This window comes from Diadema setosum, chromosome 3 (assembly GCF_964275005.1).
Source record: "Diadema setosum chromosome 3, eeDiaSeto1, whole genome shotgun sequence".
Lineage (NCBI taxonomy): Eukaryota > Metazoa > Echinodermata > Echinoidea > Diadematoida > Diadematidae > Diadema > Diadema setosum.
This window is the reverse complement of record NC_092687.1, coordinates 26,260,271-26,332,359: the sequence shown is the minus strand read 5'-3', so window position 1 is coordinate 26,332,359 and position 72,089 is coordinate 26,260,271. Positions and strand designations below refer to the sequence as shown.

Below are 72,089 nucleotides of genomic sequence, written 5' to 3'. Positions count from 1 at the left end.
CTCTGCATGATTACGTCCACGTCGATTACGCACACGGCTGCGTGGAGTATACCTACCTGTAAAATCCTTGCTGCACTTTTGCAATGCGTGCATGTACGCCGGAGTGCTTTCTTCAGTGGCAAATTGGTATAGATGTTGTGACATTATTTGCCAAAGGTTGAAGATTACTTAATCCTACTAATCCATATTGTGTCACCATGGCCATCCTTTTGGACTGAGGCTGATTGCTACACGTGAGTGCTAATCGGGAATTAGGTCGACTTATTAATATACGGATTAGTGAAGCTGATACAAAAGTAAAAGCTTGCCATGTTAAGAGAATTGCTTCTGCACATAAATTCAAAAAGGGTTATTTATTCTGATTTTGAATAAGTGATGCATTGTGAATATATTGAATATATCAATATGAAAACGAATACAGTCATCAGTGTGATCAATTTAAAAGACCACATCAGGTATTTTACCTCCATATCAAGTTCACGTTTACCAAATTCCCGAAAACAAAGGAAAAAAAGGGGAAAATGATGGCGTCTAGTATGTGGTGCACAAATTGCTCACCTGACAATTGTAGAGTGGCTGACTGTACGAAGCCAATCACGTGACATTGTAGAACATCTCCGTTGTTTACTGAGGAAGATGAGAACGTGAGGTTGCTCCGCAGGTCGTAATAGACGGATTGTGTAAAGCCGTACGCCAAACCCAGTTTGCGTCGGCTTTCCGCATACCGCTCCGCAATAGCAGTTACATTTTCTTGGGAAGTGTGAAAAGGGTACGGAACATTCTGTGATTTAAGTCCGAATATGTTCACGAATAAATATGTGACTTTCCCAACAAAATTTGTGAGGAGATTTCGGCAAAAAAGAAAGCAAACAAACTAAAACAAAAGCAAAGACAAAAACAAACATAGTATAATATTTTTTACTTGGCAACAACCCGTCACAAAGAAGAAGAGTGAGCACAAAATGAATGCCTTCGAGTAAAATTTATGTGTCCTTAAAGTTGCTTGATGTTGAAATTGCATTGCAATACACTTTAGAATAAAACTATATGATTGTTCCTTTCTATCATCAGAATGCTGTCATCTCTTGAGTAGTAGCCCTGGTTTTGAGAAGAATTGGGTTCCTGGACACACTCTTCTTTGTATGCCAATGAAGATATTACTGATAGATACCGCTGCCTTGTTAGAATGGACACATGATCAAATTTACCGAAAGCTTACTGGTTATTTTAGGGAATAGTTGAACGTATTTCTCATTCACTTACTTTCTCCTTCGCATCGTACACCAACATCATTGCTATGAGAACACCTAGTCCAACCCTGACCGTTACAACCCCAGGGAAGTGTGTGGCACTCCAGTAGAGAATTCTCATTTCCAGTGAGACAGTAAACTCCGTAGTCGAGCCACACTGGTCCCGAGCCCTGTCCGAAGTGAGCGTTTCTGAAGTGTTGCGAAGCCCTCGGGTAGCCGAGCTGTTTGCAAACTACATGAGCTTCTTCTATACTCCAGCCAGAACTATAGTAGCCACACACGGTACCCCAAATCCCATCGCACTCTATCTCTACTCGGCCTTCTTTCTCGTGGGCACCTCCTACCAGCCTCACTGGAGATGAGATAAAATCAAAATATATGCCACCAGTCATAACAAAATATTTTCAACATGGGGGGGGGGGGAACAAAACGCATGTGCTTATGAATTGATTTTCAAAATTATCACATCATTGTCGATAGCATGAAGAAAAAGCAATCAAGCAAGCTCACACACTGTCAAGCTTCCGTTAACTTTTAGAAATTCTGAAATAGCAGCAAGACAAATAAACGTAGATACCCACAAGTTGTATACTGCCCATTTAAATCAATACGCAAAAATCATAATATCAAGTGTAATTAATTCTATGTATTTTGATACGTCGATTGAAGATTTCTAAATTACTCTTTTTTACATGACTTCTTCTGATTTGACCCTAACATAACTGTATGGGTCAAATGAAAACAACGAACAACAGAAATGAAATGATATCATTTTATTGTACATAATTTGTGGATTTTGATTCTGAAAAGCTGACTTTTTTTTCAAGGAACCTTATGTAAAAAAAATGAAATAAATATAAATGTATGTATATATATATATATATATATATATATGTATATATATATATATATATATATATATATATATATATATATATACATGTGTGTGTGTGTGTGTATATATTATATATGAAGAGTTTGTTTGCAAAAACCGATAAGTCCATATTTGTCAAATGGAGATATTTGCGATTAAAGGTCAAGAAAAAAAAGAGAATAATAAGAAAATTTTTGCTTCTTTTGACAATAACTTCAAAAACATACCTTTATATGTAGTGACCAGTATATCATTTAAAAGGTATTATTTTGTACTTTATGACAGAGACCGTACTTCAAAATCTTCAAAAATGGACTTATCGGTTTTTGCAAACAAACTCTTCATAATATAAATGTGATAAAGACTGTGTGATAAAACCATAAAAAGGTTATTTTGGACCAAATCCAGCGGAGGTCTTGTTTGCTTACCGGTTTTACCGTCACAGACTTTCGTGCAGTGCGTGCCTACAGCAGTATAGTATTAGTATTGCCGCTGTATAACGGGCATGGTCTGCTCTTGTCTCTACTGAAAAATAAATCATATTTTCGGGCTGTATCACCTTGGTGTTCGAATACAAGGGATAAGATGCAATCGTTTATCAGTTTGTGGAAGGATAGCATTTAGGTAAGTGAACAACTGCCTTTAACGACTACGATATATAATGTTTACACGCATTTCACTTCATTAAGAACTGCTCTCGCATTCACTTATTTCCGTCCTCGTCAACGTTATTAAGTGTTTCATTCTAATTCATTTCACTTTGTAAACCATAAAATCCTTTTCCTTTGCTATCTCGGTGAAAATGACCGCATTTTTACATCAGTAGCCTATATTACAAAGACGTTCCATCAAGACAGGAAGATATTGTCGCACTTTTCTGGCAGGATACATCATTATAGTGCAGATTTATGAGTTTAATGATTTCATATTTCCACGCCTGACACTGTGGTATATAGTAACGTATTGGCTAACGGGGCAGAAACTACACCCTGCATATCAGGGGAAAAACAGCCAAAACTACATCCTTCCATGGCCATATTTGACTTGCAAGTATCGATATAAATTATTGAAAGGAATCATCTGCTACTTATGATAGTAACTCTCGATTTCGCGAACGATTTAATTTTTGAAGGACCACCCTAAACCCATTAGGCTGTCCGTTAACTCACATTCTGCATTGTATTTCCGTCCTATGCTAGATAGTACCTCGAAAAGACGAGCTAGACGTACCGATAACTCCCGTACCAAGCCATCTCAGCTCAAGTTGAAGCAAATACTTGGCATATTACGTCTTGATCTAATATGTCAACAAGATGGTTTCAGATAATACAAGTAAGTTATTCTTTATTATTACGATATGGTTAGCTGCTTAAGAAATTGGGTGAAAGGTGAGAGACGTCACTGTAAAAAACATAAAAAGCTTAAACTCTTATGACACGTTAGGTTCGCTTAGCTTTGTGAAAATTTCAACTTGTTTCATTATTCAAATTAAATATTTGTCGCTCATTAATACCTAAGACATGTTCTCTAACAGATAGCGATCCGGTCGGTCGATGGAGTTGTTTGGAAAACGGAAAATCTCGGTTGAAATGAAATTAAAGGACGTTAGTTTTCGCTGTCCACAGAGAGGTATATACTTGCTGCATTAAGCGTGGGAAGAAATAAATCCTACTTAGTAGTCGTTTGATCGATTCCAGAACTCCTGTAAAGCACACTTAGACAAAGATTATTACCTATTCAGAACATTTTAAGCTTGTAAAGAACGTGTATTGAATTATGAAGATGAAAACCCTTCAACGATATTTATGTCAGTTTACCTACAATACCCTTAGGTAGACCGCTGTTATTGGGATTTATTCTTCCTTCTGCCATCTTCGGATATGTGGCGTTACTGTTGACAGCATTTTTCCTTTTAGAGTCTTAGCAATTCAAGGTAAGTGAACGAGTCCTTTCATAGATTGAAGATGAATGTATATACACCTCATATCACTTAGCCTTGGTTGCAAACGGTTCCTTATATAGCTGATAATATGACGTGTTCGCAAATGAGATAGTAATTCGGTCAAAGTTCACATCCGTTCACGCTTGTGTGAATGGTCAGAAATTCACTGTGAAATTCTTTTGATGTGTTTTGTCGGCACTATCACAGTCCTGGAGGGTATGGACGCTATCTGGTTTTAATATAGATGGATACAGGTACGAGGAAGAAGTGACGTTATGAGGGATTTAGATCATGGCGATAATAGATGACATTTATAAGCTGTGAGGAGTGAACGGCGATATGGCATAGGAACGTGTGTTCTGTACGTCATTTTGGCATACACAATACCAGCCGTATTGTAACAGCAAAGTAAGGGAAGAAAACGGTGCCTACGCTATGGCATTCAAAATGCATTTAGCCTAGAAAGCGTTTATTCATTTCTGATTAGAGTATCAGTTGTATCATCCGAAAATGAAAATGGTTTATTGAATTTGTGATATTTTCGTGTAAACGTCATTTTGAATTTTTAACGGTCTCTCTGTTAAACCTTAGTGAGTCCGTTAAGTACGAAAAACAATCTTCCCACTAGCATCTCAGACATATCGACGGTGAGTGTCTTGCTTTTCTCTGTTTTACTGAACTTTCGAGGCAGGTAAAATTCTCAGCATATGGCTATCGACTTCTTTAGACATTGTAGTTTCATCCTATCTGCTTAGAAATCAATAAAAAATTACATTTCATGACACTATGTGGATGAAAATGTACGAATCACCGCACTAGGTGAACGGTTGACTTCCGTCCCGAGACGAAAGTGGAATGACGTCATCATATTATATCTGGAAGGAATCCAGTGAACTATGTTTCTTTTCAAATCATATGACTCACATACTGTGATTCATCACGTATCTCTTTCATCATGATTGAGATCTCGAATCCAGTCTCATAAATTTGTTTATTGCAATCTTTGGGCAGAACATTTAGTTGAAGTAAATCCGCTGTGTGCATTTTTGAGCGGCTTCACCTGTTTTGTAAAGGATGCATTCTCCTTTTTTTTCAGTCTAGTTGACAGTTTTATTTCAGACCTAAAAATGTGGAACTGTCATAAAAGTTTAATGTTACTTTAAATTTATCGATATGTGATATTAGTCGATATAAATTATGTATATGTATAAGATATAAATTTTATATGAATTTAACGTTCGATGACTATGACAATAACAAAGTAACATAAATTATGATAAACCATGATATATCTAATAATGCATATAGTTGTTTCGAATTATTTGCAAAAGGAATGGAAGGTATGCCGCGAACTTGCGTTATCATAAGTGAGGCAAAACACCTGTCTCACTGTAATGCTTTCGAATAGGTAATGAACATGTTATATCCGTTAAGATATGCATCAAGTTCTCCTGAGATGTATACATATGTAAGTGTGTGTGTGTGTGTGTGTGAGCATTATACATGAATATAATACCCGATTCCACGAAAGGCTGATGAAGTCTTATTTTTTGAAAGGGGCAACTGTCTCAGTTTTAATCACTGCGACTAATCCCGGTAAGGCAGACATACATATGTATTTTGTACCAATATATAGGGCCAATGTGTGTGTGTGAGTGTGTGTGTGTGTGTGTTTGTCTGTATCCGTGTATTCGTCTCTTTGCATCATTCTTTTACACATTAGAGCACACTTCGTACTGTCCGTATAACAGCAACACTTTCCCCTCAGATTCTCGAAAGTCATCTACGTCATCTGACGTCACGATGTCGAAGGACAACGAAGTAGATTTTGGCGCTGTTCCATGAACACAGAGCGGGCCGGATGGGCAGAAAATGACTAGAAAATGGTCACCAAAATGTTCTTATTTCTATCCAATCTCTTCCCAAATTGCCAAACTAATGCTGTATTTTGTGCATTTGGAAATGAAAACTATCTTTTGGTCAAAGGAAGGATTTAGACTGAGCAGAGGGCTACACTTTCCAAACTCCCTATTACTATCTTGCCAACTCGATTCACCGTGGGGGTGGTGGTAACGCCATCCGTTATTTGGACGCCGTTCAAATACCAAGCCAGCTCGTAGGAACCATACACTTCTTCTGCCGAACACACAGCCGTTACCTCTTGGTTAGCCGGGAGAGGGTTGGATACATTGAGTGTCATTTGGATGCCATCTGAAAGTCATGAGAGAGGAAAAAAGAGGGAAAGAAAGTCAAAAAGACAGTGAGTCTAGTTTTTACACAGTAAAAGAACAAACAAACATGTGTTAGAAAGTTGATGTAAAACGGCAAGCATTCAACATTATCAATGTCATTTAAAACGACTGTGTATGGTCTGTTTTGTGTTAAACTATGACTAAATGATACTTCACAAGAATAAAACAGTCCCTTCGAGTAATGTATAACAGTTACTTTCACGGTTGACTCCCCGTGATAAACTCAAATTTGAACTAAGAAAAAAATGACGTTCACAAGAATATGCACAACAGTAGGCCTACAGCTATTCTAAAGCGTATTTGTTTGCTGCCTGTCATTGATGATAGTTTGCAATATCAAAGCGTGTCCGACAAAGTAGAAAGAACATAGCAAGTGAAAACGTGTAAGAAAAAAAAAATGCTACAAGTTTATAAGCGATACACGAAATCCTTTTTCTTTTCAACAGGTAATATTAATGACTTCGTTATGTTTCAATCAGACTATAATGCTTACCAATATGTTGTATGACGATGGGAAGGATGCTAACGAGTAGCAAAAGTCGACCGTCAACCACCATCGTTACTCTCAGCTCTATTGTAGAAATCTGATGAGAAGAATAAAGAAATGATGATTGATAATTCCTAACAGCCAAAGGTAATCGAAGCATTGTTCCATTCACACACTTGCATTGACTGAAAAGTCCCCTCTTCCTAATTTATGTCTTACTTTTGTCACAAAGTGTTTATATTTGTACATGTATCATTCTCATGTTATACATGTGAATATGTATGCATGAAATACAATGTTCACGATGTAAGCACTGACCTACACACAGGGGTGTGGTCACTTCCGTCTACAACTGATAAACTGAAATCCTGTGCTTTTAGACGTTAAAGAGCAAAAATGGCATAGAGCAATATTACATGATAAGAAAGGAGAGACCCCGAAGAATTCCGATGAATGCCAGAATTGAGACGTGGTAGCCAGCTTCTCGACAAACTGATGTATATAGCAAAACGGTCGATGTCCGAAATGACATGAAACTTCCTCGTACTGTAATCTCAATATAAAGAATTACGTGTCCCAATCACTTGAGATGTTCGTCAACCGATATTTAGGAAACGTAGCGGTTCGCGATTATTCCGCGCAGTTTGTAACCGCCATTAATTTTGGATGTGAAGCATTTTCTTTTCAATCTCAGATAATATATGAATGAGTGAACGAGTTGGTTGTACATTTTTTTTTTATTTCACCCAATTCTTGCTCGCTCGATGTTGTTTATGTATTTTTATCTTACGCCCTATTTACTTCTTGCGCATTGACACAGATGTTCATTGCTCTTACGTCACCATACAACTGGGGGTGTTTCATCAATTTAGTCAGCGCTGACAAATTGTCAGTCTCTGAAAATTTCAGCAAAATCCTTGGTTTTGATTGGCTGAGATGCTTTCGTCACTGACTGTTACCATGGTGATTGTCAGAGACTGACAACTTGTCAGCGCTGACAGCTTTCATGAAACGGTATCCTGGTCTGTTTGCTCGTAGGAGACTGTACAAATCCGGATCTGGTAATCTTATGGGGTGTCATTAAATACACTTGTTTTCAATGACCTGCAAAATGAGGTATCGTAATACGACTACTCATTATAGAATATCACTGAAAAATTTGGAACATGTTTATTTGTTTATATTCTAATTGTTTTTCAACACATTCACGTTTTTATTGTCTCTGAGCTCAAACACATTGCCGTGTAAAAGAAAAGACATTATGTACCTCCATTATTATGTTAGTATACTTGAAGGTGGTAATGAATTATTATTAAATAAGTACAATTGCTTATACATGTAAGAAGAAAGGTAAACTTGCAGTAATCTCTGTTTGAGTTTGAGTTTTGGAAAACAAAAATAGAATTTTAACAGCGAAAATTTTATTTTTTGTTTTCTCGTTCTGTAGAATTCCTCGCTGAGTTATAATTTTGAGTGATGCCGAGTATGTAAAAGTTAAAGATGACAATGTATTCATACCAGTCCACAGTGGACCAGGATCTTCAGATATCGTTATTAACCTCTTCATTGTTCCATCATCTACGAATGATCCTACACCTTTAACCTCTGACTCTGTTTTATTTTGTTTTGAAAGATAGATCAAAATGGCATTCTTTCCCTCTTCCACGTATTTATTTAATTCAAGGATGACAAACGTTGCAAGAATATCGCATCAGCTTTCAGTGATAGAAGACATAGATTTACCCCAGTCATCACTATTCAAAGTGTATTGCTATTCTTCTGATATATGATGTATCGTTAGAAACAAATTTGAGGTAATTCTTCTCATTTGATATTAATGCATGTGGGTATATACATGTATGGTTTTGTGCGGGCCTTATGTATGATTCAACAATAGTTGATCGTTTAATAATATATTATCATGATATATCTGTTAATGATGGATTATATTATTGTCATCATATGAAAGACATTATGTTTTCATAGCCTTCAAATTTTAAGATCTCACCGAATTGGAAAGAATCACATGTATGCATTAAAAACAATAAAAGTGAATCACTTTGATTTAAATAGGGAACATCGATTTATTTTAAGACTTTTAGGAAGTTGTTGCCTTTGTGCTAACGTTGATTAACCTTAGAATATTCTCGTTTCTTTTTCTTGTTCTCAAAATGTTAATGTTAGATCAACTTAACGAATTATGCAAAATGGAACTTTACACTCTTAGAATGCACTGTGTTGTGTATAATGTTTACATGGTCTTGTCTATGTATATATCAGGTCCGTACCTTTTTAAAACAGGTTTGGCAGAAAAGTATTGAGTATAATCTTGACTTAAATCAATTATTATCATTATTATTGTTACTACTATTATTCGTCGGGTGCCCGTGCATTGGCCGCTAACGCAATACAAATTGTATTGCGTTGGTGGCCAATGCACGGGCACCCGACGTATTTATAGTGCGCTTTTCTCACAAGACCCAAAGCGCTTACAATAAATTCAAAACAAGTACGACAGTATGTGTAATTGGATAAATGTTACAGCTACGAACTAGTTGCTACTAAAAAGATGTGTTTTCAAGACTTTTTTGAAAACAATGACTGATGGAGACTGTCTAACGGTAAGTGGTAGATTGTTCCAGTGCAATCAATTATTGAACGAGGATTTAGATTGTGTGCATTAATGTACAGACCAATACGTATATGCAGTATCATCTTCTCCGAAGACGCTGTTGTCATATATCACATATCCGGAAATTAAAGTCAAATGTCAAATCAAAACAACTTTGGCTGTGGCATCGTGAGTCGAGTTCCTGTTTGTCTTTCGAGCAGTTTCGATCACTCGTGCTGATACTGTTGGCAAACCTCTTGTAAAACTACCCTTATATATTCATCAATCATACCAAAATATGAAAGCACAAGAGACAGGTCTGCAATGAGTCGTGTGTACGAAAATCACAGTTGAAGTGTGATAATGCAAGGGAGGATTATGGTGTTAGGGTATTGGAAAATTATAGTTTCTAGATTTATTGTTAGATATAGACGTCGCTTCAGGAGACGAATATCATAGTCAAGGAATCTTAAAGATGGACTGTCATATGATCTATATGGAGGCCTATTACGTATATATATATATATATATATATATATATAAATATAGAGAGAGAGAGAGAGAGAGAGAGAGAGAGAGAGAATCTCTTGTAGACAACATGTTATTACGACTATCTGGCTTAATTTTACTGCGCTTAAAGACACACAATCCTTTCAAACTCACACACAGAGTCCTGTATACGGGCCTGACCTTGGACAAACATTAAGCTCAACACGACAAGGATGATATGCATACTATAAAGAGGGAGAGTCGATGGCTACGTCACAAATGATGTCAAAGGAGAGACAGAGAGACACAGAGAGAGAGAGAGAGAGAGAGAGACCGTAGATGGCGTTCTTTAATGTCAAAGGTTCGGCAGCCAGGTTGGACACAAAACGTTTACAAATCACCAAATATCTACTGAAGGCAATCTGACAATACTGGAAAGGAAGAATCTATCAATGTTCCTCACTTTCTATAAAGATAAAAAAGAATGTGGTAATTCTAAAATAACAAACACAAAATATGAATAAAGTTCCTTTCAATATTCTCTGCAATTCTCCTTCCTCAATTTTTATAATGCTTCCCAGCACATATAACGATTTTACTTTTCCTTTTGGGCAGATGGTCACTCTTTGAGCAGACAAACATAAAAAAGGTGGAAAAATATCCACGAAATATTAAGAAATTGACACTTTTAAATTCTTAATATAAAAAAAACTATCTAACAAAGAATTCAGTGTTGACCACAGTTTCTTAAAGGCAACATTGTATTATTATTCGGCTGTGACCAGACCGCAGCCACCTTCCTTAATTATTGTACTCTTTTGCTCTTGAACAAGACAATTCATAAATGGTATTGATCTTCAGTATTTGGAAAGTTGATTCCTACATGAAAAACTAAAGGTTTATCCGCGCGCGTGTGCGTGTGTTTTACACTAGTGTGTGCGGACGTGTGAGAGCTTGTTACATGTAGTTTATTTGACAAACTAGTGAAAGCTTTTACCTGGGCGACGAAGAGGTCAATTGAATCACTTTTTTAAAACTTCTGTGGAACATCATTGCAGACTTCTTCGCAATTCTTCCCATTTATTTCTGTCCAACTTTTACATAAAAATTATCAGAAACTGGGGCTAAATCCACACATATAAGAATAAGGAACAGAGAATGCGGAAACATAATAAGTGACGAGGACAAGTATAACATAAGTAACATCGCTTGAAACAAGATACAGTTTCGCCAAGAAGCCGATTAGTGCTGACATTACCCAATCAAAAACTTTCTACGAATAGAGTCAAAAGGGTTATGTAATGCACATATTTTGTCAAAAGCATTCAGTGTGAATTCTAAGATAAAAGAAAAATGTTAGTTTAACCTATATAGTCATTATTTTGTAAACATTCTTCGTGAAAATGTTAACAATGACAAGGAATACATGCTGTGGAATGCAATTTCTCCTCTCAAGCTCTCCAGTATGTAAACATTATAACAATTCAGCTTGATTCTCAAGTTATGATTGTGAGAAATGTTTTGCCGTTTCAGGTGTTCCAGTATTTTCCATCTTTGATAAGAGCATGACTCATATACACAATAGTAAGAAAATCCAACATAAAAAATAACAACAGTATGTAACACAGATGTGGTATTATTCTTGTCATATTGACCCAGATGACAAATCAGAGCAGAGTACATGTGATAACCATATGTGTTTTGTTGGATGACATTTACCTTAAAGGAACACATAAACACACATACACGCATGCACACACGCACAAACATTCACACACACTTTTTTTTTGTAATTGATTTTACCTATTTCTAGTTATCATACCGTAATTTTTTTTTTTTTGTAATTCAACATTTTTATATGTTGTCACTTCTGAAAACCGTCTACATCTTACACTCAAAACGTTTAATTCCCAATGCTGATATGGTAGTTCAATAACTCGAGTGCTAAAAGTAATATTTTGCGTGTGTAATGAAATATATTACAAAGCATATTACAAAGCATTTAAGATGTTTATTCATCATAACATTTTTTTTTAAGTTTTAAATGTGATGATTCTGCTGATATCTGGCAGAGTCATTGATTCAGAGCTCAGGGAGATAAAAAAGTTTACAAAAGTAAACAAAGTCTTGAACAGATCCCTTAACCTCTCTCCCTCTTCTTCTTTTTCTGCTTCTTCTTCTTCTTTTTTCTCCCTCTCCCCCTCTCTCTTTCACTTTCCTATCACTCCTTTCAAGTTCTTTGTGTTTTAAATTCCTTTTTTTTTTTCTGCCGGGGATTGAATCGGACGCGGGTGCTATTGGTGAAGTTACGTTTCTCGATATCAGCGACAAAACGTCTTACTGCACTCTAACATGAAAACACACGATTGTGGTCTGCAGCCACCCTCTGCAGTCAAACCAGTTTGGCCTTTACTATTTTTCTTAAAGCAAGCATGGATTCGAATATATTCAGTTCTGACAAGAGAACAAAAAAAAATGACTTTACTGCACTTCAAAATCAGAGAATGTTCATAGACCTTGCCAACTAAGATGACGTCATATACAAAATTACCACACATCAAAATCATCAGTCTTTATACAGCTAGTACAGTCTTTATTAATCAACAATGTTGATAATGAGAATGAATATTGAAAATTACCAACACGTTTTAAAGGATATATTTGAATAGTACTTGAAGATAAACAAATAAGAGAAAAAAAAAATTAGAGGGTTGATCTGTGTCGATATGGAATGAAAAACATTCGAGGCCGAGTTGAAAGGATCAATCAATTTAACCACTCTTAACCCTTTGTATGCTTTGAGTACTAATTGACACAGAAAACCCCATAGCATTGTACACACTTTACAAAGTCCATGGCACAGAAAGGGTTAAAGTCTGTAGCTGGATTTGGACACTTCCTGACATTGTTGGTGGAATATTATACTCGACAAGGTATACCATACAATACTTCATCTACATTATTTATGGAATAACAAAATTCCTGTTAACATTTTAGCTTAATAGTAGCGTGTAGAGATATTATTTTTTTCCAAATATTTTGTCATTCGGGTCATATAAATGCCTAGAAAGATAACACTGCTATGTTAAGAGTATACTTTTGCAGTCGATATTACGTATACGTGAAGAGGATCACAGAAGAAGCACAATAACATTGCTAGATGGCTAAAAATGTTATAGCGATGGTAAATAGTCCAATGTAATCATTCTAACATGCTGATTTCTAATTGAAGTCATTGTTATATTGAATTTGCCACGTATAGCTCAGCCAAAGTATAGGCCTACATTCCAGAAAGTACAAAAACAATGCAACGAGGATAAAGTTGTGTCAAGCGCCCTCTAACGGTGATTACAGTACTCATTTCCCGCGATAGTGACAAGTGTGCAGCTGTACAGTTAAAGCTCAATACTTGAGTTTATCCAGGTTAGTGACCTCAAGTACGTCTGTCTATACATTAATGGTGTCCTCAGTTGTGGCACACCTGCAGTGGAATAACAACATTAAGAATCATCAGAACATGTGAAATCACCAACCAGGAGATGAAAAGAGAAGAATGTTGCAGAAACACAATCCTATTATAAATCCATTTTGGTAATAATCACATTGAGTATCACAAATAATAAGATATGACTGCACATTCTCGGCTGTACAGTAGATTGGGTGCAGCAAAGAAGATTATATTTCATATCTTTCATTTCACTTTCTACCTGTGTCTTTCTGAGAATGTAATGTCATTGTAGATCCAGTCAAATATGTCTTAGCGGCCACCTGTGTATAACGGCCACTCTTTCCGTCTCCCTTGGCTGTCCATTATAGACATATTTGACTGTACCTTGCAAGGAACATCGTATTTTTCTACTCCTATTTTGACGATAACTTAAATTGTCCGTGAAAATGGAAATCTTTGATTGTGACAAGAAGTTCCTTATATTTATGCCACGTAGCATGAGGAAGGTTGTTTCATTCTTCATTTTGGACTATTTCATAACAAGCCTGATACACCACGTCCATCCCTTTTTAGCAACGGTGGTTTGGAACATTATTGCTGCAGCGGTCGCCGATAGGGAACATCGTATAAACGTAGCATGACCACGGTCGTGGTTAGCCCCAACAAGAAGTCGTGCGGAGAAGATACAGCGACTGGGCTGTGGGATGATGCTTTTTCCTGAAAACCATACACATATAATTCTTCGCTAACACAAGCACATAAATGATCGATTGGATTGTGCTTATCATCATGTGAATAACACTTTGAATAATTAGATAAAAATAAGGTCTGAGTGAATACCTTTAATCTCCAATCAATACGCGGCTGTCTCCCTTCTCTTCATGAGGACGATGGCACAGGTGGCAACTGAGAGAACGAAAATGACGATGAGGAGCGAGTACGTGGTCGACGACCGCTGTAGTGCGCCCAGACGAGGACCGGCCGTGGGGCCGGCTGTTTGGAAAGCAGAAATCGGTAAGATCAATTTTGTACGTCGCGGTATAAAATAAAGGAATGGTTGTGTTGCTACTTGTCATGTCTGGGCAAGATATTTCACCCATATGTCCAACGCACCCTGATAGGGAAAGAACGACAACGGCACAAAACAAACAAAAAACAAAAACAAAAATGATGACCATTTACGCGGTGATAATTACAATGGACAGACATGCTAACCTTAAAACGCGTTACAAACTTGAGACTATTCTCGCCGACATTTTTAAATCTTGAGATGGAATTTCGCTCTGGTCGTGCATGGGTTCACATGTTTTGGCAAGATATGCCATCCACTATACCACACTTGACCCGGAGGTAAAAGAAAAAGAAGGAAAAGAATAGATTCCAGTGAGAATGAGGCCAATAGGCCTACTGACTTGACTTGACTTTATAGCTTATACTTAAAACTATGTCCCTCTGCTCTCCTTCGAGTGATCTTTCTCCAGTTCGGTCTTCCCTAGGCTTGATGGTCAGCCTGTATTAGGGGAATGTCCAAGTCTTATTCGATTTGGTCTCTCAAGCGGGCCGGAAGACGTCCTGGTGGTTTTTTCTTTCTTTCCTTTTCTTTCGAGAAAGTCATTCTTGAAGGCTTGGAATGGGATCGTATGTGAGGGCATACGAACTACATGCCCCAACCATTTCAGGCTCATTTTGGTTACTTCATCACTGATGGTGTTGGTAAGATGAATCCTCTGCCTAATTTCCTCATTCCTTATCATGTCAATGAGCCTCACACCAAGAATCCCATCTCGAAGGTGTCTGATTGACATTGGTCAGGTTGGCGTAGTGTCCAAGACAGCACGGTAGATGGCAATGGGAAGGATGATTGCTTTGTAGATTCTCACTTTGAGTGATCTGGGTATAATTTGGTTGGTCTATATTTAGTACTGTACTTTTTAGCTTGCCAAATACCCAAGCAGCTATGGTACGTCGTTTCACATCGTTAGTCACTGAAGGAATGTTGTACAAAGTTGCCAACAAGATATTATTCCATTTTCAATAATATGTATTTAATAACAATATAATAACAACAACAATAAAGATAAGACTTTAATGACTATAATATGAAAAATAATTACAAAAGTAATACATATGTGCATAACTATTATATTTGTGTGAAGTTATCAAATTTTGTTTATCCCATTTCAGTTATAAACGAAAAATCCGATCAAAAAACAAAAACAAAGAAACAAAGAAACAAACAAACATAAAGACGTACCTGAATCTGGAGGACAATAATCATCACTTTTGAAAGTTTCTCCAAAGTCGTTTGAACCCATACAGGAAACAGTGATACATGTCGCAGACGAGAGTTCAAAGGTCGCTGATGGTGCGGCAGACGATTTCACGTGATCGTCAGCTGTGATCGTAAATGTGTGGATTGGCGGGAAAGGCTGGTCGGCTGGATTCACGTGACACGTGATGTTGAGAATCGCTTCGTCTTCCAACTCCAGGGTTTGGTAATCGATTGATATGATACCTGGTGCAGGTCGATCTAGCGTGATAAAATGACATTACAAAAGATTTACGTCGACTAATAATATTATGTAATCACGGATAGGATTTTTTTTTTCATTCATCGCGCTGGCATTGTTTTATCATCTCGGTAAAGGGACTGAATTACAGCAGATATTCTATGTAAGGAAAGAACATGTTAGTTTGCATAAGCCAATATTCTTGCATTAGACAAAACTTAAAATACAGAGGAGAAATTTTTCGAAATTATTATTGCAAAAAAAAAAAACTAGGTATTTATCAATTATTAACATAATTGTAAGCATTTATCTATTTGTTAAATCGTTTTAATATTTTTTTTGTTGTTCATAATAGATTGTTACTGACGGCGAATCTGTGTGAAATTTACCTTTTGGACAATGTTCCAGCCGCGCCGATGTGGCGCCATGTCCGTTCGATCCTGAACACGTGATATCGATGCATTTATTTGGGCGTGGCGCAAAGAGGGTGGAGGCGGAGCTTGATGAAGAAATGTTGACGTTGTCAGCAGAGATAGTATACGTGTGAATTGGAGGAGACGGCTGGGCGGTGACGTTTACATGACAAACGATGAAAAGACTCACAACATTATCCTCGCCTCTGATCTCCGTAGTCTCAATAGACAAGATGCCGGCATTGGGCTGAGAGCCATCTACGAGACGAAAAAGTTGATCATTGTGCAAGATAATTTAGCAAGTTTTCACAATTCTTTTTTTAAATCAAGCGAAGCTTGGCATATATTACAAAAAAAAAACGAAAAAAAAAAAAACGTGTTCATAGTATTTTTTTAACTTTTAAAACAGAAGTGTTTGATTATATTCAAAATGATTAGGCCCCAAGTTGTTATTATGAACTTCATAGCAAGTAGAATTGTTATCAGATTTCTCATGGTATGAAATAATTACAAGATATTAGGTCATAAAAAAATGTCGTCACCAACGTGATCCTGATAAAAGGAAATCCCAATATAATTCAATGTTGGGCAATTTAAAGAAAAATATATTGATTTCTGAAAAATACCGCAGAATTCATATAGTACACGAAAATAACAACGAATGGTATTCCCCATTAAAAACATGTAGAACTACGTTGCTGGAACGTTGCTTGTCTGAAATTACAAGACATTGGTCATATAGTGTGAGGTATTCAAGAGAAAGTTGACTATGATAGAAAAAAAAAACCGAGGGTATAAAAACATGAATAATATTGGCGATTTTAGAACTTTATTGACTGATGCTCTAAAATGTAATGTGATTGAGTGAAATACAATATAATATATTTCCCTCTATTAAAGAATCGAGTTGTAAGGTGATTCTATGACTTCAGGATAGTATCAGGGATTTAATAATATTCATTTCTTTTCATAATTCATAACGTTCCACTTCAGAATTCCTGGGAGTCTTTATAAAGAAACAGTTTCAGCAATAACAACGGTCAGGGATTCTATTCTGTCATTTAGGCTGAGAGACGTTATGCCACAAAACTTTTACACAAGAAATATTACAATTACCTCCATCACACGAACCACCTCCAGACCCTGTTTGAATTCCGTATATGGAATAAAGAGAGGGGATAATAGTATTAGTCAGATTCTAGCCAGCATGAGTAGAGGGTGAAATTATTAAAGTGTTGTTGGGTACGATTCACGCTACATGTATTCGAAAAAAAAGGAAAACAACAACAACAACAACAACAACAACAACAACAACACTTTAACCATGGTGTGGTTATTGCTTCTTTTTTTTTTCTCTAACTTGATAACTTTCGTACCAGCCCCGTTATGAGCGTGTCGTTTGTATCTTATAAAACAATATTTATCTGAGTTTGAAAACCATCGAAATAGTTCCATGACTCAAAACTAAAATATGTAGTTACAGAAAAGTATATAAGAGGTTCTTATCATTACCCTTCTCCCAAACGAAATATTCTCAGGAAGAAAAGGCAAAATGAAATAAAAAAGAAGCTTATTATAACACTCATAATGTAACGGCATTTTTGAATTCTCACCAGTTTATCGTTAGAAAGGAAAATGCATTAAATGAAAAATCTTACGTTGATAAATGGTTTTTGTCTTTCTCGCCGTTCAAGGTGTGTGTATAGATTTTTCACCGATTAAGAGTGGATATTCTTGATAGTTGATATAGTAGAAGGTCAGTTAATATCTATTTTTTAAACCCATTTATAATGTGATTTGACATTGCAAGAGTGCGTGTCTGTTATGCGTGTTTACGTCCACATCGAATACGCACACAACAGCGTAGAGTGTTTATTTTTAACCCTTGCTGCAATTTTTCACTACACCCATGTACGCCGGAGTGTATATCTTCTCCGTTTGGTAAAGATGTCTTGAAATTAATCGCAAAAGGTTGAAGGTTATTTACTCTTCCTAATCCCTATTGTGTCACCATGATCTTTTTTTAGACTGAGGTTGATTTCTACACCCGAGTGCTAATCTGCAACTGCGGTCAAGTTTTAAGAAGGATTACGGAAGGCTGATAAAAAGAAAATGCTTGCCATGTAAGGCAAATGGCCTTTGCACGTAAAGGGTTAAATATTGATTATGAATGAGTGAAGAACTGGGAACATCTTGAGTATCAATTTGAAAACGGATATGGTCATCCGTGTGATCAGTTTAATGACCATATCAGGTATTTTACCTATTTCCAAGTTCACGTTTATCAAATCCACAAAACATCGAATTCGTTTGGTCAACCAGTTAAAAAAAAGAGAAAAATGATGATGGCGTCTAATACTAGTATGTGGTACACAATTGACTCACCTGACAACTGTAGCCTCTCTGACCGTACGAGGCCAAGCACGTGACATTGTAGAACATCTCCGTTGTTTACTGAGGAAGATGGCAACACGAGCTCACTCCTTATGTCGTAATAGACGGATTGTGTAAAACCGTACGCCAAACCCAGTTTGCGTCGGCTGTCCGCATAGCGCTCCGCGATGGCGGTTTCATTTTCTTGGGAGAAGTACGAAAAGGTGCGAAACACGCTGTGATTTACAGGGGCGAATCCAGGAATTCTGTAAAGGGGGTGGGGGGGGGGGTGGGGGGGCGCCTTTACAAAATTTTTTTCTTTTTATTTCTTTTCTTTTAACAAAAAAAAAAAGGGGGGGGGGGGCGCTCGGTGCGCCCCTCTCTAGATCCACCACTGATTTAGGTCCGAATATTTTCACAAACGAATATGTGAATTTCCCTACAAACCTTGTCCAGATATTTGAGCACAAAGAGAAACATAAAATGATTATTCTTTACATTCCAACGACCCGTGAGTTTCCGCTAAAAAGGACGAGTCACAAAGAAGGAGAGTCTGCAGCAAAATGTATGAATGCCTACGAGTAAAATTCATGTGTCCTTAAAAATGCCTGAAACTGCATTAAAATACACCTTGGAATGAGACTATGGGATTGTACCTTTCTATCATTAAAGTGCTGTCATCCCTTGACTAATAATCCTGATTTTGAGAAGAAATGGATTCCTGGACATACTCTTCTCTGTAAAATGTCAATGAAGATTTTACTGAAAGATACCATTGCCAGTGGCGTATCTAGGGAAAACGGCGCCCGGGGCAAGCGCGAAAATTGCGCCCCTAATTTCTGAAAAAGTGTTCAAACCCAACCCCATCCCGGTAGGGACTTTAAACAAAGTCCACATGATATGCTTTTTCAAGCACTTTAAAGGGGTCCTTTGAGAGTGATTTAAATATAGTGAATTTTGATAAATTTTGGCGAGCGAGCGCAGCGAGCGAGCCGAAAATTTTGGTATTTCAGCTTACAAAACATGGAATTCTTGTCATTTTTTGCTAATCAAATCTTACAATTGCAATCAAGATATAGTGACGGCTTTATAGATAACGATTTATACCAACAAACTGCATGAGGAATTTCAAAAGTACTCTAACTGAATTAGTACGCGCGAGTTATCCGTAATTTGTATATTTCCACGTCATCATCACGTTTTGTTCTTATCTCTTTTTTCTTTTCTTTCTTTTTGGATATAAATTTTGGCGAGCGAGCGCAGCGAGCGAGCCGAAAATTTGGTATTTCAGCTTACAAAACATGGAATTCTTGTCATTTTTGCTTATTAAATCTTGCAATTCTAATCAAGATATAGTGACGACCTTATAGATAACGATTTATACCATCAAACTGAGGACTTATAATACTAGTACTCTAAATTAGTACGAGGCGAGTGAGCCGAAATTTGCATATTTCCGCGTCATCATTACGTTTTGTTCTTATCTTTTTTGATTTGTTTTTTTTTTTGCGTCCCCCCCCCCATTTTGTTCGAAACTGTTGGCGTCCTCTCTTGATCCAATCGGCGATCGCTTCAGAACGAATAAAAATGCAGCCGCTGCTCCGTGTAATATTTTTCCTTCTTAATATAAGATGACATGTGTGAACACAATAGATATTGTCATTTTGTGCGCGTCATCGTCACATCTTCTTCTTTTCTTTTTTTTTTTTGTTTGGATAAATTTTGGCGAGCGAGCGCAGCGAGCGAGCCGACATTTTTTTTTTTGTATTTCAGCTTACAAAACATGGAATTCTTGTCATTTTTTACTTACACTGTATTTAATCTTACAATCCTAATCAAGATAATAGTGACGGCCTTATAGATGACGATTTATACCAAGAAACTGTGGATTTGAAAAAATACTCTAAATTGTACGAGCGAGTGAGCCGAAATTTGCATATTTCCTCGTCATCGTTACGTTTTGTTCTTATCTTGCTTGATTTTTTTGCGCCCCCTTCCCCCCCCCCCCATATGTTCGAAACCGTTGGCGCATTCTTTTGAACCAATTGGCGATCGCTTCAGAACGAAAGAAATTGCAGCCGCTGCTCCGTGAAACATTTTGCTTGCTAAATATAAAATGACATGTGTGAACACAATATACATTGTCAGTTTGTCCGCGTCATCATCACGTTTTGTTCTAACCTTCTTTATTGATATAAATTTTGGCGAGCGAACGCAGCGAGCGAGCCGAAAATTTTTGTATTTCAGCTGACAGAACATGGAATTCTTGTGTGAATACAATAAACATTGTCATTTTGTCCGCGTCATCATCATGTTTTGTTTTTATCTTGTTTGATTTGGTTTTCTGCCCCCCCCCCCCCCCTCCGGGCGAGTTTTTTTCTTCTTCTTTTTCTTCTTCTTCTTCTCTTCTTTTTTCTTTTTTCTTCTTCTTCGTTTTTTTCTTTTTCTTCTTCTTTTTTTTCGTTTTTTTTCGTTTTTTGCGCCCCCAAGGAGTGGCGCCCGGGGCACGTGCCCCCCTTGCCCCCCCCCCTAGATACGCCACTGACCATTGCTCTGTAAGAATGGACAAACGTCCAAGTTTTCCGAAATCTTACTGAGTTATTTTAGCATATTGAAATAGTTGGACATATTTCTCATTCACTTACTTTCTCCTTCGCATCGTACACCAGCATCGCGGCTATGAGTACACCCACTATCACCCTGGACCCTACAACCCCAGGGATTTCTGTAGCACTCCAGTAGAGAATTCTCATTTCCCGTGGGACAGTAGACTCCGTAGTCGAGCCACACTGGTCCCGAGCCCTGTCCGAAGTGAGCACGTGTGTAGTGTGCCGAAGCCCTTGAGTAGCCGAGCTGTTTGCAAACTACATGAGCTTCTTCTATACTCCAGCCACTGTCACACACCGTACCCGTACTCCCATCGCACTCTATCTCGACCCGACCTTCTTTCTCGTCGGCCCCTCCTACCAGTCTCACTGGAGATGAGATAAAAAAAAAACAACAACAACAACAACAACAACAACAACAAAACCGTCATAATAAAGTATTTTCAGCAGGGAGAACGTAAAGCATGCGTGTATACACTGTCGAAGATTTTCATATCATTCGTGACAGCACGAAGAAAAAGCAATCAACCAGCTCAAAACTTTCCTACACGAGCTTCCGTTAACTTTTGAAAATCTAGGATAGCAGCAATGCAAATCAACGTAGATACCAACAAGTTCTATACTTCTGGTATGATACGTCTAGGAAATTCGTATCTAATTAAAAATAAGATACGAAAAATCATATATGAAAAATTCTATGTATTTTGATACGTCGATCGGAGATTTCAAAATTACTTTTTATTATGTCTTTAACTGCACTGATCAAATCAGGAGACCGAACAACATTGATGAAGTGGTATCATTTTATTGTACAGCACTTGTATTTTATATTGTATTTTCAAGGAACAGCCTGTAAAAAAAAAAGAAGAAAAAAATAAATGTATTCAAAGTGATGAAATTCTTCCGTCGAGTTGTTTTTATTGCAACTAATTGACAAGTTGCCCTACATCGACGTAATTAAGCATTGAATCGATCATTGTAGTAGAAGTAGCCATGACAAAAGAAATCATGTGCTTACATATTCGAGCAGGATTCGATCACTGGATGAGATTATTTTTTATGGATTGAGGTTATTTTGGACGAAATCCAGCGGAGGGCTTGTTTGCTTACCGGTTTTACCGTCACAGACTTTCGTGCAGTGCGTGCCGACAGCAGTATAGTATTAGGATTACCGCTGTATAACAGGCAAAGTGTGCTCTCGTCTCTACTGAGAAATAAATCATATTTTCGGGGCTGAATCATCTTGGTGTTTGAATACCAGCGATAAGATGCAGATGTTTAGCAGTTTTTGGGATGATATCATTCAGGTAAATGAACAAATGCGCTTTCAACAAATACGATATGTAATATTTCTACGCATTACACTTCACGAGGAACTGCTGTCGCATTTACTTATTTCCGTCCTCGTCAATGTTATTGAGTACTTCATTCTACTTCATTTAATTTTATGTACCATTAATCCTTTTCCTTTGCTATCTCGGTGAAAACGATCGCATTCTTACATCAGTAGCCTATATTACAAAGACGTTCCATCAAGACAGGAAGATATTGTCAAACAATTTTGTCAAGTTACATTACTATATTGGAGATTTATGAACATAATAACTTCAGATTTCCACGCCAGACACTGTGGTATATAGTAACGCATTGGCTAACTGGGCAGAAACTACACCCTGCATATCACGGGGAAAACATCCAAAAGTACATCCTTCCATGGATATATCTAACTTGCATGTATTGATATGAATTATTAAAAAGAATGCTTTTCTAGTTATAATAAGAACTCTCGATTACGGGAACTATTTAATTTTTGAAGGACCAACCTAGGCTATATCCTTAGGCTGTCCGTTAACACACATTCTACATAGTACTTCCGTCCTATGCTACATTGTTACTCGAAAAGTCGAGCTACACGTACCGATTACTTCTTTTCCGAGGCATCTCAGCACAAGTTGAAGCAAATACTCGACATATTTACGTCTTGTTCTAATACGTCATGAGGATGATTTCAAATAATACAAGTAAGTTATTCTTTTTTACTGAGAAATGGTTTGCTGCTTAGGATACGAGGTGAAGGGTTACAGATGTCACTGTCAAAACCATATAAAGCTTAAACTCTTCTTACACGTTAGGTTCGGTAAACTTGTGAAAATTCCAAAACGTTGCATTATTCAAATTGACTAGTTGTCGCTTGTAAACACCTAGAACATGTTTTCCCTCAGATAAACATCTGGCCGGTCGGTGGGGTTGTTTAGAAAACGGAAAATGTCGGTTGAAATATGATTATAGGACGTATAGTTTTTGCTGTCCACAGAGAGGTATATACTTGCTACATTAAGAAGGGGAAGAAATAAATCCCATTCAGTAGTCGTTTGATCGTTTCCAAAACTTCTGTAAAGCACACTTAGACAAAGATTATTACCTATTCAGTACATTTTAAGCTTATAAAGAACGTATATTGATTTATGAAGATGAAAAGCTACCAACTAGGTTTATGTCGGTTTATCTACAATAGCCTTAGATAGACCGCTGTCTTTGGGATTCATTCTTCCTTTTGCTATCTTGGGATATGTGGTGTTACTGTTCACAGCATTTTTCCTTTTGGAGTCTTAGTAATTCAAGGTGAGTGAATGATCCCTGTCATAGATTGAAGAGGAATGTATATACACCTCATATCACTAAGCCTTGGTTGCAAACGGCTCCTTATACAGCAGAAAATACGACGTGTTCACAAAGAAGATTGTATATCGGTCAAAGTTCACATCCGTTCACGCTTGTGTGAATCGTCAGAAATTCACTGTGAAATTCTTTTGATGTGTTTTGTCGGCACTATCACTGTCCTGGAGGGTATGACAGTTATCTGGTTTTAAAATAGATGGATACAGGTAAGAGGAAGAAGTTGCGTTATGAGAGATTCAGATCATGGCGATGATAGATGACATTTATAAGCTGTGAGGAGTGAACGGCGATATGGCATAGGAACGTGTGTTCTGTATGCCATTTTGGCATGTACAATACCAGCCGTATTGTAACAGCAAAGTAAGGGAAGAACACGGTGCCTACGCTATGGCATACAAAATGAATTTAGCTAAGAAAGCGCTTATTCATTTCTGATTAGAGCATCAGTTGTATTATCCTGAAATGACAAAGGTTTATTGAATTTGTGATATTTTCGTGTAAACGTGATTTTGAATTTTTGACGGTCAGTCTATAAATCCTTAGCGAGTCCGTTGAGTACGACGAATAATCTTCCCACTAGCATCTCAGACATATCGACGGTGAGTGTCTTGCTTTTCTCTGTTTTACTAAACTTTCCAGGCAGGTAAAATTCTCAGCATATAGCTATCGACTTCTTTAGACATTTTAGTTTCATCCTATCTGCTTAGAAATCAATAAAAATTTACATTTCATGACACTATTTGGATGAAAATGTACGAATCACCGCACTAGGTGAAAGGTTGACTTCCGTCCCGAGACGAAAGTGGAATGACGTCATCAGATTATATCTGGAAGGAATCCAGTGAACTATGTTTCTTTTCAAATCATATGATTCACAGACTGTGATTCATCACGTATCTTTTTCATCATGATTGAGATCTCAAACCCAGTCTCGTAAATTTGTTTATTGCAATCTTTGGGCAGAACATTCAGTTGAAGTAAATCCGTTGTGTGCATTTTTGAGCAGCTTTACCTGTTTTGTAAAGGATGCATTCTCCTTTTTTCAGTCTAGTTGACAGTTTCATTTCAGACCTAAAAATGTGGAACTGTCATGACAGTTTAATGTTACTTTAAATTTATCGATATGTGATATCAGTCGATATAAATTATGTATATGTATAAGATATATATTTTATATGAACTTAACGTTCGATGATTATGACAGTAACAAAGTAACATAAATATTGTGATAAACCATGATATTTCTAATAATGCATATAGTTGTTTCGAATTATTTGCAAAAGGAATGGAAGGTATGCCGCGAACTTGCGTTATCATAAGTGAGGCAAAACACCTGCCTCACTGTAATCCTTTCGAATAGGTAATGAACATGCATCAAGTTCTCCCGAGATGTATACATATGTAAGTGCGTGTGTGTGTATGTTTGTGTGTGTGTGAGGGGGGGGGGCATTATACATGAATATAATATCCGATTCCACGAAAGGCTGATGAAGTCTGATTTTTTGAAAGGGGCGGCTGTCTCAGTTTTAATCACTGCGACTTATCCCGGTAAGGCAGACATTATAATGTATTTTGTACCAATATATAGGGCCTGTGTGTGTGTGTGTGTGTGTGTGTGTGTGTGTGTGTGTGTGTGTGTGTGTGTGAGTGTCTGTGTGTGTTTGTCTGTATCCGTGTATTCGTCTCTTTGCATCATTCTTTTACACATTAGAGCACACTTCGTACTCTCCGTATAATAGCAATACTTTCCCCTCAGATTCTCGAAAGTCATCTACGTCATCTGACGTCACGATGTCGAAGGACAACAAAGTAGATTTTGGCGCTGTTCCATGAACAAAGAGCGGGCAGGATGGGCAGAAAATGACTAGAAAATGGTCACCAAAATGTTCTTATTTCTAGCCAATCTCCTCCCAAATTGCCAAACTAATGCTGTATTTTGTGCATCTGGAAATGAAAACTATCTTTTGGTCAAAGAAAGGATTTAGACTGAGCAGAGGGCTACACTTTCCAAACTCCCTATTACACTAGCTTGCCAACTCGATTCACCGTGGGAGTGGTAGTAACGCCATCCGTTATTTGGACGCCGTTCAAATACCAAGCCAGCTCGTAGGAACCATACACTTCTTCTGCCGAACAGACAGCCGTTACCTCTTGGTTAGCCGGGAGAGGGTTGGATACATTGAGTGTCATTTGGATGCCATCTGATTATACAACAAAGTCATAAGAAAGGGAAAAAGAGGGAAAGAAAGTCAAAAAGAAAGTGAGACTAGTTTTTACACAGTACAAAAGTCAACACGTGTTAGAAAGTTGATGTAAAACGTCAAGCATTCATTATTATCAATGTCATTTAAAACGACTGTGTATGGTCTGTTTTGTGTTAAACTATGACTAAATGATACTTCACAAGAATAAAATAGTCCATTCGAGTAATGTATAACAGTTACTTTCACGGTTGACTCCCCGTGATAAACTCAAATTTAAACTAAGAAAAAAAAATGACGTTCACAATGGTCATGAATGTACACAACAGTGCAGCTATTCTAAAGCGTATCTTTTCTACCTGTCATTGATGAGAGTTTGCACTATCAAAGCGTGTCCGACAAAGTTGAAAGAACATTGCGAGTGAAAACGTGTAACAAAAAAAAAAAAAAAATGCTACAAGCCTAAGCGATACACGAAATCCTTTTTCTTTTCAACAGGTAATATCAATGACTTCGCTACGTTTCAATCAGACCATAATGCTTACCAATATGTTGTATGACGATGGGAAGGATGCTAACGAGTAGCAAAAGTCGACAGTTAACCACCATCGTCACTCTCAGCTCTCTTGTCGAAATCTGATGAGAAGAAAGAAATGAAGATTGATAATTCTTAACAGCAAACGTAATCGTTGTATTGTTCCATTAACACACATAAATTGAATGCAAAGTCTCCTTTTCCTATTATCTATGTCCTAATTTTGTTACAGAGTGTATATTCAATATATTTCTACAAATACCATATTCATGTCATGCATGTGCATATCTATGCGTAGTGTACATTGTACATGCTCACGTAATCACTGACCTACACACAGCGGTGTGGTCACTTCCTTCTACAACTAAACTAAAATCCTGTTCTTTCAGTCGTTAATTATGTAGATAATAATAAGAAAAAAAGGCAAAGAGCGCTGGTACATGATAAGAAAATCAGAAGAAGATATCCCGAAGAACCCTGATGAATGCTTAAACTTAATGGAGACGTCGGTAGCCAGCTTCTCGACAAACTAATGTGTAGCAAAATAGATGATGTCCGAAATGACTCAATAAGAACTACGTGTCTCTATCACTTTAGATGTTCGTCACCCGATACGTGGGAAACGTAGCAGTCCGCAATTACTCCGCGCAGTTTGAAACTCTTATAAATTTCTGGTGTGAGGCATTTTCTTGTTAATCTTAAATAATGCACTGCATATACGATTTCCTGAGTGAACAAGTTGACTTAACACTTATCCGTAATATCATACCAATTCTCACGCACTCTATTATATTATTGGTATTCTTATCTTACGCCCTATTTTCTTGTTGCGCATTGACATAGACGGGCATCGTTCTTACACCTGATCTATATGCTCGTCAATGATTGTACAAATCCGGATCTGATAATCTCATGCGATGAAGAGGAAATGTGGTGTCACTAAATACACTTGGTTTCAATGACATGCAAAATGAGGTATCGTAATACTACTCGTTATAGAATATCACTGAATATTTTGGAACATGTATTATTTAATAATCTAAATTGTTATCCCCCGTATCCATGTTTCATTGTTTCGCTTAAAATAACGTAATAAAAAACAAGGCATTGGGATGTACATCCATTATCATGTTAGTATAGGGCTTTTTAATGGAAGGCACCAGTTAATTATGACGATGTTAGTACAATTGCTAATAAGAAGAAAAGTAAACTGCAGTAATCTATGACTGACATTGAGTTTAAGAAAACAGACATGAGTTTATCAGTTTCGTCCTCTCCTTAATCTGTAGAATTTTTCGCAGAATGTAATATCATATCCTTTAGTGATAAAGATTGAAGATTATTTCGAAATTGGAGATGGCGGATATCTTTATTCACCTTCTCATTGTATGGGTATCTGCAAATCTGATAAGACTATTCTATTTTGAAAGAAAAATCAAATGAAATTCTTTCCGTCTTTCACTCGACGAATGTGACAAGAATATCGCATCCGAATTCAGTGATACAAGATAAGAAATTACCGCAATCATCACTAAATATAGTTATTTTTTCTGATTTACCATTTAAAATCAAATCTAAAGTAATTATTGTGAATTGATATTGATGCATGTGCGTAGGTATGTGTGTTTCTTTGTTTTCCTTTGTGTATGATTAAAATATATTCATATACAGTGCTACAGACTTAAAGTTTTTTTTTTTCAAATGTCATCAAATTGGAATGAATCACATAAACGCTAAAAATAGAATGAAAATGATTCATCATGGTTGTTTTATATAGAATATATCAATTCATTTGAAAACATTTAGTTATTTCTCGCAATTCTTCTTCCGTTTTTTAATCTGTAGAACATATTATTTCCCCCACAACATGCCACATTCATTAAGGTCGACTTAAGGAATTATATGAAATTGAAGTTTACACTCCTGAACTGTGTCATGTATATAAAATCACTGTTTATCATGATGGTCTTGTTTGTGTATAGATCACGATAATGCTTTTTGTAACAGGTTTGTCAGGAAAAGAAAAGATAATTTTGACTTGAATCAGTTATTGAACGGGGATACAAAATGTGTTGATAAATGTACAAATCAATACGTATATATGGGAGTTTCATCTTCCCCTGAGGAAACTAGTTTCACATAACACATATCCGGAAATTAAAGTCAAATTTCAAATCAAAACAACTTTGTCTCTGACATCGTGGGTCGAGTTCCTGTTTGTCTTCGATCGAGCGGTTTCGATCACTCGAGCTGATGCTGTTGGCAAGCCTCTTGTAAAATCACCTCTATAGAACCATCACTCACACAAGAAAACATATGAGACAGTACTGATGTGCTATGGTGTCGTGTGTATACGATTATCACGAGGGAAGCATAATAACGCTAGCAGGGATTACGGTGTTGGAAAAGTTTATAATGATTAAAGGAAACGTTTCTGCATGAACCATTAATGCCAAAAAGAAAGACAACAAACCCGTCGAATATACATAAATGAATTATAAATGGATATTATACACTAGTATTATATATATATATATATATATATATATATATATATATATATATATATATATAATATATATATAATGAAGAAATAAACTGGTAAATGCATTTTTAGCCAATAAAGAATGAGTTTAATCGACTCGAATTTTCAGCAGCCTCCGCCTTCTTCAGGAGTCTTGACAGTCAACACGACTCCTGAAGAAGGCGGAGGCCGCTGAAAATTTGAATAAACTCATTATCTTTTGGCTAAAATATGCATTACCAGTTTGTATCTTCATTTCTTCGTGGAGCCATGCAATACGTGAATTCTCAACATGTTTATATATATATATATATATATATATATATATATGCGAAGAGTTTGTTTGCAAAAACCTATAAGTCCATATTTGCCAAACGGAGATATTTGCGATTAAAGGTCAAGAAAAATAAAGAGAATAATAAGAAAATTTTTGCTTCTTTTGACCATAACTTCAAAAATGTACCTTTTGTATGTAGTGACCAATATATCATTTAAAAGGTATTATTTTGTACTTTATGACAGAGACCGTACTTCAAAATCTTCAAAAATGGACTGATCGGTTGTTGCAAACAAACTCTTCAATATATATATAATTTATTCTATGTATTAATTACATATCATATAGAAATATTGTTTATATAATATATGTATTATGTATGTATATATATTATATATATATATATATATATATATATATATATATATATATATATATATATATATATACATATGCACAGAGTGAGAGATGGAGAGAGAGAGAGAGAGAGACTTTGTGTAGAAGGCTTGATCTCATTGACTTAAAGTGTTATGAGCTCTATAGCATGAAACCTTCATATTCACATACACATGCAAAGTGCAAAGGAATACATAATGCTCACTGGAGTGGTTTTATTCATTACGACAAACAGCTGCATAATGAGAGTATCTGATTTTAGGAAAGCGAAGAAAATAATTCTATTTGCATTTTTCTAGCATGATAAAAGAACACTTGACCCTTTATTACTCTTCCGAAAGGAAAGGGCTGCATACCCCCGGAACTACCTACGCTAGAATGCAAATTAAGATAATGTGTACATTATTTTCATTAAGAAAAGAAAAAAAAAATCATGTCGAATTCTCTTCACATTTTCTTTCGTTTCCAAAATATGACGTCACAAAACGTTGTAGCCTTCTCGTCCAGCAGCAAAATTTTAATGATTCATAAGTTTTCAACGGATTATCCAATTTTCTTCAAAATTTTCCTGATGTGTTATTCTAATATTGCTGTTTTCATTCAATGCACACATCTTATATAATATATTTCAATTTCGTTCTTCCTTTATCCTCTTTCAATCTTGGAGTAGTATAACCGTTAATTTCTGCAGAGCTCTATAATGTAGAGAGGGCAGTTCTAGAATAAAGACCAATTTTCGTCAAACTTTGAACCATCAATATCAGTCTCTTCTGAAGGACAAAGTAATCTCTTTAGGCTATCGTTATGGTATTAACATGTCTCCTTCGCCGGCAATAGAGACTAACACCAACATCTCCGCCCGTGGTCGTGAACATGTATGTAGTATAGCAGCCAAACTCACCGGTCAATTTTACGTGCATTTGAGGATATAACTACGTTTTATTAAAAAAACTACTTTATTCATTAATTACACGAAAATAGTAGGCCTATATTGATGCTTCGCAATCTTTATCCTACAGTAGTAAAATCGAACAGTCAAAGAAATAAAGAAGAAAGAAAAGAAGAAATAAAGTAACAAAAAAAAAATCCCTGTGGAACGGCTATGAAACTCTGTAGACATCGAAACCGGAAACGGTCGTCCCCGTGCATCTCTCAGTGATCAATCATGGGTCCACCACTTGGAGAATTAATTTCATGATAATGTCAGAAGTTTCCATAGACACTAAGACAATAAAATGTCAATATCACAGCTTCTTTCACATGGGACTCAATGATATGATTTTGGTGTGATTGGAAATTCCGAAACCTAGGTTGAAGAAACAAATCCTTCTGTACTGATTCCAAATTATTATTTTTTCCTGAAAAGGTGTAGACTTCAAAGTTTGAGGTGGAGGGGGTCTGTGTGTGAAAGACCGTCTCTGTTCTTTGATGGCGTGATGACCGATCCGTGGATGAAACTATTATGAGTTTTATTCTTTATTTTGTTGAGATAGAACATAATCATCTTTAGCCCTCAACTTAGATTTTGAGAATTTAATTTCAACACTGCCCATGCCCAATTAACTATAGAGAGAAGAAGGTGAAATATTTACGGGAGATTTTGATATTGACACGATACAGTATGCGGCAATAGTTATAACAAAGACTTTTTTATTCATTAGAATCATAGGCCCTAATTAGGCCTACCATATATCAACAATACCTCTTTATGCATAAATAATAATGTAATCAAGGGTGACCAGATCCACTGCAATATAGGGTTCCCAGTTTGATATACTATCAATTGCTATTAGAACTAGTAGGCCCCATTGTAATATTTCTGACTACTTGCAAACACTTTTGGTCAGACGGTGTACGTGACGCAAGTGAAAATAATTGACCAGGCATATGGTTTTCTTGATACTTTGAATTAATCATGGTTGAATGCATGCATTTCTTTAAGGAAATGACGTACACAGGATTACAAACAAATTCCTAAACAGCAGTGGGTTTCCAAAACAAAATTACTTTCAATAAATCGCGATCACTGAGTACTCTTGAATGTTAATTTCAAGGATATGATATCACTAAAAAGATATGTTTAATATGTATTCTGGCCAATAACTAATACGCAGAGATTAGAGCTATATAAAAAGAAGTATTTTGCGGACAAATTGAGTCAATTCAAAAGTGGTATTAACACATGTATTCATTATAACGATTTAGTACTGAAGAACAAAAATAATTGTTACTTTGAATTGAAAACTTTGAATAATACTGAAGCAGTGAAGTTGCATGTTTTCAGCGAGCTAGGACTGGAGGAGAGCCGACTCATCCCATGATACCATTATTTTTGTGTACGCAGTACACGTTGCACTATCGTAAGTAGATTGCGTGGACGTATGGACGGCTATGATTGTTGCGTTGCATTCTGGGACGGAACAACTATAACAACCATTCAAACAATATGGCGATGCTCACTCGGCTACTGTCAATTACAATGCCGGCCCAGCGCAACGGAACCAACTGCCAATTCTCGAAGTAATTCAAACAGAAAAATATCTGTAGTTACAGGATCACTGTGAGTATTTTATGACGTGTGTGTTAATGTTGATGCATATTATCCACATGTTATTTATACTGGAATTGTTATTACTACTCTGTAGTTGGTGATCAGTTGCATTCGTTTCGCCTCGTCAGCGCGTCAGTAAGTCCGATCCAGCAACGGCTCGGCTGCCCTTTGCTTTCCCACAACTCCCCGCATCGCATCGCAGCCGTCGGCCAAGGCTTACTCGCATGCATGGGCACCAGCCGAGCCTTCTAATTTGTTAGCTCCTAACGTTTAATACAACGTTACAACGACTACAGATGGGGGGTTGTGTACAAGGACACTTAAGAAGTTGAGATTTAGATGATTTTTTTCACGTTGCCATTCTCAATAAAAGTATTCCAATACACAATGATGAGGTTCTGAAAATGATAATTTAGGCCTAGCTAGGCCTACTTAGTTTAGTGATGTTAACAGTTCTTCCAAAGCAAAGCGAACAAAATCAATTTTTGTCGTAATTAACGTTTCATAGAGCTTAGAACTTAACTGAAGCCCTTGCAAATATATTTTGAACGTTGTAACTTGTAGTAGCCAGCCTCCGTGTATTGTCTATGGGAATGGATTAACACTGAAGTTTGTTGTTTCTGACTTCGAGTAAACACGCGCACAAGTTTCACATCGCGCGTGTGATAGAATATTGCGCGCTTCTTCTGGTTGACAGATCATGAAACAAATCGCCGAATTCTGCTTTAGAGAAGATACCTAAAAAATTGGTATGAAATCTTTATTCAAAAGCCATTGTATTTTATGCTTATTTTTAATATTGTGTTTGTGGAAGAAAATTTTTAGTCCGGTCCCACAATTTGTGCGGTCCAACCACCCTAACCCATGTTAGTGCCTTTTAGTGGTAGGCCCTACCACCTATCGTCACCCAAAAGATCTGTAGCTTGTTTATTCCAAAAGTATGAAACAAATTTGCCTAATTTTTACCTCAAATATGCCATAAATACTGCAGTTTTGAATATCGTGACTGTCCTGTTGATTCTCAATCTCCGTTGTAAAATACAATGTAACACAATTTTAGTGCATGCGATCCATTTTCTATGCGAGGCTGAAAATGGTAACCATTAGAACTTCACGATTGGGCACCCCCTCCCTCCATACAAGTGTAGGTAATACATGTAGGCCTACATGTGAATTTCACAGTCATGGCACCATGTGTCGTTACTGAGCGGATGTATAATTGAAATGTGTTTAGACTTAATAGTTTAGAATGTTAGTTTGTTTATGAGTTTGGTTTTTGTTTCTTCGTTTTCATTGTTTTCATAGCCTACACGTATAGAGTCTAGTGCCATACCAATGGCACTTAATCCCACGCGTACCTTTTCGTTCTATTAAACGCAAACAGCCATGATACGCAGGGTACCGATGTCAAGGTACCCTGCCAATAGGTGGTACCCTTACCATACAACAAGTGTGGTTGGGTGTCACTCGACACCCTAATTTGTTTTTGTTTTTTTCGTTTTTTTTTTTCCTGTCAGTAGAACCGTAAGATATTGCATCACACAATTTGCCTGAAATTACATGTAGGCCTTTAATAGGGTCCTACATGTGGAAAGAATACCGTACTCTGAATTCACAAGCACTTATTAAAAAGGCAAAGCGATTTGAGATAGATTGAAATAAGTTAACTTCCAGTAGATCTACGTCTGTACTTCGAACGCGTGGGGTGTACGATGTACAAATGTAAATTATCCCCACACTTGGAGGCCAGCGCTGTACTTTGAAACCGACACCCGTACCCTCTATTGCCAATATGTTTGAAGTGCACGTACATGTACTTGTATAGCCCGACCAGACACTGTTACGCTATGCGAAAACAGCGTCTGACACGCACGGCATGCAGCCTCGAAGTGAGGAACCTCAACACAACTACAAAACTTAGGAACATGTATACTTTTCTCCTTTAAACAGAATACTTTACTCACGTTAAATGCTACAGAAGAATAGTTCGCCACACTGGGTCCATGGAGACCACTTGCGATAAGTCCGTGGAACAAATAAATGACACTTTCTGGCGCAATTCCTGACCGTCGGGCTTCGTCGTTGCAGGATTCAAAATGGCGCCTTGACTTATGCGCATGCGTGACCGGATGTGCTCCAGAGCGAGCGCGTGTGCGTTGAAAGTGTCGAACAAACCTTGGCGTCTGCGACACAATAACCCAGTACAGTTTATAGCTGTATACCTTATACTAGTAACCGTGCGTACGCTGCTTGAAAGGGCATTCACATCACGTGACCACCCGATATCTAAGCTTGGCCTGGCGTGAAAGATTGTGTACGGTGTGGACATGCTGGATATGATGATCAATTTCGGTAAGTTTCATTACGTACATTTGAATATATATAGCATCAGATGTAGAGTAAATATTGAAGAGTATACTCGATGAGTTTGAGGTGACAAAAATGATCGTAAGTATCAAAAGTCAAAGCTATCGTGATACGATTACGTCGCCTCTCCTAGTGATTGGTGGTCGCGCACGTACAGCCCTGTCGCGACGTACCATGTACAGCGACTGGGCTGTGTATAGTTAGTACTTGTATAATGCTTTTTGCAATATGTATTCTTAACCCGTTGAGGACGGTTTGATTTTGCTACAACACGCATTTCCCATAGACGCTTGCCCGAGTATACTCGGGACTCGTCCTCAACGGGTTAATGTGGTATCATTGTTTTGCTATTGCTATTTATTATCGTGGGTTTTTTTTTGTCACTAATACCTGGTCTATTTAACAGATTATAATAAATTGACCCAAGTGAACACTGCGTAGTCTCGTGTGTGCATTGTCGTTCTTTACGCACAGTACAGTACTACATTTCTAAAAGGATGTCAGTTTCAATGTACAGATGGTGTCGATGTGCTGGATACCTACATTGTACCATACAACTACAATGGTGTAAATACAGTCCAATGTTAGATTACTTTTTTGGGGGAGATATCTTTGCCATTTCTAACTTTACTGATTTTCTTCAGATGTATAAACTTTGAATTCTTTGTGGAATTTGTACACTGTACATATAATTTGTAATGCAGATACATTTCATATAAGGCGGTAAGAATCTCGCAAAAGTGAAAGCTGAAATCCTCACCTCAACTAATGCTATAACATCCCTCTAAAACTTGCAACAATTAAAGGTACCTACATTGTAAATGCAATCTGTGGTGCATAATGTACACACAGTGCATGTTCATGTTTGAGTAACTTTGAATATTAACAGAGCCACAATAAACCATTTTAGCACCTCAGCTCTTACCTGCCTACACGATGAAGTCCCAATACTAGGGAGCTTTTGAAGTTGATGCAGTGAGCTGGGCGACACAGGAAGTGCAACCAACCTTGAAGGTACCTGGTACCGCGTTCTTTGATCAGCTGCATACTGTACGTGTGCCTTGCCCTTACAGTTTGTGCAAGCACATTCGCATAACACATGTGTACTATATAAGGGCAATTCCACGGTAACTGACGTTACACGTAAGGATTTTCATGAAATTGTTTACCTTGTAGTTTTGTGAATGAAAGCACCTTGGGCTTGCAATTAGCATTGATGAATAAGTTCATGACAATGAAGAAATAGGTGGAAAGTTTTTCTCTCAAACTGCATTTCTTATCACATAGCAAGTGAAAATGTGTCGGTAACTGACGTTACGGAAAAAGGACATGGGAAATTATGGTGTAGATGTAAATGGAAATATCTCATGTCCCTGACTTTTAGCCTTTATGTGTTTAATGTGGCAATACACCTAGGTTCTTAGGAACAGGTGTGCAAAATAATGTGCAATTTAGTTGTCTCCTTTTACCACCATGCCAATTTCAGTGAAGGCATGACGGTAACTGACGTTACGTAACTGACGTTACGCTTACATTTGCCATAGGGTTTACACATGCAAAATCATGATTGGGAATAGCTATGTGATATTTCATAATTCTGACCATTCAGAATGATTTGGTTGATATGGAGTCATACCTTGGTTCATCAGTCATAAATACACAATGAAATGAAACAGTAGTCCATTTTCTTTGTATTCTATGAAAACTTAAAGGTAAACATGTCAGTAACTGACGTTACGTAACTGACGTTACACATACTTTACCGTGGGGTTTACAGAGAACTAATTTATTTAACAGGTTATTATACTGCTGCAATGTACCAGTGACAATCCCAGGCAACTACAGCAACAAATTAAAACAAAATCTAAAGACACAAATAATATTGGGTGGGCCCTTTAGGGGGCACCCCCCCCCCCCATGCCATAGCACAGTTGGGCAAAAATAATGTAAATGCACAAGAGGATATTTCTTGACATTTGTCTGAAGATTTAATTTTTATTCAACATTTATGATTACACAGAGCCATTAATAGATTAAGCAGTTCCAAGTATGAATATATTGACATGGCTAAGGGCTTTTTTTGTTTGTTTGTTTTTTAATGAACAGGAAAGTTTTTATCTACATAGAGTGCTCCACTCATAATACCTTGTAGTACTAAACAAAACATGGATATTTTTGTGCTTGAAAAAAATATCAAAATATCTTCCAGGTCATGGGGGAAAAAAAACATGTATCAACTCATAAATATGCATAAATATGTATCAAATCTATTGTGATATATTTCTCCTTCTTTTCTTTATTTTACTCCTGATGATCTCCATCATCAATTGATTTAAATGAAAAGTGTCGCACTTTTAATATTTCTCTGTGAGGAAGAAAAATAAATGCTTTTTTGGTCAAAAGAGCATTATTGTTTTACTCCTAGCTTGAAGTAATTTAACTGTTTTTCTTTTCCTTTTCACTGATATATCACGGCTTGCAAATCCATTCGAGATACCCAAAAATCGGACTTTGCAACGAAAGAATACTAAAATCAATATAAAAAACTCTTCCTGTTCATAATTATCATGTGTTGTATTACAAAATGTCCCTGCATGAATAGAATAAAGTAATCAACAAATACACACTGTATGAACATTTTTTTTTAAACCCTATAGAATCCTCTCTCACTTTGAGCAACATCAGTGTTAAGTTTCAAACAATAATGAGTACATGCCTTACGTACCATAATACAAGATGAGCCATGTTAACTACACCACACATTTAAGTGCAAGAGAAGAAATATCTGTTTGTGCATTTGCCTTGAGGTAGAAATTTGACTAAGCTTCCTGAAAAAAAAAAGAAAAATGCCAGCAAAAGCAAACATTGGTGAAGATTGTTAAACTGTTGGTATACAGTTGTGCAGAAGTTTGTTTGGTTTTTTTTTTTTTGTAGAAAATGTGGTTGACATGCAATCATGTCACTGATTAGGCCTACAAACTTTGGTAGCTTTATCATCCTGTAGGACTGGGAATGTACTAATTTGAGTGCATATATACTGCATGTGGCAAACTAAACTTCCAGATGTTTTAACCTTAAACTTGTGCTGAATCAAAAATCAAAAGCTCAAGCTTCCCCCCCCCCCCCCAAAAAAAAAAAAAAAAAAAAAAAGATAATCATGGTAAATGAATGAATAAATGAATTTAGAAATAAAATAAAATTTTAAAAAAAATATCCATGGACATACCATGGTAATGACATCATTTCCTATGAAAGGGATTGCTGCTCTTTGTTGTAAGTTGACTTCCCAGATGTATTGAAATGGCCAAAAGTCAAAAAATTTGCCTCAGTTATAATTACTGTCATGGTAACTGACGTTACATACTCGTGTATGACGTTTCGGTAACTGACGTTACACATTTTGTAGTGTTCATTTTGACTCTCCAGTATGCCAAGTATCCTTATTTCTGGTATTAAAATAAAGGCATATGGGCATACATTAGAAATCCCAAGTTACATCATACAGCTCACTTCCTTTGATGAATAAACTTAAAAATTCCTTGTTTTTGGTAACTGACGTTACATCCATTAGTATCAAAGTAATTTAACAGTTTTTATCAAATTCTTTAAAGCTACCAGCTTTTTTTTCTATCGTGTGGTAAAAGACTTCTCTTGTAACTGCATACATGTGAAAGATTGTTGTTTAGAGTACTAATAAAGTGGATATACAGAGAGTAAGTTATGCAACAATACACTCTTTTCACCATTGAGTTATAGGCATATTTTGGCAGCCATTTTGAAAATCAAAATGGCCGCTTTTATTGAAAAACATAATGATTCTTAAAACTTCAACTCAAGTACTGTCTGAAAATGTATGGTGTTTGAAACAAATATCATTTTGAATTTTTGGCACCTGTGTCCTAGTTACCGTGGAATTGCCCATAAGTGCAATGCTGCAAGTCAGCCGAGTCGCCCCTTTCCCAGCTGTGCAAATATACAATACATGTACATTGTAGGGTTATGTACTGTGCAATGACGAGAACGATATTGTTCCTGCAACTGTGTTTGGTGATTCTAGAGCACTGCTATTTTTGCCTTTTAGAAGGTTTACTGCCATTGTAACAATCTTACAATAGTACCTTTGAGAGGAAACAGAACTTCCAAGGTTGTAACCATAACAGTGCAGCAGTAACCACACGCAATATGTACAATGTTCAAGCTGTACATTGTACTTGTAACATCTGCCCAATGTACATAATGCAGGCTGTTGCATACATGTGCAGTTCCATGGAGCCTGTTTCAGAAATGGCTAATTGTTTTTCTTTTACATCACAACCCTCTATAAAAATTAAGTTGCACAGTATACTGTGTTGGTACAGTGTGGACACCCGTTAACGAAGCCCTCGGGTCTGGCAGTTTTCTTTTGTCAAATCAAAGTTTCGTTATGACCAAACAAATACACAATTGAAAAATGAGCGCGGATATTCTTGCGGCCTGAATGTTTACTTCGTACTGTATACTGGAATTTCGTTATAAACAGTGTTTGTTATGGGGAGAGCTATTAACTGGTATCTGGTGGTCCACACATTGTATTTCTTCCTTTGTCATTGTACAATGTATCATGGCTTGATGGGACTTTGTAGTTGACAATTCTGTCAAATGAAAGAACATGAGTTTGTCTATTTAAACATATTGTCACACCTGCCTAAACACCTTTCAGAACTCAACGCAAGCTCTGAGAGCCAGTCAGCATGTACAAATACATATTATTGTATGTGTTTACTTGATACCACATAAAAACAATGTTACCTGTTCTATTTCCTCAGCCAGTGATTTTACAAGTAAAATAGTTATTTCATCTTCTAACTTAAAGAAGCTATTCAAATTCATTTTTTTTATAGTTCATGCTAATTACACTTATTTTGTGAGTTGCACATTATTAAACATTTCTGAACAAGCTTTCAGCTTCATTAAAGACCAGTTCAAGACTTAGCAGCAAACTGCTGTTGTGGTGACAAGTACAAGTAAAAATCATTTTCATATGGAAATGCATGGGTCTAGGGCTGTTAGAATTTGTCATGTCAGACTGTTCTTATTTAAATCGAGAGACAAGGAAAGGCATTTAATACCAAGACATTACTGTAAAAATGGCAATTTTTATGGTGTTGAAATTTTTCGCGAATTTCACGCAACCAGAAACTAGCACAAAAATAAAAGCGCGCAAATATTTTTGCTTGCCTTATGTTCCAGTAGTTGATGTAGACTTCTAACTCTTCTTACCCTGCCGAGCGCGAAAAATTAGTCCCGTGAAAATAGCCACAGCTAAACTTTGGGGGCACAGACAAGTGTACCAGACATGAGAAAAGAATTCCTACACTGGAAGTGCAATCCCCTTGCAGGGGGCAAAGTTACCTCAGTTATCAAATCACCCATGTTCTGCACCCATGAGAAGCATAGATACTGTCTAAAGTAAAGGAAAAAAAAAATCAAGAATACTAACAGCATTGTACACTGTACACTGTACCTCCCTGCTTTTGATGCATTCCAAGTACGGTATTTGATTCCTGGTATGCATTTTATGTTTACACACATATACCGTAGATTTTTTTTTTGTGTGTGTGAAATGATCTATTCTTATTTCTGTCATTTTTTTCAGATCCGAATGGCAGAGCTTGCAAGGATACAAGAAGGCAGTGTGGCATGATGGAGACATCAAGAACACGCATGAGAAGGGAGGTTCGTGAGAAGAGACTCGCCTACTTTGATAAAGTGCAGGGTGCCCAACTGCCCCGCCCGCCTGAGTCAGCAGTGCCAGGCACTCCTAGCATTTACCTGCAGAAATCTATGCGGGGTAGTGCAAATGATGCATCATCGAAGAGCCCCTACAGTGCAATTCTAGCAGAAGGAGATGGAGACTTGCGCTCTCAGGCTTGTAGTGGAGCTGGCAGCCGAAGACTCACCAAAAGGCCATCAAGTGCAAAGCCCAAAATCCGTAACTCGGTCCAGCACTACTCAAGCAGTCCTTTGCGAGATGATGCTTCCATGTCTGTGTCCACTGTCAAGGGTGAAAGACCCTTCAGTGCTAAGCATAGCATGGCAAATGGTCGCCAACACCAGGAGAATTTTGGGGCAGGTGGGTCACCCTTGAGAAACCCTATTCGTGGTAAGACTCAAACCAGACCAAGCAGTGCAAAAGTGAACAGAGAGGGTGGACGTGGTCAAGATGCCAGATCGAGACATGTTCGCTGGATGTCTTCAGCATCTTCCAATGAATACAAGGACAAGTTGGAGCAGAGGTCTGCAAACTTGCAGATGGCTAGCAGCAGACGTTCTGAATTTGGAGACTTCCGGATAGGGGCGAGTGGTGACTGGGCATCTGGGAGCAGGCAGGATCCCAGTGTTGATGACTTGGAGAATTTCTTTCAGCAGCGTGAAATCAGGCAGCGCAGTAGGTATGGCAAGGTCGACATGTCTGCAGGAATGAGTGGGGATGGTGAGTTGGATCATGTGTCAGCAACAGGGAACAACCAGAATATACTCACCGGAGACTTCATTGGAGACAATCCTTATGGATATCGCAGTAAAAACAGTCTCGAGGGAGATGCCTCAGGTAAGAAATGGACCAGGTGGACTCCTGAGCCAACAAGTGAAGCTGTGAAGGCCTCAGAATTCCACAGTGTGTACTCAGCTGAAAACATGCTCCAGTCCTTGCTGGGTATTCGCAAGGTCAAAGCAAGTGTTCACGATGAGCTGCTCACATCCTTTCTGGAACATGGCAACGTTCACTCTGTTTTGAGGAATCAGAGGAAAACCCATCCACAACCTGACATTGGGAGCAAAGAAGGAGTTAGTATGGCTTCCTCAGGGGATGCTGTGGGCGGAGCTTCCATTGAATATTCTGAGATTCAACAAGATGTTGAGCACACGCTGTTTGGCACACCATCTCTCAAAGAAGAGGAGCCTCCTTCAGCCAAAGATGGTCCCAAGATAGAGACAATGCATCAGGGTATTGGTAGTGCTGGGGATGCCATGGGAGCTACAGCACATGCTGGTGAGGGGGCAGAGATTCCTGCCCCTTCTGAGAAAGATGAAGGTGAAGAGAGTGGTGTAGAGATGGATGACCTTCAGTTCGATGTTGGGGCTCTTTGCAGTGCTGCTAAGCAAGGGGATGATGTCCTTCGACAGTACATCAGAGGACTCACCCAGAAAATAAGGGACAAGAAGGAAAAAGATACCACTCATGGTGAATCAGTTACCTCCGATGGTAAGAAGAATATCACAAGAGAAACTTTGTTCACTCCCAAACTGCCAGAGAGAAGGTTTGACGATGGGCTTACCCAGAAGCATTTCATTGTCTTAGAAGAAAGCACAGAGTCGCAAGAGAAAGAGATGCCAGAATATGATAATGAACAATGTGCTGAAAACATTAGCCAGCATTCTAGTAGTACAAAACATCTTGTGAGTGAAAGCAGCAGCATTGGTGTCAATAATTCAACATTGGAGGTGGATGCTGGTTTGAGTATCAACAAGGAGCAGATGTACCAAGACGAAAAAGAAATTGCTAGCCCAGTAGAAAGTAGCACAGAGTCTGAGGCAAACGGTAACAATCATGGTTGTAGTCTTGTAGCTAGTGAGCCAAGAACTGCTGAAGATGTTGAGAAAGATATTGGGGAGAAGATCTTGGGACTGCAAGAAGGACCACAATTGGAAGAGGGTGAGGCAGCAAGAGGTGAGGAGCCCAGTCCACTTGCAGCGACCAATCAGGAATGTGTGGATGTGGATGCTACTCCCCTGAACAGTAACAAGACAGAATCCCCCCAAAGCCTCCTGGGGAAAGTCCAGCCCCAGATGCAGGAGAAAGCTGGAAGCGAAATTAGCCGCATCCGACAGCCTGCAGTGACCGCAGACTTTCTTGCCGAGCTGGGTTTGTGTGACTATGATGGGAATGAGCTAGGTAATGACTTACTCTTGCCCCCACCACTTAACTCACTTGGAGGAGTGACTCAAACTTCACATCAGAAAGAAAAGAGTGATCTCCATCGACTTGGCAATGCTGACTCTTCCAATGATGACATCCAAGTGTCCTTTGCAGCTAGTAAGGGCAGCACCTCTGACCTTGGACTTGAAACATTTCGCCCTGAGGAGCGATCATTCTCTCCCCTGAAAGTAGTGAGAAATTACATGGAACCCAAGCTATGCTCTTCACCAGGTGCGGAACCAAATATGTCATCTGCAAATCATGTAGGAGAATCAAGCAAGGACACTTTTAGGGTGCAAACAGCTACACTGAGGAGGACCTATGATCTCTCAGACAGTGGTGACGCGAAAGACCTCGTCGACCCCAACATAAATACCCCTCTGCATTCCAATATTCAGAAGTCCAAAAATGCCATCTCATTTGTCTTTGACATGAAGGCGGATAGAAGCATAGTACCAACAGGCAGTGGAGACAATGGCATTCCTTCTTTTGACCAAGAGACCCAAAGGCATGATGGCAAACACTCAGGAGGTGTTGCGTTTGAAGTGGATTTGGCTTTGAGTAGAAAGCAACCAAAGCCGCCTCCGTCTTCCAAGCCCATCAACTCCCGTGCTCTTGCTGCGAGCCGTTCCTCTCCGAAGCACAGCATCAACTCACCAAAGTGCACAAAACCAAAAAGAAGTCCTAGGACTACAGAAGCCCATGTTGAAGAGATCCGGCAGCATCATGAAAAGGAGAGGAGGCTCAGGAAATCACTGTCACCTAGAGCTTCTGCAGGTACTTCCAAAGATCCCACTGTGTGTTCATCAAATGGTGGCTTCCAAGGAGTTCATGATACAGATGCAGTTCAGAACAGTCAGTCTCTTAGACTGAGTCTTGGTTCCAATATGGATACAGAGAGGCCAAGTCAGGAGGATGTTGGTGATCTGGACTTGCATGATAGCATCCCAGAGGTGGAGTATGGCGCACCCTTTGTCCATTCCCCTAGACAAGTGTCACAACTTGATGACGAGGATGCTGTTCTTGACAGAATCGCCAGTTTTGACCCTCTGAGAACCCCAGGAGAGAATGGTGGAGATGGGCGTCGGGGAAGTGAGGAGGAGGCTTTGGAAAATGAGGGCATCCCAATTGAAACCCTCGATGATGGCATTCATCAAGACCAGTCTAAGTTGTCCTTTCAAGAGCCAGTGCTCCACTCTCACAGCCCTTCAGAATCCGCATTGATGCCAAGGAAACCAAGACCAAGCAGCGCAAACCCCAAGAAGAGCGCCTCACAAAAGATGACTGCCAGCCAACGCCGACCCCAGAGTGCCCTTACGAAAATGTACTGGTCACCTGACAAGAGCTATGACCGCAAGTGGCCACAGTCCAGCATGGCTTGGATGACCCAGCAGAAGCTGGCCAGTGGTATACGTGGTCATGGTGATCCTGCAGGCGAGGTGTCAGCATCAGGGTCAAAGGTCAGGAAGAGCCAAGCGAGGGTCAACAGAGAGTTTGCCAGGAAGGAAAAGCCTCCGTTGCAAGTCCCGATGTCCAAGCGAGACGGACAGTTCATTCGGGTCAGATCATCACGGATGTTTGGTGAGTAGAAAAACCATGATGACATGGATATATGCTCATTCATGACATTGTTTTACTATAGCTGGATAGATTAACAGGACTTGATGGTGTTTTAACACCATTGCAGTAACCATCACATGATTTCAATTGTGCCTGGTAGATGAATTAGTTTTGACAGTTTAAAATTCTTGTTGTTTATTTTTTAATTTTTCCCTCAGTCTATAGTTTGCTTGTTCATGCAGCTAACAGTGATGTTGATTGCAAAATAATGTCACAGCAACAAAGTTGTAAGGCTTGACTGTGCCTGAAGATCTGCATTCGAGCATTCAATCCTGGCTGTTTGTTAGGTTTTTTGTTTTTGATATTCCAAGACTTTTCGGTGAATGTGTTAGTTGTTTGACAAAAGTGATCATAAGTTTGACCTTTCACGTAGGGTAAGAATAGTTGATGTTGCTACCTATTATTCAGTACAATTTTCTCGGGTTGAATTAGATTTGCTGAGGTTTTGAAAGGAGCCAAGCTCAACAGCCCGGTACATGGATCGTACAACCAAGTTTCCCCCTTTGATATTTTTCCATTTTGTCAGATGGAACGGTTGCCAAGGTGCTTGGGGGGCGAGGCTCCTCCAGCGTTCCGCCTCTCACCCTGCAGTTGATCCAAGATGTAAGTATGCTGCAAACTTCACTGTACCTATACTGCATTTTGTTGTGATAGCATGTCCATTAGTCATTCAAATTCATGAAATTCTTCCGTCGAGGTGTTTTCATTGCAACTGAACGACAAATTGCCCTACATCGACGTCTATGTAGGGCAATTTGTCAACCAGGTTTGCACATCTTTTTCTGACTGTATTATCCACGCCCCCCCCCCCACCACATAGGCTTATTGAAGGATTGACAGAAGTTGTGATTTGCTTTCACATTATTCACTAGAATGATTTTTAAATATCATTACAGCATTTATGAGGTCCTCTGTAATTTTTTGGGCTAACCCCTGGAACATACACACATATAATAGTGTGTATAACTGTATCTAGTCATCTCTATTTTATACTCCTTGAAACATTTAATAGTCACATACAGTTTGGACAAATAGTATAATCTATGTTTACTAAGTATGTTCGTACATGAGGAAATTCTATTTAATTTTTCTTGTCATGTGCAGCTGCCCAATATCACACGAGTATTTAGTAGCTGCAATTTTGCCTAGATTGTACATATTTATGTTTTCGTCTGACAAAATTAGTTGAAAATTTAGAGTCAAGATTGCTCATAATAAACATTTTGAGCTTAAACTTTCCATGAACTTGATTCTGAATTTCCCTCCCTGTACCTCAGAGTCCCCGTGGGTCAGAGTCCCTGTCCATCTGGCAGCTGCTACCGGACGAGATCCTCCTCCACATCTTCTCTCACCTGCCCCAGCCCCACCTCACCACTTGCGCCCTGGTCTGCCACCGCTTCCAGCGCATTGCCATGGACGACTCACTGTGTGAGTCTATGATCGCAACAATATTAGTACATGTGATGTGCAGCTTTCTCTTTGATGGTGGTCATGAATATTCATATAATGCAAAATAATGTAGTCATGAATTTGCTTGGAAAAAGCCTCTTGGATGATAACTTGCTGGAGAGGAAGAGACCATTAAGATGGTTTGCTGGATTCAAAGTCAGCTCTTCTTGAGTCCTCCTAAACGTATGCTGGTGATGCAGCCGTATTATTATTGTCTGGTGTCACTGTACATAAATGACACATCACTGCTGTATACCACCATCTGCTATTTGAGGTCATAACAATAGACATCAATTATTTGCTTTTTTTATTGATGGGACAATCACCAAGGTCTACTGAAGATTGCTGCTTATTTGTGGCTGTAAGTGCATACTTGAGCAATAACAGCATCAATTTCTAGCACAGTTTCAGGAGCTCAAATTTATCACAGTTAAGAAAGTTAAGTTTGCAAAAATAAGCAGCATGCATTTTGGGATGACTCGACAATTCCCAAAGATTCTTGAAGATGCAAGTAAGAGCATTACCAACATACATTTCTCACATTAGCAGTAAGTTTGTGGAAATAATTACACAATGACTCAAATGGACCTTACTTTTGGAAGATCAGAGCACAGTAAATGTTATGTTCACTTCATGTTTTACATACATGTCATTGTAATGAGGCAATGATGATTCAGTGAAATGAGTCAGTTAAGGTTGCATGAAATGACTCTTGAAGACATTGATTGTTGAGTGCAGTGAATGTTGACTGCCATGAATGCTGAACACATCAAACAGTGAAGTGATTACAGCAAACATTGAACACAATCACTGTTGGAATCATGGTTTGTTGAATGCAGTTGATGTTGCATCATGTAAAGAAATGTTAGAAACATATTCTCACATTTCTTTTGTTATTTGACTCGCTTTCTTTATCAGGGAAGACAATCTCGCTGGAGAACCGTGATCTGACCGATTTCTACCTGACCATGATTGGAGAGAGGCATCCGGCTCGGCTCACGATACACAAGTGTCGCGGCACTCTGGTCACCGAGAACGGACTGCGTAACCTCTTTCGGTCATGCGCGGATTCACTCCTGGTAACAAACTCCACTTCATCCATGCCTCGTTTGTTAACTCTTTATGTGCCACGTTCGCACGTCTGGCTCAGTCGACGGCGTGCCAACTTCGCATATTCTGCTCAACAAACCAAGCCGCCAAAACCGATCGATAAATCGCTGATCCCGCGGTACAATCAAAGTGGTTCTCGCGCTTTTGCTCCTCTCACATACGGCTTGCATTCTATGTGGTGATTGACTATCAAGCGGTGTTCCCAACTAGATTTGCGTGTACATTCTAAGTTTATGACACTATTTTATGTGCAAAAGTCATGCCTTTACAGTAATGTAGCAACTGGTAATTCAAAAGACAAATTGAAACTAGAATTGTTATACATTGTATATGGTTCCAAGCAAAGTTTGGCATTCCTCTTTAACTTTGCTCGCTATTATGTCCAGCTTAACATAAATTTGTAAAAGTTACACAAATTGGAAAAACAGAATTCTTTCTCAAAGCATGACTACCTTCGTGTCTCAGAATAACGTGGCACACAGGGGGTTTCCACCATGGCACATAAAGAGTTAAAAGAGAGAGATCTAGGGTTTTGTTATGAGCCTTTAGAACTGTGTGTGCTCAGGCACAAATAGCTAAAAACTTGCCATGCTTTTGCTTGTTAGCATTCAGTAAACATCCAGAACTTGACCTAGCGGTAGATTAACAGTCCCACTCGGGTGTTTCAATGAGCTCTGTCCATCGTGGGGGGGGGGGGGATGACATAATTTCTGTTGATTGTCTCTTTGGCCCGAATTCACGAAGGTGGTACAAATGAAACCATGGTTTAAACCATGGACAAAAACCATAGAGCGCCAAGTGTCGCATGGAATAAATTGTTACGAAATCAGTCATTTTGTCGATGAAATGATTATTTTGTAATGAAATGACAACATTTTGTAACTAAATGAACATTTCGTCCGTCGACATGATAATTTCGTTAACGAAACGGTCATTTTGTCGACGAAATGACCAATTTTGTAACTAAATATTCCATGCGACACTTGGCGCTCCATGGTTTTTGCCCATGGTTTAAACCATGGTTTCATTTGTACCACCTTCGTGAATCCGGGCCATCATGTGCCACGTTGGCACGTCTGACTCACTCGACGGCATGCCAACTTCGCATATTTTACTCAAACCCACAAACCTGCCCAAAACCGATCGATAAGCAAAGCTTGGTATTTCTTCTACAACTTTGCTCCCTACATGTCACGTTTACCAGAAATCTGTGGAAATTACATCGATTTGTAAAACAGAATGTTTTCTCAACACTTGACTACGTTGGTGTCTCAAAATGATATGGCACACAGGGGATTCCACCATGGCACATAGAGAGTTAAATTGACAATAAGTCGCCAATCATCGGTGTAAATTGGTCCAGAAAGTAAACCATGTCAAGAAGGTCTTCCTGATAGTCAAACAAAACAAGCTAGGGTTTAGGAAGGGAAATTTGAATGTGCAGTCCATGTGGGGCGGACTGAACTTTCTCATTGAGTACAGAAGGCTTTATGTATTAAATAATTTTTTACTTTTGTTTCTTTCTGAAATGGTTTTCATGGTATTTGAGGTTGTCCAGGGTTCTGATTTGAGAGAGATACACATAATATGTGACCCTGCACCAAAAAACAAACAAAAAGTCGCCAGACATGGATTTTTAGTTAAGAGCATATTCTGAAAGAGCAGACTTCAAGCTTTAAAACGATGTATAGCCCAAATCAAATGGACTCTCCTAACGTATCTTAATATTGGAAAGAAAGCACACACTCTAGAAAAGTGTGAACTGAGAAAAGAGGCTCTGAAGCACAGGGTCTATTCAAGCGTTTCATCTTCACCAAGCCGTGCTATCTGTGCAATGAATGGGACAAAAAACAGGATGGAAGCCACAGTTTTAACCACAATGAAGGGATTATCAGATTAAGCTGAAATTGACCATGTTCTATTAACACATTCTGTCCATGATAAATGCCAACTTTCAAAGCAGTAGCATCATCCTTTCTAAGGTTATTAGAATTGAAAGTGAAAAGTGTGTACAGGTTTTTTTTTTAAAGAAATGAAAGGGGGACTCTAAATAAAGAGTGACACACCTAATCACGCTATTCTGAAAAAAAAAAAAAAAAATGTATAACTGCTACAAACACACTTTCCTGTTCATTTTATGATACCAAATTTTAGCATAATGTAGAAGAAGACTTGCTCTTTCAGAAAATATAAAATAGTCAAGATTGACCAACTTGACCCTTTTCACCTCTTTTCAGTCCTCACACAAAATCAGTTCGTGCGACTTTTTGTTCATTTTGTGATGCACGGTCACAAATAGAGTTACAAGTCAGACTATCTGAAGGATCCCACTGTGCCTGTTGCACAGAGTGTGGCTCCATAGTCCATCCTAAGCACACTGTGGTGGACTGGCAAACCCAAAACCATTATTGACTAATTGGACAAATTTTTAAAATGGATCAATCATTATAGTCCCAAATGCTCATATCCATGTTTTGTCGATGGTATTTTCACCATGCAGTCACCTTCAAGCAGTGGTTTGTATTGAGCGAGACCATGTGAGACATTTTTGCTATCAACTACATTGTATTGAGAAGTTGTAGCCTGTATTTCTTAAGAGTACCTTTTAGATCATATCAGTGTGACATAGAGCTTTAACATGATCTTTTGTTGACTTCAAATTCATGTGAGTATCACTGACAGTAATAAGAGGTTAAGAGAAATATGGACAAGAAAAAAATATATTACCTCCATAGATTCTTTAGTGAAAAAACCTTAAAGTTATCATATCACATCTCATGCATTGAAGTCACAAATGTAAATGTCAGGGTTAAAGGCATAATTTACCATTTGCAGATGACACAAAAACCCAGTGCTTCAAAATAGTTCTGACATGTGAGTTAGAGATAGGAAAAACCAATGTAAAAGTTTAAAACAGCAAAATGAATGTTAAATATTCTTGAATGTACACAAAATGTGAACAAAGGTTATAATAAAAACGTTTCTACATTAAACCGTCTGCATTTATGGTTTATTGAGAAAAATAGTAATATCTCCTTATATTTTAGGCTTTATTTGCAAAATTTCGTACATGGTAGGATGTTTTGTGTTACAACTGACTTTATACATCAAATGTGATATCTTGAATATTTTTTTAGTCACTGCTTGAGATGGTAAACGGTACCTTTTAATATGCTTTTTTTTTTTTTTTGTACCTTCCACAGGAGCTGAACTTCACTGGGTGCTCTGGAGGAGCGCTGCAGGGAGACTCGGTCCTCCTCCACGCCTCCCGCTGCTTCAACCTCCAGGCCATCGACGCCAGCTGGTGTGCCGTCTCAGACAACGGTCTCTCCGCCATCCTGGACGGCTGCCCGAGGTCAGGGGTCATCACATGCCGTCTGTTTGTTTGTTTCTATTTGTTACGTGTAATTTTGGTGCTCATTGCTTTGTCACAGCACTTTGAGCTCTGCCCATATACTTTTGGTCATCCTTTCTTCTTTTCGATATGTGATAAAAACCTAAAATGACTCCGTCCCACCAGGAGCAGAAGTATACCTTTGTGTGTATTTGTCTGCTTCAGAAACGGATTTTAATCTAACATTGTTGTTTTTGTGTTCTTGAAATGCTGGGAACCCTGTAGTAAAGCTGAACTATCGCATTAAATCTTAGCAAAAAGTAGACCTCATGGCATTGTACACACTTGACTGTCCAAGATCTCTGGCATGTACATGTAGGTGGTTGATGATCATGTTCTTGCCACTCATGTCTGTAGGTTGGAGTCCATCTGTCTGAATGGATGTCAGCTGGTGACTGATCAGTGCTTGAGACAAATTATCGACAAGTACGGCCCAAAGTGAGTTCCCTAGATTGCCTTGTGAGATTAAAACTTAGAATTAAGCATTTTTTTTAAATTTACTCCTAAAGTATTTTATTTCTTCATACCGTGCATTCATCATGACATTGCTTCTTTACTTTTAATGTTTATTTCTATTTATCTATCTATCTATTTATCAATCTATCTATCTCTTTATTGATTAATTTTTACCTCCGTCAAGGGCAGGAGGTAAAGTAATCATCCGCGTTGGTTTATCTGTTTGCAAAATAACTCAAAAAGTTGTGTACGTTTTAACCCTAAAAAGACTGGGCTATTTTGGTAGCTCGAAAGACTGGGGGGGGCCTAAAGGGCCCCCCCCTTAAGGTCTCGGCCGTGGATCGCGCGATCGCCGCGGAAATTTGCACAATGGTAGTGTGCGATGTAATCTACAAGATCGTATATTCAAATTTTACAAAATAGTCTTCTTTTATTTTATTTTGATTAATTATGCTAATTTATGCAAGAAATCAGACTCTTTGATCTAAATCAGTAAATAAAGCTCCAAAAGTGCTCATTTTTGGTCTAATTATTCTTTTTGGCAATCTTAGCAAATGTACTTGAAAAAAAATTCGGTATCAAAATTAATTTCTTATTTATTTTATTGTTTTATGAATTTCTTATGTATTTCTTTGTTTTTCGACCTTTTGTTTTTGTTGTTAACAAAATTTGTGGCAGACACTTTTTGAAGCATAATACTCCTAAAACAAATTAATTTTAGCCATTGAGAGTAAAAATAAGCATATTTATGTGAACCATGTGAAAAAACTCAATTTGCATTGACTTTGTACACAAAATCACATTTTTGAGCCATTTTGCGGCCTCATGTGCATGTACAAAAAGTTATATAACTTCAGAACCGTACCCCCGGGCGTCACAAATTTGGTGTCAAAATGTGCGGGAAACTCGAAAGAAAAAAGTCATAGAGCATCGCGGCGAGAGCATTGCGTGTTGCAGAGTAATTGCGCGAAATGTCGGGGGGGGGGGGCCTTTTAGGCCCCCCCCCCCCAGTCTTTTTGTGGTGAAGATGAAAATTGCATGAAAAGTTAATAATGACACAAGGAAATCCTCATTCAGTTTTGGTGGTGATCCAGGAATTTTTATGGATTTTTTGAAGGATTTTTCATCTTTTTGCATATAAGGTCAACAAACTTGGGGCTCAAGCTGCGCGTACTGGAGGTTTACATACGCTCACTGAAGTGCGCATTCTGTTCAGGCAAGGTGCTGTGCAATGACGTAAACAAAAGGGAAATGAGTTGCTTGCTTGCCGAGTGCTTTTCTAGTTATTTTTATTTTGTAAGTCTTTGTTTTGTCTGTGTAATTGACAGTAAGTTTATCATTAATCTTCTTTTCAGCCTTCGAGTCCTGGAGCTGTGTGGATGTTTCAACCTTTCTGCAGAAACACTTGTCCACCTGGCTGATACTAGCAGTCAACTCACAACTCTCAACATTGCCCAGTGTTACAAGGTAATCCAGCGTTTTTCTTGGTTAACATTGCTGCCGTCTTCAGTTTCTTATCAACCAATAAATTGAGATAGCCAAGCAATGCAAAGAAACAAACAGCAAAAACATGTGAGCAATATGCTTTCAGGTGCTGCTCTAGCTAATTTTACTTTTATATGTGTATCGGAATAGTGTGAACATAATTTAAGATAATTGTTATATGCATCAGGACTTAATGATGAAATGTCCATAATTTCATTTGTCTGTTATGGGAAATGAAATGTGAATTTGTGTTTAAAATCGGGCCAGAAAAACTAAAGAGAATTTTTTTTTTAAATTGTAAAGAGAAATAGACATTCCTTTGACTTGTTACTGGCTAGCATGAAGTAAATGTGATTAGGTTGGTATTGTTCCCCCTACCTTGTGAGAGATACGATTTAAATGCTCTTTCATTATGCTTTTTTTAAAGAAAAAAGAAAATGGAATACTGTCTGATATGTTAAATTCCATTCCTGATTTCTTTACACGTTCCTCAACTGTGATGCCTTGAATAATTGAGGTCTTTTCATCCAGGGATGATGGCGCATACATTTAACTGGAACTTTAACAGCTCATTCATTTTTAAGAGACCTTCTGATTTCCATCAAACTGCACTGATGTGTTGTGACTCGAACATTTGTGCATTCACAGGCAAAGAATGCGCATATATTTGTGTTTGGAGTAAATTGTCCTCTAGGGATAGGGCCAGGCAAAGTTGTATATTGTGGGTTGAAGAAGAAGAAGAAGAAGAAGAAAGAAAGAAAGAAAGAAAGAAAGAAAGAAAGAAAATAGAGAAAGCAAAAAAGGATTTTTGTCATCCTATTGCTATCATCTTTTCCTCCTGCCGACCAGATAACGGATGACTGCATAGCAACGGTTGCTACCAAGCTGCCGTCCCTGAGGCACTGGTACCTCAAGGGATGCAAGGAACTGCGGGACTCCGCGGTGCGGAAGATCGCGAGGCACTGCAAGAAGCTGGAGACCCTGGCCGTGGCATCGTGCCCTCACGTCACCGACGCCTCCTTGATCGAGATCGCCACCTACATGTCGGGCATAAGGTGAGCTGGAAAGAAGTGAAAATTTAATCTTCATTTTTTGACAGTCATTAGAGTCAGCTTCATCATGCATACTGAAATAATGTAACAATAAAGAAAATACGTGACAGGCAAATCAAACAGCCATGTATTTACTTTGGTCTGTAAATTAAAGGTAGATAGTCCCGGTAGTGTAGAGGGCGCTGTTTATGATACTGCCGATCACCGTTAGCATTGATACGAAGATTACCGAAGTTTAGCTGTCATCAAGAGTAAAGTGCGTAGGTGTTGCTAAGTAACGTTGCCTTTGTTGTCTTCTCTGCGCATCGCGCAGTCTGTAGTAATGCCAGGGTGCGTGCATATGTGCTTGTTATTATGACATCACAAAAGAAGTTTGCTAAAGCTGTCATCCCCCTCAGCCGAATCATGAGCCGAACTGTGATCGACCACTGACTACAGTGAATCAGACTTCTTCGGACTCAGGGAAAGTGGGCCAAAGCGTAAGCGCTAAAGAGGAGTCAATAGCGTAGGTCTCAATAGGAAACTTGCGCCGTGCGCCCGCGTACGCATTTGACTAAAACACCGGGACCATGCACCTTTAAGGAGTTTACAGATAACCATAGTATCTGTTTGCATCTCATTTTTTTTTTTCAGCTTTGTCATAGGATTAGACTGAAAGAGACCTTGGGAATTATGTTTCAGGGTGCATTCAGCCAATCGCCTGACTGCTTTTGTACATACATAATTACAATGTATATGCATATCATGAAATAAACCCTCTGCTCCATCAGAATTGTTTACAAGATTTACTGGTTGAAAACCTGTGGCATCCTCATTACCATGTAGTCCCTGTGTGGTACAGTGTACATATTTGTAAAGTTTTGTAAATATTTGTAAACACTGGTAACAATCTTCTTGTCCCTCTATTAGACTGAAAATAGTGCAACTTAATTTCAAACTACATATGTAGTTGAGTCCATGGTCAAAGAAATTTAGCAACTATCTATTTTTTTTTTTAATTCTTTTTTTTTCTTTTCTTTTTGTGCTTGAATAATGGTTCAAGCATGTTGTCCTGCTTGGAAATGCCATTTTTTATACCCCCGCCAAACGAAGTTTGAAGGGGGTATATAGGAATCAGCGGACGGTCGGGCGGTCGGGCGGTCGGTCCGTTGCAAATCTTGCGTCGCGAACTACTTCCTCAGTTTTCGACCAATTCCCATTAAACTTGGCACAGATGTGTGCCTTGGGTTGTAGATGTGCAAGACGTATTTTTTGACAGTACCCAGACGTACGTTGCCATGGTAACGGCATATTATGGGCAAAAATGGGTACAAATCTTACGTCACGAACTCCTCCCACAGTTTTTGATCAATTTTTATGAAATTAGGTACAGATGTTCATCTGAATATGTTAATGTGCAAGACACATATTTCCGCAGTGGCAAAAAGTGCGTTGCCATGGTAACGGCATGTTATTGGTAAAATATAGGGCAAAATGCTTCATGGCAAAACTGCTTCATCAGTGTTCTTCCAATTCTCATGGAATTCATATTGAATGTTTGTCTTAGGATATAGGTCAGCATGACACATTTCTTGACAGTGACAAAAAGTATGTTGCCATGGTAACAGCTCACATATTATGAGCCAAAATGATGGAAAATTTTGTGTTGCAAACTACTTCCTCAGTTTTTGCCCAATTTCCATGAAACTTAGTACAGATGTGTGCCTTTGGTTGTAGATGTGCAAGACGCATTTTTCGACAGTACCCGAAAGTACGTTGCCATGGTAACGGCATATTAATGGCAGAAGATCAAGGAAAGATCTTGCGGATTTAACTACTTCCTCAGTTTTTTGACCAAAGCTTATGAAATGTTGTTTGGCGGGGGGTATAACCAGTCGCTGTAGCGACATTGCTAGTTTTTTTCTTTCTTCAATGTACTGTAGGTTCATGCAGTGTGGAGTGAGGAGACTGTAGATCTAGTGCACGATGTGTGTTGCACCTCAAAATGATATAATTCAAAATCTTACAAAACCAGTATTCTTTGTGATCCTTTTGTTTTTATAATCAATCATTTGGTCAATCATAGTGCCCCCCAATACAACAATAACAACAACAACAACAGCAAACAAAACAATAGCATGATAGTGTAGTACATAGTGACATACATGTACATCGTAAAAACAGGAAATTATTTTTCTGGTATTGTATAGTAATTTGTGATGCATCTTGGAGATAACTGCTATACAAAATACATTTGTGTGGCATTTTCCTGACCTAGATTTGTATGCCATTTAGGGATAAAAGATATGTCCGTCAACCAAATTGCTATCTAATTTCAGGAGGGGAAATAGTTTCATGGCTAAGTGCGCATAGTGACCTTTATTTCACAGAGGGAGAAGAAAAAATGTTTCGAAAAAAGGAAAATGACCATCTCCTCTTTATTTGATGTGTATTATCTCTCTCTTTATTTGTCTCTCAGGAACCTGGACGTGTCCGGCTGTCGAAGAGTGGGCAACGAGGGCGTGCGGTCACTGGCCACCTGCTGTCCATTCCTGGAAAGGCTTGGTCTCAGCTCAACGTCCATTACCCACAAGAGGTGAGAGATCTCAAGCCGATTGGCTTGTACTTACAGGAAAAATGTATCGTGGAAATAACCCAAGTGCTATGAGAACTTACGGTAATTCCAATTTGGACCTATGGCAGTACTTTTTGCCTGCCTTTTTACCCTCAACATCCGTGCAAAGCTGGCTGAGTCTCCTTTATTCTGCAAAAGACTTCATGAAAACTTCATATGAATTGTTCAATGGAAACAGAAAAAGAGCTGTAGGTTTGCGAAACTTCAAATTCAATTTACTGGAAATGAGGTAGGATTTATATGCTGTTTTGCCATCTCTAGGCCGTTCAATAATATATCTTCATGTTTGCTCATGATCGCGCTTAAAGGACAAGTCCACCTTCATATACATAAGGATTGAGAGAATACAGCAATATCAGTAGAACACATCAGTGAAAGTTTGAGGGAAATTGGACAATCCGTTCAAAAGTTCTGAATATTTTAAGTATCTGCGCAGTCACTGCTGGAAGAGAAGACTACTACAGTGTATGATGTCACATGCGTACAACTATATAAGGAAAATAAAAAGAGAATTTCACAAAACTTTACTTTTTGAATAAAGTGCACAGTTCTTCGACTTGCTACTGATGTATGTTAAGGGTAATATTATTCCCCCTGCCTTCTGAAAGAGAGAAGTCGAGTGTTCTTTTGTTATGGGAGAAAAATGGAAATATGTTGAATTTTCTTTATTTTTTCTTTATATCGTTGTACTCATGTGACATCACAATCTATAGTAGTCTTTTCATTCAGCCGTGACTGAGCAGAAATTTCAAAAATTCATAACTTTTTAACGGATTGTCCGATTTTGCTCAAACTCTCACTGATGTGTTCTACTAATATTGCTGCATTCACTCAACCCACATGTCTATGAAGGTGAACTTGTCCTTTAAACATCACTTATAGCTGGAATGAAAGTAGACAGCTCTCATGTACATTACATGTGTGGAGCTGAGTGTGAATGCTGTGCATGCACACAACCATATAGTGTGTGAATCTACATGGTGAATACAGACGACGATGCGATGTTGTCACTCAAAATCCTCAGTCTACCATTCTTTTCTATAATTCATCAGTGATGTTTCTTGCAGAAATGTTTAGCGGGACCATATCTGACAGTTTCACAGAATTTCAAAGCCATTATGAACAAAAGTCATACACGGATGGTGGGTTTGTTGTAACTCCAGCCACCACTAGATACCCGAATGTCCAACCATGCAAATTGAGGTGGAATGTTGGCAGTTCTGCTCGTGGGAGCTAAGTTTGGTTTACCGTAACGGAGGCTTGCTATTAAAACTTTACAACTAGATCAGCCTTGTACAGATTACAGAGTGCTGATGAAAGGCTTGGTAAGGTTAAGCTGAGTGCCTGGGGACCTACATGTAAAGGGTTAAGCAAATGAACGAGTTCTCTCCTTCATTGGTCCAACAGACTGCCAAGAAAGAAGAACAACAACAACAGCTCCAAAACAACAACAATTCTCGCTATCGCCAATGACGTAAAAAGTACCCGGATGTGGCTTTTTCGTCAAGATTTAGTGCACTTGGTAGCAAGGGCACTTCCGGCGCGGAGCATAATTTGCACAACGCTAGTGTGCGCGTATGTGTACCTTACCTATAGCGCTGCGCTGACCACGGATACTAGTACAGTAGCCGGCTGTACTACCCGAGCCAGCGAGTGACCAGGCCTATCATACTTGTACTCTAGTCGAGTCCCCGCCGGTGGCCGGCCTTGCATTAGCATGCACCACTGCACGCAGCGCATAAGCTAACACATACCGGTACAGCGTACTGCTTGATCATGCAATCGGTGTGCACATCACAGATCAGTCATCTCTGCATACGCTGAAAATATGCTGAAAATATTCACCCACCTGAATATCGTCATAGAATGCCCATCTTTTTTTTATTTGTTCTCTGTCGAAATGTGGCGAACACAATCGGGAACAAACAGTGATCTCGAACTCATCCTGTCTCCGAAGCAACTTCTTCCAAGTAAGTACAGTACGTACTACGTAGGCACTAGGCTTACTTAACTACCTAGTGCTACTACCACTACTAGTAAATCGCGCGTGCACGTACTGCGCTGTGGAGTCACCCGCAAACTTCACCCACGCGGCCACGTCACGTCTCGCATGCCAGTAAGGGTCCTATTTCTGCAGATTTATTTCATTTATTGTCGTGCGAACAACACAACCAATAGTCGTATTAACAGCAAATTCTTAAGAATGGAGAAATTTCAAATCATATTAAAGCTGTAATTCAAGTCGAGAAAACAGGAAGTACACGTAGAATACGGTCGGTTGTGTGTGTAAATAGCATTAGTCACGTTTCACGCGCGTACGAACGGAAGTAACTTTGCTACCGGACTATCCCATAATGCACCGTAAATGACGCTTAAATCAACATCCGGGTGCTTTTTACGTCATTGGCGATAGCGAGAATTGAGAGTAAAAACCTTACGTGTGTGCAGGGATACCAGTTTTCAAAAGCCTGAATCCAGACCCTGGCAGTTTTAAAGTTCAGGCTCTTTCATGTACAAAGTAGCTTCATAGAGATGTATTTCAAGCCCTCTCTTTCTTTCTAAATGGCATCCCTACAATGTACAATTGTATGTGTAGCTCTTTGTAATAATCGAATCTGGCTTATGCAAATTTATTCAGAGTCTTTTCATTTGTATTCTCCTGTGTCTCTGACAGCGTGTCGTCATTGGCGAGCTACTCCTGTAAGACTCTGGAAGAGCTAAAGATCAACTGCTGCCGGGAGATCACTGAAGCCAGCATCATCCGGCTCCTGAAGCATTGTAAAGGGTGAGATATTCTGGCCTAAAGAGCCTTTTGTATTGTACCCTTTGCTGAAAATAAAGAAGCAACTGCAATATTCCTCACTGGAATACATGTAGATATAAAATGATCAAAAGATGATTACCAAATATCAGCAAGATGTTTCAGCATGTTGCTGTTGGAGCGACAAAACCTTGCATCTCAAAGTTGTCAAATGTTCAGGAGAGAGAGAGAGAAAAAAAAAACCCTGGCAACCAAAGCACTGTGGTAAATTGGGTCACCTTTCCTTTTTTACCATTGACATGCCATGGCGAGTTCATTTTTAGATAAGACAGCTAGGATTTGGATAGGACATTGCTCAACTTATCTCAGGATTTCCACCCAAATTTGAGAGAAAGGTTTTGTCACCCCAGCAACAATATGTTGGTCCACAAATCATGAGCAGCTGCATTGTACGTTGGTGCTTGACCCCCCCCCCCAAAAAAAAAAAAAAAAAAAAAAATGTGAATGGCATGAGCAAAGGTGAAGAAGTAAGAACAGATGAAACTATCAAAGACTAAACACCACAGTGCTATAAAATACACAGGGTGATTTCAAGTTCAGTGCTAGTGCTAGCCCCCAAATACTCCTTCAGTAGCAGCCTTAAATCGAGCTCCAACACCGACGGGTCAGATTAACAAAGCGATACTGATCAAAATTATCGATCACCAGCGCCAGGTGTTGGAATCACAGCACCGCGAGGTCCGTGGGAATTGCGCGATGAAAAAATGATGGCGCGTGATTACAGTCAAATAAAAGCAGATGAAGCCATGACTGCTTAGATTTGGACACATAATGAGGTCCTAGTGCTGTGATAGCACTAGCACTGACACTAGCACCGAACTTGAAATCACCCACAGTATTACAAAGTGTGCATATTGGTGGAGGATTAACTAGTGCGGATATTCAGACAGTATATCATGCAAGTAGCGATATAGAGTCTTGATCATATAGTGTGTAAATGATAATACACATCCGTTGCAATCAACAGCACTTTATTGTTCCACTAGCATTAGTAAATAAAAACACGAAAGAAACACAAAACCGAAACCAACAATGACGATTAAGTGGAACTGGGGGGTGGTGGTGTTTTTACCACTGTCTTCATTTCCACACCTGTACCTGTTTTTTGAAATGCACTCGAACAGAAGAAACTATCCCTAACCCTAACCCTAGCAATATCTTCCTGTGTCATTACAGTGAGCAAATTAGCACTCACCAGGGTCAGGTGTATGCATTTTCTACACTATGTTGTTTTAAGATAGTTTCTAGTTGTAAAACATGCAACATTTTACTATTACTACACGTGTGTGTTATTAATTATTCCTTGTCCTTATGTCTTTCTTTATCATTTTCTAACTCCCCAAACAGACTCAAGACTCTCCATCTGTATGGTGTGAAGGGCCTCAGGAACTTGGGTGTGCTCAAAGTCCAGTACCCCTGCATCGAGTACCAAGACAAAGCGTCAAGATGAGAGACCAACACAAATTTGAGTATGTGGGACTGTGCTCTACAGTCGACGGATAAAACAACAAAGCCTAATTAGGCTTTGGTCAAGCTGTATGACGTGGTGTAGATTATTGCTGATGTTGCAGAGATAAATCCATGTCAAGTGATTTAAATGTGACCCGCTACAACAAAAGGGTCCGAAAGTCGGGGTAAGACAATTTTCTGAAAATAGCATGACATTATTCCCTTACTCTTCTCCTTAAATATCATATACACGTTTGTATAGCACAACTCATAAAAGCACTTGGTTGTGGAGATATCGATGACTTTATTAGCGCATGTCAAGTGGTTAAGGAAATCAGAGTTTCGAGAAAAAAACTTTCAAAGTTTTCTTTCCCACGCTATCATGATCAAGGGGAGGTGAGACAGTTTTCACCGCTTGACAATAGAAGGCATGCTCCTAGCGACCGCCGTGATGTTCATTCAAGCTTAGCGCCAGCGGTCTACGCACGACCAATCAGTAATCAGGATGCCACGCACTGACCAATAAGATCACTCCCTCGTTGCTAGGGGCGGAGTCTAGCTGCAGCGCTAAATCCAAATCTTCGGAAAATCATGACCCAGAAAAATGCCGATTTCTTGCATTTGCTTATCATTTAGCTTCAAAATTTCGGCAGATGAGAGACAAAACATTGCACTACAAAATTATGCCAAAAACAGAAATCCAATTGTTTTAACCAATTTTGATGATGCAACTTCAAACTTGATTTTCTCGGCTCAGCCGTCAGCGACTTTAGGATCCTTTTGTTGTAGCGGGTCACAAATATACATGTAGTGATCAGCTCCCCCTCCCTACACAAAGACAAGGAAATAACAACAACAAAGTATCTAAAAGTTTTGTTGTGTAGTCCATTGACATACAACAGGTAGACTAATGAGTTCATTGTCCAGTGTACTATAAACTGAGAATACGTTGTCTTTATGTACTTTTTTGAACAAAAAATATTATGTGAGTACTAGCTCCACCTATAGACCGATTCGGGTTCGTTGAGGGCAGCAGACAATTTGTGGCACTGGGCGCAGCCATTAGCTCAAATTGCGGTGTCCCAGCCTACCCCCCCTCCTCTCCCCCACCCCCTGGGCAACATGTTTATCGCGCACTTGTAGCAGGAGTACACGCACTTGTTACAAAGGTTCGTGCACTAAGCAAGCGTTCCTGCACTCAGTACGAGACGCCTATTAGCTAAAACAACCATGCATCAGTTTTTCATTCCGTGCGCGTGCTACTGTAGGGAGGGGGGTGGGTCGGCCGGGACACCGCAGTAATGGTGCTGCCCATGCCGATAATACACAAACCACCTCACAGAATCGGTCTATATGTGCATACCTTATATGACAATCTTATAGCTGCATTAGGTGAACACATTCTTAACATGCACTATATGACAAATTCCTCTCAAAAGGAATATTTGTTACAGATGTTGTGGAATTTTAGGTGCATTGAATCCTCTTCTACTGTAGAATCCCTCTTTTAACCCCTTCCATACGGGAACCTGGTGTCCTGTGTATAAAGTCTATGAGGAATTCAGTATGGAAAGGGTTAAGACTCTTCCTTTGACTTTAGCAGCTTCTAAACAACAGAGTATAATGTTGTCATATAACTTCAGGGCATTACAAATGTGTCTTGAATAATTCTGTGAGCTCATTTATATATACATATTATATGATATTTCTATACTGAATATATTCAATGATTGACACCTTGACTGAAGAAATTTCCATGCAGAGGAATTTATCAGGAATAATGATATGAAAGCCAATGAAGAGATGAGATTTTATGTTGAGTAAATTAGTCTTTCCTATTCAAATCATGCTGCATGTTGATAGCATATATTGTACATGAATATTTGTTGTTTGATACAAAACAATCTGTGAATTAAATTGAGTAGGATCATTAGTCTACAAAATTTGATTATTTTTGAAGTATCAAAAGCCTGATTTTAGGTGTTGTTGTTGTTGTTTTGTAGCGATGCTTGCAAGAACACTAAAAAGTCGCTGATGGCAACACTTGGTAAAGGCCTATTTGGGGGATCTCAAATGTTCACATGCATAATTCTGTGAATTTCGCGATAGCCAAGATTCGCGAAATCAAAATGCATGTGAAAGTTCTTGTCTACACTGTTAGCATTGAATGTTAGAGGCAACTCGCAAAAATTTCATGCTGCAAAAAAGGCCGTCGGCTCCAACTCGCGAAAGTTTCATGCCGCAAAATATCTAGATACCGTGTTTTACAGTATATCCACAACATGGAGTCTCAAAAATGTTTTTGTGTGTGCTGTGTAGGAGGTAATAAGGTAGCTTTGTCGAGTTTTACAATGCATTTTTCAGCACCTAGACAGGCAGACACCACAGTGCCCACTACGTAGTTATCTACAGCGTAGAAAGAAAAGGGATTGGTTAGTGTAATTGCAATAGTTTGCATTGATATTTCCTCTGTTATTCTGGTTATGAAGATGATTTTCACATTATGGCTGTAAGTTACAATTTGGTTGTCACAAGTTGCTGCTTGTATCAAACTTTTGAATCTATCAAGTAATATGCAATGTATCTCGATGGCTATTATGCACAGGTAATTCAAGCGTAATTTGCAGAGGCAGGCTGTGGAATTATGCTTTTGTAGAGATCCTTTTTGTGCGTGCGTTTGTGTACATTATTGTTTGTGTGTTGAGGTCTTCTGTGTGTCTTCTTGAAACATTCTGGAGTTTATTCCTTCTTTGTCAATGTGCAATGAACTGAATCATTCAACAAAAATGAAAAGATGCTATGCAATACAAGTTAGAGGAACGATTGTCTTTCAGCTCTGTATAAAAATGTAAATTCTTATCTGTCATATTTGTTATCACTTTTGAATCTTTGATGCTTGTTGTTTGTTGAAATTTATACTGTTTGCATTACTTCTTTTGTTATTATGTTTGGTATTTGTGCTTCGTGTAATGAATTCGTTTGTCATTTTCTTCCATTTCCTCCTTGAAGCCAACCATCATGTATTTGGTTAGATACTTTCTCCTTAAATTCATGAAATTCTTCCGTCGAGATGTTTTTCATTGCAACTGATTATTTACGTCGATGTAGGACAATTTGTCAATCAGTTGCAAAGACTTACTTACTTACCTTACTTACCTTGTCAGTATGAACACAAAATTGTCTTGGGCGAGACGCTGGAAAATAATGGTGGACCAAATGTTAAACCATTCCCCCACAGGTGACTGCCTTCAACGTATTGTAGAGGTATACATGTATGCAAATTTGAACTGTAGAGGGCGCCTGCACAAAGATTGCTGTGCCATCGTTGAGCACTCGACCAAACGCCATTACTACGATAGGCTATCACTGAACCCACGGATAAAACGTACAGAATCACTTCATCTAATTTATAAATTTTTGCTTGCTCAAATCTGTTTCATGAAATAAAATGAACGTTTATATCCCAAAGACAGGAAAGACTGAGAGACAGGGTAAAGTTAGTTTGTGTGATATCCAATAAGTCATTATCAAGAATAAACCATCAATTTCTATTAACCCTGCCTCGGGATCAGCATCAGCGGTGTTGGGGACATCCAGGCATTTCCCGGTAATACAACTGGCAAACCGCGTACATTGCGCGCACAGTCCATGAGTGAGGGATGGTATCTTGAATTATCCTATGTCAAAGTTCTATCATGATTACAATTTTATGTCTCGTATACATATTGTTTCCTCAACATTACCTTTGCGTTGTAATAGTGTCTTTCGGTCGCATTATATGTGAAAAGCATGCAAACAAATGAATAGTAAAAAGAGTACATCCAGTATTTTTTATCATGTTATTGTAGTTTTAATCATGTTATTGTCGTGATGAAGATGTTACGGAAGTACTGTAAAAGCAGAAATTTTCGCGTGCGTGAAACTTTCGCGAATATCGGGAGGAGCCAAGATTCGCAGAAAAAAAAAAAGAAAGACAGGAAGAAGAAGAAGACGAAGAAGAAAACAAAACAAAACAAAAAAACAGAGAGCGTGAAAGTGTTTGTCGACATAATGCACTGAATGCCAGTGTCTTTTCGCGAAAGTTTCATGCCGCGAATGTTTCTTGTATTACAGTATCTTGGGAGAAATAGAAAGGGCATTATACAGTCAACCCCGCCTTTGTCGAATCCAAAGGGACCGGGAAAGAACAAACAAACAAACAAACAGGCTCTATTGACTTACGTGAATTTCGACTTTACGCGATATAATCAACACATGTTTATATCCATCTTGGTTAGAACTTTTCTTCGACTTTAGTGAGCAAATTCTTATACTTGTGCGAGGTCAACTTAGGCGAGATTGTCTGTAGGGTTAGCCCACTATACTTTGCGTAAGATGTCAAGTTTAGTTCACTTGCACAATATATTTACGATCCGTGTTTGCTGTAATAGTTTATCGGTATTATTAGAAGGATCACTAAAGCTGTACGTCGTCTTGGCGCTGTGTAATTCTTATTACAGTGCCACCCTCCCTTTATAATGAACACTTTTGTAACGAAAATCTCATTACAACGCCATAAAAATTCCTGTCCCACAATGATCGTCTGTATGTCTTAACATACTTTTCTGTTCGGCTTTTACGAAGTTTCGATGTAATGAAAGGACATTGCCGGTCTCGACGACCTCGTTTTACCGGATATCGAGCAGCTAGCTCTGTTATTTGGTCAGTCTCTAGAATTATGTTGATTTCTTGTCGCAGTGTGCCGTGTGCAATGGTTTTTCGAAATGATGTGAGTGTCCGCTAGTTGATCTCAGTTTGCTTGTTTTGATTCTATAAGCTCTGTGCAAACTGACTGAACGTTTGAATGCCTATGACTTAACGCCTGTGCATGTAGAAGCAAACTTGAAAAAAAAAATTGAATTAAAAAATGAATGAATAAATTGATTCACCTTGAAATGAAATGAGTATATTGATTGATCATACTTCATACTGTACATGCATTCTGTTTTAGTTCATTTTTTTTTTTGGTGTGTGTGTGTGTTTGTGTTTTTTGTTGCTGTTTTGTTTATTTATTTGTTTTTAACTCACTACATGTTAGTACATGCCCGTACCTTTTTGCTGTGTGTACTGTTCTTGTTTATGTGGTGATACATGACGGTATTTAGATAACTGTTACCATGGTTAGTCTTGCATAAAAGAAGTCGACCAAGTTTGGAGTGACAAATAAGTTTTGATATATAAATCATCATTAAAATCGATTATTGTACGATGTACTTCGATAATATCGAAATGTATACATGTGTACGATTATGTTATGATTATACACGTGTATTATGACGATTTTTTTTCATGTTTTTCTTTCTTTCTTTTTTTTTTGGGGGGGGGATGTCTCCCAGTTTATTGTGCAGGCATGCACTAAAAAACAAAACAAAAACAAAAACACGATATACTTAGGCAGAGAGAGAGAGAGAGAGAGAGAGAGAAAAAGGGCGGGGGGGGGGGGGGTTCTTACACACATACACATCGCTCACACTCGCAACATCAACATACACATCACTCTCTCACCGTTCCATCTCTGTATAACGATTGATGGCACAAAACAGCCGCGCCTGTGTACGCCAGTGAGTGTAGGTGCTCATTCTGATCTCTAGAGAATTATATAGCGCCACCTATGAAATATTGATATCTTTTGGCGCTTGGTCGATTATTACGATTAACAGGCAAGAAACACCTTGGCGGCGTAGACCTCGCGCTATGGTGTCTGTCGGAGAGCGCAAAGTTATCAAGAACTGCGTGTGAAATGAATGAATGATGTATTCTAGCCCACAGGAGTGTTGATATGATAATGACTATCAGAAGTACTGTGCATTATCATGATATTTAGCATTCGAATTAACGGCATAAATTTGCACCAGTGAAAATTGCCAGAGTAAAATGGAACGCTAATTACGTCTCTTATTGTCTTTTTGATGATTCCTTTTCATTTCATTCTGAGGTATCAATTATTCATCTACGTCTGTATCTATTTACTTTACTTCGTACATTTGCATCTAGTGAGCGAAGCAATGGCCATTTCGAGCGCCTCTTGATTCGCTTCGAAGAGTTTGAGTCAACGAAATTTCAACATCGTTGGGAATTGCTATACCACGTGCCCGGGAAAAACACTTCGGTTTTTTATCGGGCGAAGTAACAACTGGGCACCGTATTTTGTTCTCGATGCTTTCAGACAGTGTGAGACAATAACTCCAAAGTAAAATTGTCGGGAATATAAAGTGTGGAGCTATCCCTGTTGTCTGCACCCGACCGATGCGGCGGTAAGTTCAGAAACGGAGTGTGTGGAGCGGAAAATGATTTCAAATCGTTAACTCCGTCGCTCCCATCGGTATCACGTCCGTAGGGGATGCTATATGGTCAAATTGAGCTGTTGGAACTTAAGGGGTTAATGCGCTAGCTAGTTGTAGGCCAGCTGCACAGTCGGTGAAGCCAATGGGATGTGATTCGTTGGAGATCATGGAGATTCGAGTGTAATAAAGTTCGTGGGGTCGAGTTACTGCCCGCTGCGAGCGCCAACGAAAGGACGCGCATTAAGGCCTGGGTGTGCAATGTGGGAATACTCCATCTTTGACGCAGGGCGGTGCTGACACAATGAACAACAAAAACAACAAAACAAAACAAGAAGCAAGCACAAAAACAAACAGAAACAAACAAACAAACAGACAGACAAGCCAAAAACACCTCTCCGACCATAAAATTAAGATGATAACTACATTAACAATGCTAGTACTTCCCTCCCCCCCCCCCCTTCATTCTGATTTCAAGCAAGATGCGGTTTTAAATATTCGATTTGACGGTCGATATTTCATACCACGCGTCCCTCACGCACGTGCGGTAATGTTTTGCTATAGCGGTCATGGAGTGTTACGTCACAATCGGCCGATTACGCGACAGGACTGGAAATTTTAACAATAATTCTGAACCTATCTATATATAGTTGATAACGTATCTAAAGCATTATGTTTGACTCATCATTTTAATAAGTTGAAAGCATTTTTCATCCCACTAGCCAAAAGCATACAAATCTCTAGTTTTAATAGGCATCAAAAATATTTTGGACTCTTTGTTTCGTATTTACAGAACGATACATTATAGTACTGCACAAATGTAAAGTAGTCTCTTCTGTGTAAGATCCATTATGTTATGCTCTGAAAATTAGAGTTTTTTTACTGTCTGGATTTCTGTTGATGTATATACTGTTACAGAGGTGTCAAATCCGTTTGGGGTGGTCAAGATAATTCTCGACATGCTCAACGGCTACAAAGCAAACCTCATGTAAGACGACTTTTCTTCGGTCTCTCATCTGCTGAGTTACGCAGATTTCACTGTAGTTTTTTGTGAATATTTCAACATGGTGGATTTAAAGGGGAAAAAGTACTCAGTGTTGATGATTGATTATTTTTTGATCCCACAGAAGACTTTGGAGGACTGATGGGATTAAAAAAAGAAGGAGAATATGTGACTGTATAGAATGATGAAAGAAATTTGTTTTTTATGCGTATACATTAGTTTCTGAAGGGAGATACCCGAAGAAAAGTAAACAACACCAATAGAGAATGAGAAATGGGTTTAAAAAGATCATAGAATAACAGTCGTGACTAAAAATAGCGTGATACCGGTAGCGTTGTGAACACTGTCCAAAGTCCTTGGAAAAGAATTGGTAAAGACATCACAGTGTTGAAGAGAAGAAGAAGAAGAAGAAGACAAAAAAAAAAAACGCCTCATTGGATTTCCTCGTACGGTATGGAGGAAGAAAAGATCATTGCTTTTAGAAAGTTGTTGGAATAAAGCGAATCATACTTTGATATGAATTGCATATGAAGTTGTAGAAGCCAGACTGTTAAAGATAATATCGGTTTTTATTCATATTCATATTATTCATATTCCATAATACCGTCTAGTTGCCAACAAAATTTCAGTGGTACATAATGACGTCGGAAAACTGCAGATTCTGAAAACAAATTCATGCATATCACTACATGTGTCCATTTACGTTTCTACTTCATTTTGCTTTGAAGAACGGCAGGCAGAATCTTTTGAAGTGTTCCTCCAAGTACGTTCCTGTTGGTTTTAGGTTCTATCACATAGCACGTAAGGAGAGAGTGGCAAAGAAATGTCCCAGGCATCTCAAGGCACTACCCAGAATGACGTGGGGGTAGTATAGGGAACAACGATAAACACAAATCCCCAATTACTTCGCAGCTTTAGAATTTATCCGTGCCTGACCTAGGAGGGCGCTTTTTCGTTTCCTTCATTTTGCCGAGGTGGGTCTGTAAACACGGTCACGTCAAGGCACGCCTTATAAAAATACACTCCTCTGACAATATTATACTCGGAAAAGTTACCGAGGTAGTGTCAATATAATACGTACAATCGTATTTCTCCTTTTCTTGTATGTCTCTTTTTTTACGCAATCTACCTCTGTTACAAAACTGTTGGTTTGTTTGTTTGTTTTTTTTTTTTTGGTTTCGTGTTCTTTGTGTGTTTTTGTTGCAGTGGTTGTTGTTTTTTCTGTCGTGCTTTTATCACAAAGTGAATGTGTGCTCGCCTGTTCGTATGCTTTACCGCCATCAATCACAGCCATCATTGTGATACTTGTTTGCGTTGCGTAACAAAAAGCCATACATGTAAGAGATGACTAAACATAATGATTGTGCGTAAATACATAAAGAAACTTTATTATATTCTTCTAAAATAATAATCATATTCTTCTAAAAGAATACAATTATTCTTCTAAAAGAAGCTACCACGTTCTTCCTGTTGGTAATTGTGCGGAAATTGAGCAGTTTATGCACATTGGTGGGTGATTCTGTGCCTATAAAACAAGACTAGACTTTTCTTTCTCCTATCTATCCATCTATCTATCCATCTATCTATCCATCTATCTATCTATCTATCTATCTATCTATCTATCTATCTATCCATCTATCTATCTATCTATCTATCTATCTATTTATCTATCTATCTATCTATCTATCTATCTATCTATTTATCTATCTATCTATCTATCTATCTATCTATCCATCTATCTATCTATCCATCTATCTATCTATCTATCTATCTATCTATTTATCTATCTATCTATCTATCTATCTATCTATTTATCTATCTATCTATCTATCTATCTATCTATTTATCTATCTATCTATCTATCTATCTATCTATCTATCTATTTATCTATCTATCTATCTATCTATCTATCTATTTATCTATCTATCTATCTATCTATCTATTTATCTATCTATCTATCTATCTATCTATCTATATTTCTATGTATCTATCTATTATCTATCACATCTATCTATCTATCCATCTATCTATCTATCTATCCATCTATCTATCTATCTATTATCTATCTATCTATCCATCTATCTATCTATCTGTCTAGCTAGCTAGCTATCACTGCTATCTATCTATCTCTTATGCACATCGTATGCATGCATCCCCGCTTGCACAATGCACAATACTTTTGTGTGGTTTTTGTTTGGTTTGGTTTGGTTTTCGAGATACATCCCCCGTCAAATTTTCCATCCTCCCGCTGATCATGCTGATAATGGCAAACTTACTGTGTGGAAACTCTGACAGAAATGAATATTTGCCTTCACTCATAGCACAGAGCTCGAATACGTTATTTCAAATATTGGTGCGTGTCATTTCATATCCGTTTAGCAGTCCACGCATGTTGATAATGATAATCATTCAAAATTGAGAAATGCATTTCACAGTGAAGTACATCACAGAGTATCGCAGAGACTGTACACTCATTGTGAAAATCGAGTCATCACATTTGATGCATTTTGTAGGTCAGTTGTATCACAAAGCATCCTACCATATAAAACTTTGCAATAAATCCTAGGATATTAGGAAATACCACAATCTTTATCAATAAACCATAACTGTAGACGGTTTATTCTCAAAACAATTCTATTATAACTATTGTCCACAGTTGGTATATTTAACAACATTTCACAATAATTAAGATGAATAACATTTTACATTGGTTGTTTCTATCCCTAACTCATTATTTTGGAACTATTTTGAAGCACTATAGCTGGGTTTTTGTTTCATCTGCAAATGGCAAATAATGCCTTTAAGCGGACAATCACAATCATGTAGGCCCTATTGTGTTGTATATGAAAAGAAAAAGAAAAAGAAAATACTGTCGAATGTGTGCCTCCTGTGCGTAATCACGGAATATTGACAGTGATTGTTATCCTCAATACTAGATAATTACCGTCCGTCAGCTCAAAGACACCGATCCATAGATATTTTACGCCATAAGCTTCCTCATTTTTTGCTCTCTCTCTCTCTCTCTCTCTCTCACGTCACGTCACGTTTTTCAGTACGTGTATGGATAATGTGCCATGTGACGTCTGTCTATGCATGCTAAGATTAAAGATATAGATTTTGTCTGGAACGAGAGCGAAAAAAAAAACGCACAACATAACAGGAAAAAAATGCATATTCGAACGCTTAATCACCAGCGCAGCCAACACTCGCGCCGTTGCAACATTCCGTGAGTGCATTCCGTGCAACATTCCGTGGTTTCACTTCTCAGTATATTATTATGTGTGTGGCTATGATGCACGACATGTTGTGTATGCTACGTGCACGTATGTGCGTCAATAAAACTCCCGTTTTGAAACGTGCCTCGCATTATTGGTACAGAAAATGAATGGCGTCCACTGGCAGACGCGTGCAGTGCACTCCTCCCAAGTCCAGTCGATCCGTAATAAGCTGCTGCTAGCCTGCGGGTCTTAATTGGGGGAGCCTCCAAAAGCCGCCACGACCATTGATTTTTGGCTTTACCCGTAGAACAGGTCTGTTTACCTTATAAATGGAAATCCATATCTCCAATTTATTTCTCTTCTCTCTCTCTCTCTTTTCAGGTCCTGACGCACAGCAGCGGTCACTACATGCAGCATGCTGTACTATTATGCGGTAGCAAAGGAGTTGTTTCACATGAGATGTGTGTGTGTTTGTGTGGAGTGTGTGTGTTTGTGTGGGGTGATGTGTATGTGTGTATGAACGTAAAGTTACATAACTTTGTTTTGTTTTGTTTTGTTTTGTAATTTTGTGGGGGTGGGGGGTTCAGGGGCTCCGTAACGATTGTAAAACTTCCAGACCGTGTCCCGGGAAGTTCGTTCTGTGAGAAGCATGTTTTTGGTAGGAATTAAAGTACACTATTTGCAATTTTGACCCCCCCCCCCAAAAAAAAAAAAACAACCCAACAACAACAACAAACAAACAAACAAACAAACAACAAACAAACAACCCAACAACAACAAATAAACAAACAAACAAACAACAAACAAACAAACAAACAACAACAAACAAAATAAAACAACAACAGCAACGCAAAAAAACAAACAAACAAACAAACAAACAACCCTCGTAACCGACCTGCGTTCCTCTATAAATATCAGGTGCTTTTAATTTCTGGGTAAATAGATGAATAATCAATCCCAGTATTCGAATTTCACAATTTAACAGGACGTCTAAAAAAAAAACAACTCAAAATATTCTCCTCGCCAAATATCAGCTTCAATTCACACTTGATCCACCACTTGGATAATTTACCCAACATAGCGTTGCACTTTCTGTTATTCTTGTGCATTCCAACTCCTTACTAGTCAGAAGATCCCATCACTGCAACCATTGAAGCTTTTACGGGACACCTTTTTTCACTTTACTTCACCTCTCTTTTCTTTTCTTTTTTTTTAAAGTCTGACTTGTTACCACTTTGTTGACCAACATGACCAATATAGTCGTACGCGCTGTTACGATGATTCTGTACAAAATGCTGAAACGCACATGCAGCGTCCCATCTGCGTCAGTTCGTGAAACATATTGGCGGCAGTTGT

At 38.4% G+C, this 72,089-nt stretch overlaps 1 protein-coding gene across 1 annotated transcript; it reads left to right on the top strand.

Annotated features, from left to right (window-relative positions):
* The first annotated feature begins 40,467 nt into the window (after positions 1 to 40,467).
* LOC140246731 (uncharacterized) lies at positions 40,468 to 60,219 on the top strand. The gene is made up of 11 exons (XM_072326070.1): positions 40,468 to 44,323; positions 44,889 to 44,965; positions 45,640 to 45,790; positions 46,730 to 46,890; positions 50,125 to 50,276; positions 50,673 to 50,753; positions 52,127 to 52,238; positions 53,106 to 53,311; positions 55,767 to 55,883; positions 58,597 to 58,707; positions 60,091 to 60,219. The coding sequence occupies exons 1-11, from the start codon at positions 40,468 to 40,470 to the stop codon at positions 60,191 to 60,193; spliced, it is 5,127 nt and encodes a 1,708-aa protein (XP_072182171.1). The 3' UTR covers positions 60,194 to 60,219.
* Positions 60,220 to 72,089: the final 11,870 nt, after the last annotated feature.

Coding starts and splice junctions, on each gene's coding strand:
- LOC140246731 (XM_072326070.1), top strand. CDS start 40,468: ATGGAGACATCAAGAACACGCATGAGAAGGGAGGTTCGTGAGAAGAGA. Junction 44,966..45,639: donor CCCTGCAGTTGATCCAAGAT/GTAAGTATGCTG, acceptor CCTGTACCTCAG/AGTCCCCGTGGGTCAGAGTC. Junction 58,708..60,090: donor CTCCTGAAGCATTGTAAAGG/GTGAGATATTCT, acceptor CTCCCCAAACAG/ACTCAAGACTCTCCATCTGT.